This window comes from Lycium ferocissimum, chromosome 1 (genome assembly GCF_029784015.1).
Source record: "Lycium ferocissimum isolate CSIRO_LF1 chromosome 1, AGI_CSIRO_Lferr_CH_V1, whole genome shotgun sequence".
NCBI classification, from domain to species: domain Eukaryota; kingdom Viridiplantae; phylum Streptophyta; class Magnoliopsida; order Solanales; family Solanaceae; genus Lycium; species Lycium ferocissimum.
In genome coordinates, this window is record NC_081342.1 from 13,096,872 (window position 1) to 13,168,960 (window position 72,089).

The 72,089-nt window shown below is 32.9% G+C and overlaps 4 protein-coding genes and 1 pseudogene across 6 annotated transcripts; 1 reads left to right on the plus strand and 4 right to left on the minus strand.

Annotated features, from left to right (window-relative positions):
• Positions 1–1,065: 1,065 nt before the first annotated feature.
• Positions 1,066–2,418, minus strand: LOC132048835 (ethylene-responsive transcription factor ERF071-like; annotated as a pseudogene).
• LOC132048829 (ethylene-responsive transcription factor RAP2-3-like) lies at positions 1,068–14,166 on the minus strand. Of its 2 annotated transcripts, XM_059439519.1 has the most exons (3): positions 13,925–14,166; positions 12,992–13,585; positions 1,068–1,174 (listed from the first exon to the last, which is right to left on the minus strand). In XM_059439519.1, the coding sequence occupies exons 1-2, from the start codon at positions 14,091–14,093 to the stop codon at positions 12,993–12,995; spliced, it is 762 nt and encodes a 253-aa protein (XP_059295502.1). In that variant the 5' UTR covers positions 14,094–14,166; the 3' UTR covers positions 1,068–1,174; position 12,992. The 2 variants fall into 2 exon arrangements, with proteins under 2 accessions (XP_059295502.1, XP_059295499.1); XM_059439516.1 differs by lacking the exon at positions 1,068–1,174 and having other exon boundaries at positions 12,836–13,585.
• A 2,695-nt stretch (positions 14,167–16,861) lies between these two features.
• LOC132068799 (protein SEED AND ROOT HAIR PROTECTIVE PROTEIN-like) lies at positions 16,862–18,852 on the minus strand. Its single transcript, XM_059462524.1, has 2 exons — positions 18,576–18,852; positions 16,862–17,299 (listed from the first exon to the last, which is right to left on the minus strand). The coding sequence occupies exons 1-2, from the start codon at positions 18,799–18,801 to the stop codon at positions 16,950–16,952; spliced, it is 576 nt and encodes a 191-aa protein (XP_059318507.1). The 5' UTR covers positions 18,802–18,852; the 3' UTR covers positions 16,862–16,949.
• A 21,375-nt stretch (positions 18,853–40,227) lies between these two features.
• LOC132048849 (uncharacterized) lies at positions 40,228–43,691 on the plus strand. Of its 2 annotated transcripts, none has more exons than XM_059439537.1 (3): positions 40,228–40,719; positions 41,361–41,433; positions 41,572–43,691. In XM_059439537.1, the coding sequence occupies exons 1-3, from the start codon at positions 40,418–40,420 to the stop codon at positions 43,309–43,311; spliced, it is 2,115 nt and encodes a 704-aa protein (XP_059295520.1). In that variant the 5' UTR covers positions 40,228–40,417; the 3' UTR covers positions 43,312–43,691. The 2 variants fall into 2 exon arrangements, with proteins under 2 accessions (XP_059295520.1, XP_059295523.1); XM_059439540.1 differs by having other exon boundaries at positions 40,559–40,719; positions 41,329–41,433.
• A 452-nt stretch (positions 43,692–44,143) lies between these two features.
• LOC132048841 (putative GTP diphosphokinase RSH1, chloroplastic) lies at positions 44,144–59,258 on the minus strand. Its single transcript, XM_059439529.1, has 24 exons — positions 58,955–59,258; positions 57,887–58,080; positions 56,124–56,288; positions 55,634–55,699; positions 55,356–55,448; positions 55,132–55,263; positions 54,900–54,998; positions 54,748–54,825; positions 54,599–54,670; positions 53,992–54,099; positions 53,701–53,798; positions 51,588–51,648; positions 51,434–51,496; positions 50,906–50,962; positions 50,717–50,818; positions 50,125–50,283; positions 49,903–50,034; positions 49,735–49,821; positions 49,508–49,579; positions 46,823–46,909; positions 46,269–46,725; positions 45,477–45,538; positions 44,624–44,692; positions 44,144–44,547 (listed from the first exon to the last, which is right to left on the minus strand). Exons 1-24 carry the CDS (start codon positions 58,977–58,979, stop codon positions 44,452–44,454), a joined length of 2,634 nt encoding a protein of 877 aa, XP_059295512.1. The 5' UTR covers positions 58,980–59,258; the 3' UTR covers positions 44,144–44,451.
• Between the last annotated feature and the right edge of the window lie 12,831 nt (positions 59,259–72,089).

The following is a 72,089-nucleotide window of genomic DNA, read 5'->3' on the forward strand; positions in this document are numbered from 1 at the left end:
AAGTTAGTTAAGCACTAGGCAAGTACAAGCAATACATATGTAGGAATCAGAATTTCACAAAGGCACTGCAGCTTGCAAGTAGTGCCACTATTCTCTTACCAAACTCCAAAGCGAGGTGCGCCTTTAGTTTTACAACAAACCGGCAGCGCCCAAGTTTTCACTCTGCCTATCTCTCACATGTGTTAAAGGACAATTTGAGTTTTGCATCAACATGACATGCATGCTTCCAAATTTTTCGTTTTGCTTTCCACGTGTCCAATAGTTGCTGACAAATAACACTTTTTCCAACTCTAAACACCTTTTTATTTACTTGGCTCGGTTGAACTGTTGATTTTTATTCACCAAAATTGTGTAATTAAATATTTAAATTAATTATAATTCATTATTCATCCTCGTCATATTTCGGCTAGAATATGCATTTGCAACTGTTAATTGGTCCTTCTATCTAATAAATAAATGACTACTAAAGAAAAATAAAACTTGAGATTAGAGGAAATATCAACAAATGATTAACAATTGCAACGAGGAATTTCCATGATTGCTACAATTATACGATGTTTCAATTGACATTTCGATTAAAAAAGGTTCTAGAAATTTTTTGATTGTCAAAGGGATGCAAGCAGTTGAATAAATCTTTGACTATCCCGCGTTGTCTGGTCCTCGCAAGATTATTATTAACTTTGAGCCAAATTTACCAATAATCTCTTTGACAAAGACAAATGAAGTGATTATAAATCCTTTCAAAATTAAAAGGAAATAATTATTTCCTTATTACAAAATTAAATAAAATAGATAAGATTCTCTCTTAAGTCATTTCTTCCTGTAAAGTAACTTTTTATGACCAACTTAAACAACTTATAAATTTGTTTTTCCAAATACTAAAATAGAAAGCTTGAAATCTTTACCAAAACGTTTTATGAACCTTTTTTTTTTTCTGCAGTTAAGAGATTCCAAGGTACATTCTGCTCAAGTACACCATGAAAAGAACCAGTCTACATAACATGAAAGAAGCAAAAACTTATGGACAAAAATACAAGTAATTAGAAACAAAAATTGATTAGTAATGAACCACAAACATAGTTTTACACAATTGATTAAAATTACACTCCTAAATCGAAAAATGAAAGATGCAACAATTTTAACAAAATTAATCAAACTTCAATATTATAACTAGGTTATGGACACTGTTGAACTGCATCATCGAAACTCCAAAGATCCATCGAGCCACCACCCACCACGGCCTCCCCGCCTGAGCTGTCACCGATTGCCCGTCAACATAAGGTATCTCATAAAACTTCATCAATGACTCATAAGCCATAAGCTCTTCAGACAATTTCAACACTTCGTTATTCTCTGCTTTTTTGCTCCTCACATGAAGTACTTTTGTTAGCTATAATTGGATATTCCATAACAGGTTCATTGTTTTCGACGGAGTAGAAGCCATAACAGTTAGTATTTGACTGATCATATGATTCGTAAACAATGTTATGACGAGGTTGTTGATGACTGGACTGATCTTTCCTCGTTAGGGAAATTAACTTTGGCTTTTTTACCCTGATTTTACGAACTTCTTGTCATAAGCTCTAGCAGCTTCTTCAGCAGTGTTGAAAGTACCTAACCAAACCCGGACACCTTTTCTCGGGTCACGGATTTCGGCTGCCCATTTACCCCATGGTCTTTGTCGGATCCCCGGTAAAGATTCTTCCTTTGCCTCTTCTTTGTTTTCTGGATCTGCTCACTACCTGTTTCGTAGAAATGCATAAGTGAGCTTAAAAAACTGTCACATTTTCGCAAGTTTCACACTCTATATCAACTGTTCTCTCTGAATTATCATCATCTATATATTAAAAATACCTAGTTAACTAAATGGTGGTAATTCAGGTAGAAAAAAGGGAAAGCTGATAGTTAGTCCAGTCAAGCTTTAGTTTTTGTGTTTTGATATCTATTTGGGTTTAGTTTAAATAGAAAAAGGATCGAAATGCAGGAAAAAGTAATAGTTGATGTGTGTTTTTACTAATTAGCTCAAAAAAAAAAACAAATGCATAAGCTCAAGTTTAATTCATTACCTGTAGAGGGTTGAGCTCGTTTGTTCTTGGAAGGAACATTTTCTGTGGAGAGTGGCTTTGAAAATGAAGAATTTAGCCAGAAATCTGCAGAGCTTGGCCATAAATCGGTGGATGATACACGGCGGTCACGGCGAGGAATGATATCAGCAAGAATTGCACCACCACACATTTTAATGTAGTTAAAACCTTCTCTTTTTTTTTCGCTTCTTAAAATGGCAGAAACAAAAGATTGATTTAGAAATGAAAAGGGATTTTGATTATTTTTACGAAGGTCGAGTTGATTTTTGTATAACAATAGAGATGTGTAGAGAAGTTTGGTTTTGGGTGTGTAGATAAAATAGGAGGGCTGACATGTATTTTTATAGTGTTGTGGGAGGAGCTATAACTTGTGGTTGGTGACAGCTCCTAGTGCTGAAGTTTCGTGCCGTGTACCTTTTCTTTGGGTTCTTCGTATCCTTACTGTTAATTTGGATTTACTTGGTGAACAAGTTGGTAAAGATATCCAAGGATATAAAAAATAATAAAAAAAAAAAAATACAAAGTTCACAAGATAATCTAGATAAAAAAATAATCTCGATAGCTGCAAGAGGTGGTCGTGTTGATTGAGCAATTGATATTCCAATTAGGATGGGATCTCAAATTCGACACACACTGCGTGCTTCTCTTTCGGCAATCTTGCCGCATCGGGTTTTGCTTAGCGCAGCCTTTATCTCTCTTATATGATTTGTGAGCTATATTACTATCTAGCTTTATCTTTTAATCCTAAGAAGAGACCAAATTCATATTCTCTTATCAATAAAGAATTAAAAAAATGACAATTTTGATATAAACGTCATTTGGTCATCGAAATTAGTAAACATAATTTCGGTAAATATTTAAAATTATTTTATCTCGCGTTTTGTTATAATTTTTATTTTAAAATAAGCAATAATATGAATATTTTATATGATCATATATATGACCATACGTTTGATATTATTTTTATATTAGCTTCAACATGAGATATTAAAATCTTACTCTTAAGTATCACGAATCTCAAGTTAAAATCTGATAGTTACAATGATTGCGTCCTAGTGGAAAAGTAAAGCAGACGAAAATTTGAACTAAGAAAATTGTTAAACTGTGTTATTATAGAAAAATGGTGACTAAGAGCTTTGTTTCGTCCTTAAATCTTTTATAAGAAGTTTGTTAAATCGTGATGTGTCAAAAACATTTAAGACGTGACTTGATCTACGGTATGACCGGTCAATTTGGATGGTGAATTGTGTTACGTTGGGGGTTTAGCTGGTCTGTTTTTTGACATTGAATTATGTTGAGCCTGATTAAACTAATTTTAAACACTACATTACTATTGTATTCAAACATTATTTACTGTTTCAACCCAGAAAAATCGTCATTTCTTACCCAACAACGAAAAAGACTTCCATTCATAAGTGAGGAGTTGCATTTCTTCTTTTAATTTCTAGTAACTAAGGGCCCGTTTGGATTGGCTCGTAAGTTGCTGAAAACTCGAGTGATTGACTGGCCAGCTTAAAGCCATTTTGTGCTTAAAATAAGCCCAAAAAAATAATTGGGCTCAAAAGTGTTTGTGTTTGGTCGAACAATTTTTTAAAGCTATTTTGCGCTTAAAATAAGCCCAAAAAAATAATTGAACTCATTTGGCTTAGTTTATCTAAAGCAGCTTATAAATTGAAAACAGCTTATAAGCCCCAAAAAAACATTTTTTTGCACGGATTACCCTTCTTTTGGGGTGGTCTTTAAATTTTGCCCCTCATATTTGTGATCTTTAAATTATGCCCCTCATACTGCTAGTCTTTAATTTTTGCCCTTCGCATTGCAACTCTGAGCGTTCACGCAGAAATCATGAGGTTCTGAGTTCGAACCCCCGCTCAAGCATAAATTAAAAAAAAAAAAATTACAAGGCAAGGTTTGGGTCTCGTGTATGCGGACCCGACATACTTTATTAAGGAATTCAAATTATGACCGGCATACTGTATGTATGGGCGGACTTGGCGTAACTTTGGTAATTCCTTAACAAGTTTATGCGGTGGGGAGTATACTTAAGGGCAAACTTTTATCTTGGGACCGGCCTAAACTTGTGAAAGGAATTGCAAGTTATCTGGGACCGGCATACTTATGCCAAGTCTACCCATAAGGCATAAGTATGATTAGTCAGGTCATAACTTTGGTAATTCCTTCTGATGTATGCGGTGGGGGCATAGCGAAATTTAAACTTTGCCTTGCGAATTTTTTTAAAATTTTGGTAATGTGGGATTGAGCACGGGCAATATGGGGTTTTAGTCGAAGGGCAAAATTTAAAGATTTCAAATATGAGGGGCAAAATTTAAAGACCACCCCAAAAGAAGGTCAATTCTGCCCTCAAAAAATAAGTTGGGCTAGTTTATAAGCTATTTTTAGTTTATAAGCTGCTTGTTTTAAGCCCATCCAAAGAGGTTCTAAATACTAGTAGAAAATAACTCTGTAACAATTTTTTTGAAAATGGCTTCCGTGGGACGATCACACGTCAGCTCTCCCATTTTCTTAACATCTTCCACTTTCTTCAATTCGGAGCAGTCAAAGAATGGGAAAGGTACAACTTGATACATAATTAATTAATTAAATACTCAACACTTAAAACATAGTTACTCTAAGCCATTTGGACATGATTTTATCTTAGATGAAATCATGTTTGAATATGTAATTTGAATTTCTTAAATTGCAGCTTTTTTATAAACATAAAAACTCCATAAATTGTAAAAATTATCAAAAAAAATTTAATTTTATACAATCTTATCAAATGCGTAAATCATAGTTCATAATAAAATTAATACGCTACTAGAAGGTCTTTCTAAAAAATACAACATCAATTAATCAAATTTTAGTTCAATAAAAGTTGGTAGAATTTAATATGGTTGGTGGGAGTAATTAATTGTTGAAAATATTTTACCAACTTGCAGATTAATATTTAATACAATGGTTGGTAAATATGATTGATAAATATATCTACCAACTTATGGGTCTTTTTTTACAAAATATAAACGTATGAGTCAAATTTTATATTTATATTTTTTGAAATCATGATTTCAAATCCCAAATCATATCTTTTTAGCTGATTTGAAATTTTATCTAATGAGATAAAATTAGTAATGAAATCGCATGCCCAAATACTAACTTTATCTCATGATTTCATTTCATGTCCAAACGCCTATTAAAGAACAACAATAGTCAGAGTTGCTAAGGTCCAAAGCTAGCTTAATTAGCCCTACAAATTAGACGGGCTCATGACCCCAGTTGATTATTGAAGATGCCCCCTTATCCCTTAATCTCCAACTTAGTTTTATAATAAAAATATAATTGACATGCTTTTTAGTTATAAACCTATGGACTTAGCATATTGTATTATGTAACTTATTCGAGTAATATTTTGATTGGTTGACTTGAAGTCGTCAAACATGCATGCTGGCTTTGAATTAGCCAGCTGGCTTCCCCTAATGACAACTTGATCTATATTTTATTTTTTGTGCGGAGTGCCCTTCAAATGCCCTGGTCTTTAGTTTTTGCCCTCAAATGGCTGGTTATTAATTTTGCCCTTCGCTTAAAATTTTTAGATTCTGGATTCGAACTCTCACTCAGTCAAAATTTTAAAAAAAAATTTGTCACATACAACTTGAATTCGCAAGGCAAAATTTTGCCTTTAAAATTCTACCTTAAAGTAGAGTTTGCCAAGGTAGAATTTGCTTAGGCATAATTTATAGTCAAACTCTATTCTATCAGACATAATTTGCCTGCAAACTCTGCCTTAAGGGAGAGTTTTGCAGGTAAACTATGCATTAGCAAACTCTACCTGCCGGCAGAGTTTTGAGGGCAAAATTCTGCCTTGTAAATTCAAACTCTACCTTGCAATTTTTATTCTATTTTTAACTGAGTGGGGTTCGAACTCGAAACCAAATAATTTTTAACAAAGGGCAAAAGTTAAAGATTTCAAATTTGAGGGGAAAAAATTAAAGACCACCCCCAAATAAGGGCATTCATGCAAATTGCCCCTTGATATATCGTGTATGGACTGAGTGTTAATTGGCCCGTGCTAGCTCCGGGCCCAAACTGACGTCAAAAATTTTATTTGTGGATATTTTTGTAATAAAGTTTGCTCTTGGTTCTTTGTTTTTGTAACATCAATTTGACACTTTTAAAACACTTCTAAAATATTAAAATACAAAAACATATATGAAAATGAAAGGAAAACATTTTTATTAGAGCTTGTTTGGAAAGCCACTTGGTAATTGGAACTGGTGTAATTACTAGGGTAGTAGTTACATAGCCTAGTAATTACACAGTAGTATAGTTATAACGATCTGTTTGTTTGTCATAATGTAATTACATGCGTACTGTTTGGTTGCACAAGTGTAATTATTCAGTTAGTTTAATTTAAAAATAAAATTTAATTATAAAAAATGTAAAATTAATATTTAAAAAATATTTGCCTTTATGAATGATATTAAATTATTTATTTAATAATACATTATTTCTTGAAAATATATTAATTAATAATCATATATTTATAACAAATATTGTAAAAAATAATTGATATATATTTTTCCAATTAATAATATTTAATTTTAATTAATTATAAAACTTAAAAGAAGACTTTTTTGTGAGAACGTCGTGGATTGGATGTTTGACAAAAAAATAAAATTTATAAATATAATGCCATGAAATTATTCAAATGTTTGATACAAAAAATCCATTAAATGTAAGAGAAAAATAAACAACATGCAATTTGAAAGCAAATAGCTTAAAATTGAAAATATAACTTAAATTCAAAATTCAAAAGAAAAAGTTTAACATAATACTCTTATGTCAAATTCCAACATTATATAAGTAAGTTCCAACGTAACTTAAGTAAATTATTCAAAAGAAAGGAAAAGTATAAGTCTATAACCTCATTCACAACGGAATTCTACTTGCATAACGTCACTTGACATGCTAGGTTTGTTAATGACTAATTTTTTCTAATATTAAGAGGTGTAGTTTCAAAAATTAGAATATTAACATGGTAATGCTAAATAAATAAAATAAAAAATACGAGTAATTGTTGACACCCAATTTCGCCCCTCCTTTATTCCTATTTATTTCTTTGGGCTTCTAAATTTGTTGACGAGCTAAATACTTTATTTTCACTATTATTCTTTACCGCTACTACTATTAATATCATTACTCTCATTTTCACTATTCTACTATCAACATTACTAGTATTACTTTATCACAAATTTTAAGTGGTTCGTCATCGTTTTACTTTCGGATTTTGTATTCGTTAAATTAATTATACTTTATCAAGTCTTTTATTTTCTACGTATTAATAATTAATTATCATAATATATATTCTACTAGTTATTAAGTTAAAAGCCCAATTGAATTTATATGGAGGAGGAATTTCAGCCAAATTAACGACCCAAATGATCAAGCCCATAAATCCGCAACCCACATAATTCGGCCAGCCCATTTAGCAAATCATCCTTTAAATAACTTACCCAACCGACCAGCCCAACAATTTAAATAATCCAGCCCACCAGGCGAGACCAGCCCATACCCGCGTTATACCCGACCCGGTCCATCTATTCTAACCAGTTGAAACCTAAGGAAACCTAATGCTTTCTTCAACCACGCCACACCCGCTGTCTCTCTCTCTGTTCTTCATCTCCCTTCACATTTCAAGTTAAACCCCAATTGCCCTTTCACCATTCCAGATTTTGCCTCCCCATTTCCACACAAAAAACGTCTCTATGTCTGTTTCGTCTGAGTTTTCTGTCGATTGACAGAGAAAGACGCTCCTTTCTCGCTTCAAACAAACTGTAATCTTCAAAATCAGAAAAAGGTCTAGCCATTTTTGAGTAAAGTCCGAATCAAACCACGTGAAAGGACCCGAGCGTTCGGATTATCACGGGTTTGACTCGATTTTGAATTTTCGTTTTCGAATTCCCGCTCATGAAGTTGAAAATCTAACCCAAAATCAGCCTATAAATGCTGACCTTCTTGACCCACAAATGGGGGGTTCCTTTCGGGGGGGGGGGGGGAGCGGCTGTATTCTCTGAAATATCACTCTAAGTCTCCAGCAAAGAAAAAGGACGGACATTTCTTTGAAAATTGCTCGAGAAAACAGAGTTTCTTTTCTTTTTACAAGCACATACTATTTCGTTTAATATCGAAAGTTTCGATTCGAAAGACTTTTCTCGAGTTCGGTTTCTTCGTGTTCGAGAGTGTATCGGAGACCCGACGCCTTAGTTCACTGCACCCACAAAAGGTAATTTCTTCATCGTCTCAACTTTACCCTTTTCTAAAAAAGGGTTCTGTGTGTTTTCGATGTTATGGTAGATTAGATTATTATTTTCGAAATCCTGTTAGAACCAGATAAATAAATTTCCTTCATTTTAGTTTTGTTATAATTAATTTAGTCGATAGTCTGTTTCTGGTTCGGTTTCCTGTTTAATATAACTAAATAAGGCTTAAAATTAGTCTTAACTCTATGAATAGGTTGATTCTCCTTTTTTGCATTCTAAGTTGTTTGAAATAGTGTCAATACTAGCATATGGTAATCTGTCTCTTTTTGTACTTTATAGCTTTTGTTTCACCTGGTGGGCTTCCTTATTGTTTGTTATGTTTTTTTTTTAATTGTTGTTTCTTGTTTAGTTAGCTGTATCCTGTTAGTTATAATACTCAAATTCTTGTTTCATGTTTAAGTTAGCATTATGTTGAGCATTAGCGTTTGGTTTCCTTTTCTTGTTTGGTTAGTCATATCCTATTGGCTGTGGCATTTGATGTTTGTTTGGTTTAGTGTCATCATGTTGGTTATGGTATTTAAATTCTTGTTCGTGTCTAAACTTAGCCACTATCATGTTTTGTTTTCCCTTTTCCTGGTTTAGTTCAGTTCTGTTTTATTTTCGAATTCTGTAGATTAACTATGTTAATTTAGTTTCTGCTTTAGTATGTAATCCTTAGTTTCTTTCATTTAGTTTCTATCTTCATCCATGTCTCAGTAGGTGTATGATTAGCATGTTCAGTTCTTATTTACTGTTTTTTGCATTAGTTTGGTACAGCCATTAAGTGTGATTTAGCTCTATGTTTCCGGTCAGTTTGGATTATGTGTAATGTTTTATCCGGATATGGTTCTATTTTTTGCACTCGGTATTGGTTTATTATCATGCTTCGGTGATAGGGAGTTCTATTTTTGTTGTTGCTGCAGTGCATTGAATACTCCTGTCAGTTCTTGTTATTTGTTGTAAGAGAGTCTCAATGTATCAGTCCTGTTGATTTTGAAGAATGAAGTTGTCCATGTATGCTTGTTTAGGCTATTTGGCATTTATCTAGTTTGGTCCTTGAGTCAAAGTAAGATGCCGAGTGACTTCATATAAGAGTGATCATGTATGCCCCGAATATCATGCGTATACTGGCCATCGCATATGTCCAAACCAGTCTGTTTCAGTCAATTCTAGGCTGTAAACGACTGTGATTTCCTGAAATTTCATATGCTTTCACATCATAGACATATATAGTATGTATACATAATCTACTGATTTGTTAAGTTTGCCTTTTAGATGTTTAAGCTTACTTATTGATCAGGTATTAATCCTTATCTTTCTTTTCATGCATGACTATCGTATACGAGTCTGAGCGACTCGTTCTTCTCCCGCGTTCGGAGTTGGGCTGAAAGCCCAACACAGTCTTGCTCAATTCATTTCTGTCCAGCCCACAACAGCAACATATAAATTCATTGGGCCTAAGCCCAATAACGTGAACGATTCCTAGATGGGGCTTTAAAATGGGCTCGATCCATTCATTTCTCTTTCTCCCTCTCTTCCTTATTTTATTGTTGTGTATTTTTATGACTAACATTTTATGTTGTTTTATTTTAGCTTAGATGAACTATAAGGGGATTAGCATAGGAATTAGTTATAACGATGAGTGGTTAATTTAAGGGAAATTAACGATTAATTCCAAAAGTTTTATCCATTTTATTTTATGTATAGTATCTATCTTCATTAGAATAATTGATTTTCAAAAGCACGACCACATATTTCGAGCCAAGAAATCATGATTTGTCATTACTATCTTAAAATTCCAAAACGTCACTAATATGTAAATGGTAATTTAAGTATTTTATAAACTATGTTTCCAAGATTCATCTAATCATATGTATTTAAGCCTAACATAGTTAATTAAAGGAGAAAGAAAACTCACCTTCTTTTTGCATTCCATTTACTAAGTCTTCTCTTAAAAACTATTATTTATATGCAAATTATCATATTTCGCAAGCCTTATTTTTATATAGCATTACTTCTTAGTGCTTTGGCAATATTTATAAACCTTAATAACATTTATAAATATTATTTTAAATAGCGTTATTATATTTTCTTTTAAAACTTTAGCAATATTTTCTAGTTTATTTTAAGGGAAAAGGGTTTTTCTAATTTTAAAATCCAACTTTGCGGGGGTCCTATGGCCGACTCGGACTATTTTTTTGTGTATTATTGAGGGTATTATCGGGTGACGTGGACAAGCAAGTGAGCACATGTTGGTTGAGCGCGCAAGGGTGGACTTGCGAACACCCGTCTCTATTTGCCATGTTGAATTCCAAATAATCCTCCTTTATGTGCTCACTTTTTTATCCATATCACTCGATAATACCCTCAATAATTATTTGGTCAAGTGTGTTATATTTCAAAGTTGGAGTGTGTTTTGTAACCTTTTCCCTTATTTTAAAATAGCATTTAAAATCTTCTTTCATGCGAACTATTCTATATTAGAATGTATTATTTTGTTTATTTCAAAATCTTACCCGCATTTATAAATTTTATTTGTAAAAGCCCTTTAAAATTTGCCTTTATGCTAAATCGCTATAATTTTTAAGTTAGTTTAAAAGGTATATTTATACTTTCCTTTACAATCCCAGCAATAATTATAAGCTATTTTCTTAAAATTTAAGCACTATATTTAATCTTAATTAATTAACCTAAGTTTGGCCGGATAACCGTAGTTACGGATGCTAGAGGATGCCTAATCCCTTCCCTTTAGGATAATTAGAACCCTTACCTAGAATTAAGATTAAGCAGACCATTAACGGAGGTTTAGCTAGGCTTTACCTTAGTTAATAATTAGGTGCCCTAATTCACCTTAAAATCAATTAGGTGGCGACTCCTAAAAATAAAGCAAAATAGGAATCTCCACATGTTGTGCACAATTTAACCCGTTTAAAATGGGTATAACTTGAGAATTACATGGAACCATGAGAACTAAAGGTTGGGACTGAAAAAAAAGGGAACTGAAAAATAAATAATATAAAAAATAAAATACATTTTAAAAAATAAAAATAATTAAAGTAAAAATAAAAACAATAGAAATAAAAAATAAATTAAAAATCAAAAGGAATTAAAATAATAGAAATAAAAATAAATTAAAAATAAAAAGAAATTAAAATAAACAAAAAAAAAAGTAACTTTGTAATTACAAGATGTAATTACACCAATTCTCAACCCTCCCCCCACCCCACCTCCCCCTCTTCCCCTTCCCCTCTTGAGAATTGGAGAGTGTAATTACACCAAATTTTTACCTAATTGTGTACTTACTTGATTAAACAAACAAGCCAAATTGTGTAATGACACCTAATTCCAATCCCAGCCTTTCCAAACATGCCCTTAGTTTATATATTAGAAATTTTTTGATTGTCAAAGGGATGCAAGCAGTTGAATTATCTCTTTGCCTATCCCGCCTTGTCTGGTCCCCGCAAGATTATTACAACCTTGAGCCAAATTTACCAATAATCGCTTTGACAAAGACACAAATGAAGTGATTATAAATCATTTCTTCATTACAAGGAACAAATTATTTTTTGCTACAAACAAAATAAAATAAATAAGATTTTCAACAACTTATAATTTTTTTTTCCCAGTATTAAACTAGAAAGGTTGAAATCTTTTCAAGCCATTTCATGAAGCTTTTTTTCTCTCTCTCTCTCTCTCTCTCTCTCTCTGCATTTAGAGATACCAGGGTATATTCTGCTCAAGTATACCATGAAGAAACACCAATCTACAAAAGACATGACCAAAAAGAACCCAAAGCTTAATACAAAAACACTAGAATTGAAAATAAAATGAAGTAATGAACTACTAGAACATAGTTTTACTGATTAAAATTACAAGAACACATTCCCCTAATTCCAAAAATAAAAGATGCAACAATTTAACCAAATTAATCAAACTTCGAGGAAAGAAGCAAAGTGGAAAAAAAAAAAAAGTAATCACCAGTCGAAGTTCTATTTTGGATGAAAGTGACGATCTTGATGCTCTGAAATCAGAAATTTTCAACACCAAGAACGGAACTTTACAGGCGACACAAGTAGAAGAGGGCTCGATGGAATTAGCGGACAGAGCTGTTGGGCTGCTATTAACATTGACTAGTTTGTCCATTTTCACATATTATACTTTCTGGGTCATCATTTTGTGGCGCTCATCTGCTTGTTGAGCGTGTTTATCTGATACGTTATGCTCAAGTCCAAGAAGAAGAAGGCGTGATGTGTGGCTGTGGCAAGTCCATTTTTTCGCTCTATCAAGTTCATGATAATTGATAGTCTTTTCTATTTTAGCTCTTCTCTTTGTGAATAGCCCGTGTCATAGATCACATAGATTTTTCTCTATTATTGGGTTCACTATTATTTGGAACCTCTAGATATGATTTTTAGTTGTCACAACTTACTACATACAAACTAATGATGACCTGGATTGTGCTTAAATGAAGCAGTGAAGATTCGTATAGTCGAATTCAATTTGTTCATTTGAGTCATCGTTATTGTTGTTGTTACTACTACTCACTACATAGAGACATTAGACAAAAAAGGGATAAAAAAAAAAATCAAACTCCAATATTATAGTAACTAGTTTATGGACACTGTTGAACTGCATCATCGAAACTCCAAAGGTCCATCGGGCCACCGCCCACAACGCCTTCCACCACCGGATTCACCGTTGCCGCTGATTGCCCATCAACATAAGGTATCTCATAAAACTTCATCAATGACTCGTAAGGCATCAACTCCTCAGACAATTTCAACACTTCGTTATTCTCTGCTTTTTGCTCCTCACATGAAGTACTTTTGTTAGCTATAATTGGATATTCCACAACAGGTTCATTGTTTTCGACCGAGTAAAAGCCATAACAGTTAGTATTTGACTGGTCATTAGAAGTCGTATCATAGGATTCGTAACCAATGTCATTACGAGATTGTTGATAACTGTAGAGATTATCATCCTCGTTGGGGAAATTAACTTTGGCTTTTTTACCCCTGATTTCACGAGCTTCTTTGTCATAAGCTCTAGCAGCTTCTTCAGCAGTGTTGAAAGTACCTAACCAAACCCGGACACCTTTTCTCGGGTCACGGATTTCAGCTGCCCATTTACCCCATGGACGCTGTCGGATTCCCCTGTAAAGATTCTTCCTTTGCCTCTTCTTGGTTTTCTGGATCTGCTCACTACCTGTTTCGTAGAAATGCATAAGTGAACTTAAAAATCTGTCACTTTTTCACAAGTTTCACACTCTATATCGGCTGTTTTCTCTGAACTATCACCATCTATAGATTAAAAATACTTAGTTAAGTAGATAGTGATAATTCAGGTAGAAAAAAAGAAAGCTGATAGTTAGTTTAGTCAAACTTAGCTGATAGTTAGTCTATCAAGCTTCGAGGTGTGTTTTGATACCTAGTTAGTGATAGTTTAAATAGAAAAAAGGGCGAAACTCAGAAAAAAAAAATAATTCAGGTGTGTTTTTACTAATTATCTTAAAAAACATGCATAAGCTCAGGTTTAATTCATTACCTCTAGAGGGTTGAGCTCGTTGGTTCTTGAAAGGAACATTTTCGGTGGAGAGTGGCTTTGAAAATGAAGAATTTAGCCAGAAATCTGCAGAACTTGGCCATAAGTCGGTAGATGACAAACGGCGGTCACGGCGAGGAATGATATCAGCAAGAATTGCACCACCACACATTTTAGTGTAGTTAAAAACTCTTTTTTTCTTTCTTAAAATGGCAGAAACAAAAGATTGATTTGGAAAAGGGATTTTGATTATTTTTATGAAGGTCGAGTTGTTTTTTGTATAACAGAGAGAGTGTAGAGAAGTTTGGTTTTGGGTGTGTAGAGAAAATAGGAGGGCCAAGATGTATTTATAGTGTTGGGGGAGGAGCTATAGCTTTGTGGTTGGTCACAGCTCCAAGTGCTGAACTTTCGTGCCGTTTACCTTTTCTTTGGGTTCTTTGTATCCCTTACTGTTAATTTGGATTTACTTGCTGAACAAGTTGGTAAAGATATCCAAGGATTAAAAAAAAAAAAAAAAAAAAAGTTCACAAAATAATCTAGATAAAAAATAATCTCTATACCTGCGAGAGATGGTCGTGTTGATTGAGCAAGTGATCTCCCAATTAGATGGGGGTCTCAAATTCAAAACACACTGCATACTTTCAACAAATCGTCGCATCGACTTGCGTAATGCTCTATCTCTTTATATGATTTGTGAGCTATATAATGGAGTGCGGTTTATCTTTTCCGTACCCGAAGAATAGCAGTTGCATATTCCCTAATCAATAAAAAATAAAAATAACAATTTTGATATAAATTTGGTCATCGAAATTAGTAAACATAATTTCGGTAAATATTTAAAATTATTTTATCTCGCGTTTTGTTAGAATTTTTATTTTTCAAATAAGCAATAATATGATTATTTTATATGATCATACTTTTGATATTATTTTATATTAGCTTCAACATGAGCTATTAACATCAATTAAAATCTTACTCTTAAGTATTGCGAACCTCAAGCTAAAATTTGATAGGTACAACGATTGTGTCCTAGTGGAAAAGTAAAGTAGACGAAAATTTGAACTAAGAAAAATTGTTTAAACTGTGTTAATAGAGAAAAATGGTGACTAAGAGCTTTGTTTTGTCCTTAAATCTTTATAAAAAAATTGTTAAATCGTGATGTGTCACGTTGGCGTTTAGCTGGTTTGTTTTTTGATATTGAATTATTGTTGAGCCTGATTAAACTAATTTTAAACACTACATTAATGTTGTATTAAAACATTATTTACTGCTTCAACCCAGAAAAATCGTCGTGTTTTACCCAACAATGAAAAAGACTTCCATTCACAAGTGAGGATAGCATTTCTTCTTTTAATTTCTAGTAACTAAAAATACTAGAAAATAACTTTCTCACAATTTTTTTAAAAATGGCTTCCGTGGGATCATCACACCTAATCTCTCGCATTTTCTTAACATCGTCCAATTTCTTCAATTCGGAGCAGTCAAAGAATGGGAAAGATTAGCCATCTATGAGCTTGTTTGGATGGGCTTAAAAAAGGCAGCTTATAAGCTCTATTTTTAGATAAGTTAAGCCAAACGGGTCCAATTATTTTTGAGCTTATTTTAAACACAAAATAATTTATAAGCTAATTAGTCAAACACTCAAAAAAGCTGAAAATAGCTTATCAGCTGTTTTTAGCAACTTATAGCCCCATCCAAACGGGCTCTATATATAAACCAGTTTTAAGATAAACCAACTTGATACATAATTAATTAATTAAATACTTAACACTTAAAACATAGCTACTCTAAAGAAACAACAAAAGTCAGATTTGCTGTGGTCCAAAGCTTAGCTTAATTAACCCTTCAAACTAGACCGGCTCAAGACCCCAGACAGTTGATTATTGAAGATGATCCCTTATCCCTTAATCTCCAACTAAAGACCCGTCTGGCCATAAGAATTATTCACTTTTTTTCCGAATTTTCTTTTCACTTTTTCAAAAATTAGTGTTTGGTCATAAAAATTTCAAACACAACTTCACAAGTACATTTCAACCAAAAAAAAAAAAATACTATGGCCAAACACAACTCCAACTTCAAAATTCTAAGGCCCCGTTTGTTCATAGATACAAAAAAAAAAAACACTTTTTTTGGAATTTTGGAGTTGGAGTTGGAGTTGTGTTCGGCTATAGTTTTTTGAAATTGTAGATTTTGGTGAAATGTAGTTGTAAAAAAGTGAAAAAAATTTGAAAACAAATTTTTTGAGTTTTTGGTATTAGAAATACAACTTGAAGTTGTATTCTGGAATTCTGGCCAAATTTGATTCAAAAAAAGTGGAAAAAATTCGGAATAAAATGAATAATTCTTATGACCAAACGGGGGCTAAAAAGGTGAAAAAGTTTTTAATTTCTATGGCCAAACGCCTACTAAGTTTTATAATATAGTTGACATGCTTTTTAGTTAAAAACCTATGGACTTCGCATATTGTATTATGTAACTTATTCAAGTAATATTTTTGATTGGTTGACTTGAACGTCTGCCGTCAAACATGCATGCTGGCTTTGAATTAGCTAGCTGGCTTCCCCTAATTAATGACAACTTGATATATAGTATATATATGGATATGTTTGTGTGAAAAAAATTCTTTGTTTTTGTTGTAAAAAAAAGATTTCTATCTAAAACTAAAACACTCTTGTACGATTGCTCCAAGTTGTACGTTCATCTACAAAAAGAAGTCGCCATTTTTTTGTGTTGAAATTGTTGCATTTTTTTCTTGCTACCAGTACGATATTATAATGTTACCGTCAATACAAATTAGTGGAGAAACTTCTTAGTAATAATAACACATGGTTAAAAAGAAAGAAATATATAGTAAAAAGAAGCTCATTGTCAAAAGACAACTGCAAATTATTGATGCTCTTTTTCTTGCATACAGGTAAATCAGCAAAAATACAAATTTAAAAAATAAAGAAAAAAATGGTCAAGATGTCAAATCTCATGGGTGGAAACAGGAAATTATTAATGGGAAAAAAAAAACAGCAAAATTTATCTAATAACCCTCCTTCTTGTAGTTGGAGTTATCAGAAGTGTAAACAAAAGGGGCAACAGTGTACAACAATGTGCTCTTCTTGCCATTGAGTAATCTGTAAGAAGTAAGAAGAGCTCCAGTTTTGCCCTTATTTTCATCAGTTGGGACATCACATTCTTCGAGAGAAGAGCTTTCTAAGAAGGCTTTGCACTGTGTGATTGTGCAAGATTGATCATATTCCTTGAGCTCTTTTAAAGAAAACACTGCATAGTAGTAACCCTTTGAGTCTGATTGGTAGCTTGAGAAGGAGAATGGAGCAGTTTCATATCCGTTCTTCTCCACTCCCAAACATGTTACCCTTGCTACAGCTCCTGCATGTAACATGGTCAAATATTGTCAATTTTTTAGGTGACTGTAAAACTTTTTTTTATAACGTTAGTGTATAGTATAAGTTAAAATTGAGTCAAAATAACGGAAGAAGACATGCATGAATGACAACTGTGTCAGGTGAAGAGTGAAGACAAGAGGGGACGGTAAACCTGTCAAGTGGGCAGGGCTGGGCCATATAAATGTTGGTCACATGGGGCCGGGCCATATTTTGATATAACTATCTTCCTTTTAATTATCTTTAATTGATTATTTTTACCAGCCTACCACCCTCTTACCGGATTGGGGGCGGGCCGGTTATGGGCCTGGTTAGGTGAGCTGGTCCCGGGCCGACCTGGCCCAATTGACAGGCTTAGCCCACGGTAGGGGAAGATTTGCCTTTAGGCAATCGATGTAGCGTGCGTTCATTCGAACAATCGTTATGAAATTTTAGTTATGTGTATATCAAGTCTGCACTCACATTATCACATACAAAATATAGTGAATATAACGGCATTTCACATTGTTGGAAAGTCTTCTAAGAACTTTCTCCTTGACAGAGGTATACACCGAGGCGGAGCCAGGATTTAAAGTTTATGAATTCTAAATTCTAATCATTTAAGTTATTATTGTTTTAAATTAATCATTTTTATATATCTTATAATTTTAAAAACAAATACAGAGTTTGAACAAAGCTACTGACAGGTCCAGCCTAATCAGAAGCCGACAGTACTCTAGCTAGCTCCTCCCCTAGCTATATGTCATATATGATTTATAAAGCTTGGGTAAACTTAAGTTCAAAGAAAAAACTTAAATTCACAAGAACACGACGAGAGTAATTGAGAGCGAAGAAAACAAGAAAATTGGTAGGTCAATCTGTTTGTGCATACGTTTTGGAGGCAAAAGACAAGTACTTATGATATATTTATATATTCGTTAAAGACATACTAACTATATATCTTAGAGGTATAACCTTTTTTGGGAAGACATTTAAAACTTCAGATTTCAAATTCAAAATTTAAAAGTGTAAATAAATAATAGTAAGGCGAAATTAAAGTGCCTAATTAGTTTCATGCAACTTTTTATTTCAAGTGGTACAAGAAAGTGTTTTAAAAATATATTTTTCCTTGTTGTATTCTTCTGATAGGGGACAACTTTTTTCCTCTTCTGAGTCAATAACTACTAATAACAATCTAACATATACCCCCTAGTTTAATTTTTAGGATCCATCTCTAATTAAGCTATACGGATTGCAAAAGAAAAAAGACCTTAGTGACTTACCCTTAAGTGGGATGAGTTTAGATCCTGATTTGCAATAAATCATTCCTTGAACAGCAATATTGATATTTGCTGAAAGAACCAATCCCTTTGTAGGCACAACCTTCTTGTATGTTTTTGGAGCATTATTGCCATAACCATAACCATTTCCATAATTGCTACTTGCAGAAGCAACGGTAGCTGCTACAAGGGACAGGAGAATGCACAAGGCAAATTTGCTTGATGCCATTGTCAATATTACTGGAGCGTACTTCCAGAGATATGTGTTTGATTTTGACTAACTGATAATTTGGCTTGTTTCTCAACGCTTAATATAGAGAAAAATTTGTCAAACTTCGTGGAGGTCATGCATATATGTAGTAGCATTACAGGGTTGCACGATCAAATGATTTGGTGGACCACTAACTATGATACTTAATCATTTGAATTTACTATTATGGATTTAAGTTTATGTAATGGACAAATATATGAATCTTTAACACCATCAGTGCAACTGGTAAAAACTTACACATTAGGTTTTTTATACCAAAAACAACAACGGTGAAATCCCACAAAGATATGATCTTGAGAGGGTAGAATGTACTCAAACCTTATCTCTACCTTGGGAGGTGGAGAGGCTATTTCCGGTAGACCCTCGGCACAAGGACGTTTTATACCAAACAGTGAAAGACACATATCATACATATAAGTTTTTATCCCTTAACCTGGTTAAATGATTAGTATTCTCAGTTTAATTATATTATATTTGTTACTCTTATGATAAAATTATTTGGTTTAATATAAAAAATAGATGCTATTAAATATTTAATGTGTGTAATTTAACCTATTATAGCAGGTCAGGTTACTTAATTACATTTATTCAAAGTTAAAGTACATGAAGAAAAACATATGTATTTAACAGAATTGTATAACATATGACGTCCCAAATCTAATATGTAAGGATCAAGCGAGCCCAAATAGAGCTACCCATAATTATATTTTAGATGACACATTTTTTATATAGGCAATGCATAAAATTTAAACTCTACTCATTATTATCTGCAACGGTTCATGGAATTACCTCATTTTGCAGTTACCCCCACATTTATTTCCTCCAACTACACACAGTTTATTTCTTATTGACCCAATTGGTTTTCATTCTATTGGAATTTGATTATTTGCCAATTCTTTCTTTTTACCTCCACTTTATCTTACAACTACTATCCGCGCTTCGCGCAGATTAGACATCCGAATATTAATTTTGTAAATTTATTATTTTTTAAATTCAAATATTTCAAATTTTGACCAATTATATTGTTAACTCTTAGTTTATATATTTACTATGATTTTTAATTGCGTGAGAGTTTTTTTTTGTCTTCAATAAATACTTTTACAATCTCCGTGAGTGAAACAATATTTTCATCTTTCTTAATGGGGTGTCGGTGTTTCAATAAATATTTGTATAATCTATGTGACTAAATTAATATTTCATTTTTCTTAAAGGAGTATAAAGACAAAATTTCAAGAGAAATCGATCTCTTTCTGTGCATATGTAACCTTCTCCTTCCCCTTTTAACCCTTTTATCTTTAACTTTTTTCTTTTTCTTTTTCCCTTTTTCCTTTCTTACTTGCTTTCACTTCCTAATAAGAATATAAGGTTCTCAAATCTCAACATAAAATATAGAATAATATATTAAAATAATGCATAACATATTATAGGATATGAGTAAGCATAGATATTATTACACATTAATTATAGTTTAATTAGATAATACGAAAAGTACCAATATAGTAAGGAACAGGAAAAAACAAACAATCTTAATTGGAGAACAATATTATTAGGAGTCAAAAAGAACTAATAAAATATTATAAATATATTATTTTAATTTTTTTATCATTAAATATTTTAATTTAACAATTTGATTAAAATCCTAAAATTGATATGGAGCATGATTCGGTAGCCATTTCCTTCTTTCTCAATTTTTGTTTTACCATATGTTTTTGGTCATTTTAATTATTATGCATATCCCCATGTTGAAGGTGGCAGCTAGTTTTTAATATTTGAAAATCATTAAAAAAAAAAAAAAAAAAACCAACAACAAAAGCATCAATATATGTCACAAGACTATAGAGCACAGGTAGAGATATGCCTAACCAGATTTAAAAATTCATGAATTCAGAGAGTGAATATAGCTATCTTGAAAGAAATATATTCAATGTTGAGATGAATATCACCGAGTGTCTAGTCTTTTCGATGCAAATGGCATAGGACGGATTATCAAAATTCAACAAATACTGAGTAAGAAGTAGTTCTTGAATTCAAAAGGGTAAACTTTTCAATCAAAACATTAGCATATACCACAAAGAAATTGATTCGTTGAGTGTCCAGCTCCATTATGCGGATGGCGTGACACACATTACCAAATTTCGGTAAATAATGGGTAAGAAGTAATTATTGAATTCAAAAAGTACACTTCTATTTGAAAACATTTTCATATATCTTTACCTGTAAAGAAATTGATCCATTTGAATATGCTTGGAAGATGACACATACAAATAAATTCTAGCAAGATATTAAATATTCACTCACACATAAATTTCACAAGATAAGCTGTGACCATGCACAGTAAAATTAAAAGCTAAAAAGCAGTTTACCTCTTTCGGAAGAATCCCCAAATGCAATGCTGAAGACTTCTTCTTTCATGGTGGCAAGACCGTTGCAGCTAAAATAGATGGAAGATATAGCCAACATAAGGCTTAGGTTCATTCTTGTCTTTTAACCTCCCCTCAAATATATTAATACACATTAAATAAAAATTAGTTTAAGAGAAGGGTACAAGAATCATAACGTTTAGAGCACTGATTAATAGAGATTTTTAGGCTTTTCAGTATTAGCTAAACTAATAAAATGGAGGAGAAAAAAGCCAAAATAAAAGAGAGAAAAGATGATTAGCATTCTTGTGTTGCAAGATGAATTCACCGTTAGTTATCAGTTAATACATATATTTATTGTCTTTACAATTTATTCATTTCTTAAGTAACGTTGCTATGCTATGCCTCTTCATTTTTTAAAAAATTTATTACTACAATTCTTTATTCTTTTATTCTTTATTGTCTTTATATATGGGTCTTTAAATGTAATTAAAGGAAAAAATGAAGGAAAAATATCAAAAAAATTAGATAAAAGATAAATACATTTGGTGGCCATAGAGATGCCACATAGAATTAGCTATTCCTAGCTTTATTTTATATATATATATATATATATATATAAGAAAAGGTAAAGGTTTTAGCAAATAAAAAGATTTAGAATATGATAATAACAATAAAAAGTGTTTTAGGCTAATTCAACCAAAAACGTTACCAGGCATTGGTTGAATCATAAAGATCATCATTTACTACTACTACTACATGGGTTTATTGCTACATTTACGTGGAAGCCATTTTTTTAATTCATTAGTTAATAGAAAAAACTCATAAAAATCTAAAAAAAAAGGAAAAAAGATAAATGTATGGAAGATTGTCTTCAGCCTTTATATTATATATAGATTGTAAGTGTTATTATGGTTGAATTCAAGGGACAAAGAATTTGAGTAGGCCGTCCAAAAATTTAATTTAATGGATGAAAGTCAAATTGGAAAATCCTTATATAATAGATATGGATGTTAACTGTTTGAGGCTCTCTTGATCCTTACATATTAGATTTGGGACGTCAAATGTTATAAAATTCTCTTAAATACATGTATATGTTTTTCTCATGTGTTTTAACTTAAGGGTATTTTATAAGTATATCTTGGTTTTAAGCTTACGTGTATATGGAAGATTCGGAATGTTGTATGTTTTGTAAATTTTCTTCAGTTTTACACTATAATTTATGAGGATTTCAATCTATATCTATATATAATATAAATCTAGGCATAAATAAACTGACACCCTCTCTACGCTTCTTAAAACTATTTATCTTTTTTCTCCTTTTTTTGAATTTTTTCCTCATTTTAAATCAATGTGTTTCTACACTAAAAAAACAATAACATTAATCATTAAAGAATAAAGGCCATGAAGTTACCTGATATTAAAGCAGCCCCTAAAGTCTCATACATAACTGCCAATAAGCGTTTCGGTCCTAACGAATAAATTAATTAGTATCATCCGTTTTTGGATTGTGTCCTTTGATATCTCATAGTAATTACTATCATCCTCCTTCCTATATTGACTTTATATATGCTAATGCCAATATTTCTTGTCACTGCGTCCTTTTGGTTTTTCCCTTTGTCTTCTTTAAAGTGTGCATTTTGATGGAAGTAGAAGATTTCAATTCGGTGATAAACATTATGCATGCTTATGGGGAATATTTTTTAAAGTTTTGCTTAAAAGGGCTTTGCATCACACAAAGTTAAGAAAAGTCTCTGGTTTGCTCTGTTAATGGAAATTATCAATTTCAAGTTTCACATGATATATTTTTACCTTAAACTCTTTTGTGGTTGTATTCACATTAACAGCATTTTATTTGTCTATAAGTATGACATTTTTTGAATATTCATTTTGTTAACAATATGATGCTTTGTTTTCGTTAGTAGTAGTGAGATAATGGTATAGCATTTTTAAAGTTTGACGTGTTCAATTTGTTTTGGGCCTTATTATAGCTAGATCTATTAGAAAACTTTTGCAAAGAGACACTCTTTTCCTACTGATGTTTCTGATTTATTAATGGAGATAATTTGTTGTCTATTTTGCAGAGATATTGAAGGATCACTATTGAAGCATGGTGATCATTTGTCTCAAACACATCATTTATGCATCTAAATATTATTTTTAATTGTACTCTTGTAATATAAGTTTCCTTTTTTCCTTTCCCTCAAATGCCTAATCACTTCTATAATATGGATTATTAATGTATTGTCATTAATTGTTTTGATTTGCAACTGAAAGTCCAATATCTCTAAAATTATCAGTGGGAACATATTTCACGCTAAGTGCTGAGAGCAACAGCGATGGTAATTTTTTGGCTAAAAGTTTGTAATTTTGGTCCTCTTTTCCTCCCCTTTCAATGTACTTTTTCAATTTGTTGTTCTCTTTCTTCATCTTTTTGCACCTTTAAGTTACTTAAAAATATTTTATTTAACTCTTCTCTAAAATTTATTCTCATTAATTTCTTTCCTAATTAGTTTGGATACACCAAAAGATTTGAAATATATGAATTTATGATTCTTCTCTTCAAAGTAAATGGAGTAATCAATACTCACATTTAAAGTATTCTTTTACTGAGGCAACATTCCAAGTGTGGAGTTGTGGCTTGATTCCTCTCCTGAAAGTAAATGCAGTAACCAATTTTCAATCGCGGCTTATAAATATTATGTGACACTTTTTCGTCTCTTGTATTTCTTTTTTCAAAGTACTACCTTGAGATGTTGAAATTGCTAACTTTTGCAAGTCCTATACTTTATATTATGCTACAAACATTATAAAAACGCATTTTATTTGTATTTCAGCTTAATATATGGTGATCATAAAAACTCAATGAGATACGAAAATTATGATTTTCTTATTTGAAGGAAAACATCATAAGCCACTTCTTAATTTTTGGTGATGCCGTTTATTTAATTTTCATTGTTATTGTTCTTATGAATAATTCCATCTTCTTTTCATCTTTAATCATGTGATACTTCATATGTTGGAATACGGTTGAATTAATAAAAAAAAGTACTTCATGATGCAAGAGTTGATATATATATATGTCGCTTGGTATTTTGTGTGACTTATCAGAAGGTTTCGATAAATTAAAAAATTCATGATTACATAGAATTGTTAGCCGATGTTGTATCAAGCAGTAGCGAAAGTCACTACGAAATCATTAATATGAATATGTCGAAGTAATTAAGTAGCCTATGATTATTATAAATCCTTTCGGTATGATTATTATAAATCCTTTCGGCAACTCTTATATAAATGATGTTAGATTGTGTAATAGATAGAATCAATCTTTATATATTTTGTTAAGAATAAAAAAGATTATGTATCGAAAGAACCCACACTTACGAGAACTTGTGATAAGAATATTGGCAAAGGAACAACAATCGTGAGTTTATGGGTCTGTTATTATTAGCATACGTGTGGGCCAGGACGGAATCCTAAGCGGGAAAATGACATACAATGGCCGACAGGCCAAAGTAATTCCACATTTTGTCCACATTTGGGTCTAATACCGTGAGCTGGCCGGTCAGCCCAAACTATTCCCAAAGACTCCACGCCCAAAAATTTCAAACGCCCTTTTTTTTTTTTTTTTTTTTTTTTTTTAAAAAAAAGACTTTTTTGTCGCCACTAAAGATCAATTTTTTTTTTTAAGTGGCAAATCAAAAAGTCTCCACTAAAGGCTAAAATTCAGATTGAGCCTTCAACAAATGTTTCAAAACATGTATAATATGTGTATATTTATACGTTGATTGAGCCTTCAAGAAATATATCAAAACACTTGTGACGACTTTTAAAATTCGCCACTAAAGGTTCGCTGCAAACTTCCATTTATTTTTCTATCTTCTACTAGGGATTAAAAAAGAAGAACTAAATAAATAAACTAAAGTAACCATCATCGAAAACTTAACAAACTAAAATATATCAACTACAAACTAATAAAATTAGTAAGTATAAATTAATTATACATTTATTAAACATAAATTATATGTTAATTATACATAAATTATACGTTAATTATTCATTTATTAACACATATTATACAATAATGATTATAGCTTCTATATGTATGATACATATTCTATACAATAATGATGCGGTTTCTATACGTATATGTATGATATATTTTTTATACGTATGATACTTTCTATATAAGAATGATATGGTTTATATACATATGCCAGAATTATATATACACTTTCTATACAAGAATGATACGGTTTATATACACTTTCTATACAAGAATGATACGGTTTATATACATATCGGAATTATATATACACTTTCTATACAAGAATGATACGGTTTATATACACTTTCTATACAAGAATGATATATATACACTTTCTATACAAGAATGATACAGTGTATATATTGTATATGTATGATACATTATCTAGATGTATGATACACTTTCTATATAAGAATGATATAGTTTATACATAAATTATATATTAATGATACATTTTCTATACTTATGTATGGAATATGTATAATATGTGAACCATTAGTATATAATCAATGTATAACTAATGTATAATATATGTATGATTAGTGAGTATACGTTGATGATACATATTATGTATGGAATATGTATAATATGTGATTCATTAGTGTACAATCAATGTATAATGTACATACTAATGCATAATATATGTATGATTAGTGAGTATACATTGATGATACATTTATCATACACAAGTTACACAACAATTATAAACACCTATGATACATTTTCTACACATATACGGTAGGGATACATATTCTATACAACAATGATACATTTTTTTATACGTATGATACATAGTTGATGTTCAGTGGCTTTTACTCAAAAAAAAAAAAAAAAGATCTTTAGTGGCGACTAAAACCGCCACAAAAGGTCGTGCTGGCTACACTTTGGGTTTAGAGAAACATGGGCCATCCGGTGGGAATAGTTTGGGCCAGACGGCCCTTTATGTCCTTTTCCCATCCTAAGCAGCGCAAAATGAAGTAATTTCGCAAGGTAGCCAACTGGCACAACGTCCTTTAAGGCTTAGTCACTTTTTTTTTTTTCACCAATTAATTGTTATTCACCATTTCTCTCTTATTTTTCTTACAAATGGCTGAAGTTCTGTTTTGTATGACCTGATTCATGCAAAAATGGCTAAAGTTGCTTGCTTTCAAATTGTTTGAAATTAGATTTTAACAAGCCAAACTTCAGATGTGTATGTCACCTGAAGTTGATTTAAAAACGGCTAAACCTGCACAAAATTAGGAACTTCGACTATGGCTTAAATGGTTGTCTTATAATCAGCTATATGTGCTCTTCACCCGTGCAAAACTTGGCTAGTTGTGGCCTTAGTGGACAAATTTTAGAAACAGAAAATGGAGAAATACTTGGGGACCAGGTGATTAGTGAAACAATTTTGGCAAACTCAATTTAATATATGAGTTTTACGTCCTTATGATCTAAAAGTAGCTATAAGACAGATCACTTAGAAAAGTGATTACAAATAAATATCCCTATTATGTTTAGAAAAACAGTATCGTAATGTCCAAGGCCGGCTTCAGGGTAAAGCCCCTAAAGCTTGTGCTCTAGTCCCCCAAATGTAGGGGGCCCCATATTTTTATTTTTATTTTTATCAATAATAAACTAAATAGGTTAATTATTTTGTAGAATAATGAGTATACCATAAATAGAAAAGTAAATTTTATACATAAAAGGAAAAAAATAATTTTTAGATGTGTGACTAATTGAAGTGACAATTTGAGCAAAATTTTGATAAATATGAATCACTCTTCTAAACCTTTTACATGTAAAAATTCGGTAAATATGAATCACTCTTTTAAACTTTTTACGTGTGAATAAAAAATCTGATAAATGAAATTATTTTATTCCATTTCTTACCATTTTTACAGAAAATATTTAGAGTAGTAAATTATAATTTTACATTATTCACTTTCTACTTGTTAAGCAAGAGTCTATCTCTCACATAACAATATGCACTTCTATATTCTCTTTCTTGCTTTTTCCGAGTTCAAGTATGATAAGTTATAGTATTATTTTCTGAAAAATCATAACTTAAAAGTATTATCTTGATAAAAATATATATAGTGCACTCTCTTTTCTGTTTTTTCCTCTCGTTTCAAGCACTGCGAAGAGTGAAGCACCATTAGCAATCAACTCATCAATTTGTTGGATCATTCTATTATTCTAATTTTTCAACTTTTATTTTTATCACCAATTTGTTGTTTTTGTTATTTTCACTTTATAATTATATTATCTTTCCAAAATTTATTATAATTTAAATATGTCGACAATATGAATTTGGTTATTCAAAAATTTATAAATTAAAACTATAATACAACCCCTAAAAATGTTATTGGAGAAATCGATTATAAAAGGTTAAAAATAAATTTGCATTTTAAAATGTTAGGAAAATATATACGGCCTCTCATTAATATTATCTTTAGGCCATAAATATGCTTGATCCCTCCCGGTAATGTCAAAGGACATCTTTAAAAGAATTTAGAAGATGTAGGGACCAAATCTGGTAAAATACACCAAACAAAATGTTATGGCTATTGGTAGTGCCGTTACCGCCCTACTTGTTGGGTGGCTGGGCTACAAACCACAAGGTGGCAGAGAAGATTGACTTATTTGCCTTCTTTGTCACTCTTTAAATTCTGTTCCTGTCGAGTGTGGGCGGCTTTAAAAGTTACTGGATGAATATCCTTTTTTTGTGCGGAGTGCCCATCATATGCACTGGTCATTAATTTTTATCCCTCAAATTATTAGTCTTTAATTTTTTTCTTTCGCCTAAAATTTTTAGGTTCCGGGTTTGAATTCTTGCTCAATTAAAAATTTAAAAAACATTCACCAAATAAAATTTGGATTCACAAGGTAGAGTTTTGCCTGCGAAATTATGCCTTAAGGCAAAATTTTGCCTGAAGGATTTTGAAACCCAAAGGTAGAGTTTTGAAACTCGGTCAAGTAGGCTAATCTTTAGTAGGAATGGCTAAGTTCTTATGCAAAGCTCTGTCTTTCAATTTTTTTTTTAACCTAGGCTCGGATGACCCTAAACCCTCACAGTGAAAGCTGACAAAAATTAAAGACCACCAATTTGAGGGACAAAAATTAAAGACCACCCCAAAATAAGGCATTTCTAAGAATTGCCCGATGATATTTCCTTTTGCCGGAAAATCTACCCCAGTGAATTAAAGAGGACATGGTTTAAATAGTGACCTCATGGGAGGTCAATTGTGCAAATAATTGTGAAGTAACTTACATTTTTTTTTTGGTTTAATTTTCATTAGGCTTTCTAACTAATATTCTTATCAATCTATCTATACTATTTTAAAAGTATGAATATAAATGTTGATTAATCAAAATATCCTTTAAATATTGAATGACTTTTTTATCCTTAATGAGTTCTAACCCTTTTTTTTTAATTTATTTTTTAACATACTTCATAATTCATAAACCTAAAAAAACTCTAAACACGTTAGGAATACTTTTTTGAGAAATAATCCTACTATCACTAGGAACCTAACTAATTATAATTACGAAATAGTTTCACGTGCATTGGATAGATGTGCAAGATCCAAAAGCAATTGCTTTGGAATTTTTTTGGCCTATTATAAATGCTAGATACATTTTTTATTAACATTTTAAAAATATTTGACATTGAGGGCAGTAACATACAAGTCTATCGGTGGAAATTAAACGAAATTGTAATATTCAAAAACTAAATTTTTCTTCAAAAAAATAAATTATATATTAGATAGAATTGTAATAATTGAAAGCTCTTTTAATATTTGGACGCTCAACTAAAATATAGAATCCTAAAGCTAAGCATACTTGACTTTGTTTTTAAAAGTTTCAGTTCGTTCAGGACTTCCTTCTCAGTATTGGATAATTTGATCATATATGAGTATCACTTTGAGTTATTATGTAATCTAAATGAGAATTACGTTGAAAGTTAAAATTTTTGTTAGCAAATAACCCGAAATTTTGTTAACAAATGAATCTTCAAGGTAGATTATTGATTGATTGTGTGTGTGTGTGTATATATATATATAATCAACTAAATATCGATGTTCAATTATTAATGTGCAACACACATTCATAGAGACCCTTTATTGTTTTATTAATTTGGTCAAAAACATAAAAGAAAAGGACACTACTGGAATAATACAAATTAAGATGAAAAATCTTATCCTATTAGGAATTGAACTCACGGTACGCATTTGGATAAAAATCTTGAGCCTGTCTTTAAATTTGTAATAGTTTAAATTTAAGTTTTGTTTAGTTTGGCTTTGAAATTCAAGGTAGTCGGCTTAGTCTGGCTTACAATCTTCTATTTGCTATATTACACGAGTATTTTTGATTCTAGGACTCTTATTTTTATTTTCTTTTTCATGTTTAAGTCATACAATTACGTCTGCACATCAATTTTTCTTATAGATGTAAATATTCCTAGGCAACCTTGATTATGAGGGCATCTGATATTCAACTTAAATTTTTTGAAGAATCTACACAATTTATTGCGACTTTGAAAATATTTGGAGCATCTTTGTTGGAAACTGTAATTACTTTTGCTTAATTATTAAGGAGACGTCTATAATAAATTTATATAATTACAAATAATATTATCAGGACTAATACTTTTTACTATGATTGATACTGAGATTAACGTGCAACTGCACGTTAATAGAGACTAGTACTATATTAAAAACACGAATGGCCTTAGAAACGTTGATTAAACTTTTTGCCCTTCATTAAAAGACTCTGCAATAGACAAAATTATCATTTACTATTTTCCTCAAAATATTATTAAATTATTGAAATAGACACTTAATTACTTCCTAGCATTTTGGACTTCGAAACTAATTAATTTAGAAGTCTTTATATTTTTCTTAGTGTCCTTTTTTCAAAACCTTTCCATGCAAAATATGTTTCCATGTTGCAAAACAAAACACTCTAAATTCTACACTAACGTTTGCGTCTATTAAAATACCCATATTCCCTTCACGTTGGAGTCTTTTCAAAATAGAAAATTCTTCTCCAAAAAAGTCAATAAATTTACATCCCTTTTTAGTATAGGAATTATTGTTGACAATTAATGTCATTTAGGTTTTGAATTTATTTTTACCAAAATTACTTCATGATACAAAAGAAAAGGAAGACCTAACTATTTATGTTACCGTAGGAGTTAAGTACCGTGTTTCTACTTCTTCCTGTTTTTTTTTTTTTTTTTTTTCATGGCAAACACATCCATGTTGGGTGTTATTTCATGATACCACGTTGTGGTACCGTGTTTCTACTTCCAATTCTTGGTTCAAGCCTTTTCCTAGCTTATGTTGTGATCTTTCTTTTTTCGTGCTTTTCTTTAATTAATGCATGTGTTGGGTTGGAGTTACGACTAAATATTTTTTTTTGATTAAATTTTTTATTGGTGACATTATATTGAAGTGTTTTCATTAAATTTTTCAATTTTTTACTAGCTGAAACTGATGATTATACCTTGAAGGTTCTTGATTGTAGAGATTTTAAGTTTTCCTTGTGCCATGAATGAGAAATCTGACAAGGCCTGACGCTAATCCGAAAGATTAAAGAATATTACAGATAAATTGTGTATTCAATTTCATTATGATATTTTTAATTAGCTCAATCTTTCGATATGCTCGTGTCTTGTTCAATCACTTAGTATCAAATCATCAATGCTTATGCGTTTGTGGTCAAGTTTGTTTAAAGTTTTTATTTTAATTTATTTTATCTTTTTTTGTTTTGTACCTTTTGTTTTCCTTTGTTATGATTTAAGAGTTGATTTTTTGTGACCTTTGTGACTACAAAGTATTTTGTGGAATTGATTTTCTTATTGATTGTCGATTTATTATGATTAGTTAAATATATAACATTCACTACAACACAGTGTATCTATAGCTACAAAATCTAAGCTATGAATTTAAAAATCGTAGCTATTACCTAGTAATAGCCACAAAAATATGAATCCGTAGCTATCTACAATTTTGTAAAAATTCTTAGCCACGAGAATCACATTGACAAAGCTAATTCCTCATTTTTGCTATAATTGCTAACAATCATGACAATAATTATCTAAATAGCTACGACTTTATTGCTACAAAAAACTTTTATAGCTAATCATAAGTTTTTGTATTTGATAAAGTTACTAAGCAATAGTAACCTTTTAGCCACAATAAATTAGTTGGAACAAAATATTGTAGCTAAATAAGTATTTTTGCTTCAAGTTATAAAACACCGTGGCAATAGTTAAAGGATATAGCTACAAATTTTTGCTATAATAAAATATCGTAGCTAATATTAAATTTTTGTCACTAAAACTACTTTGTGGTGATAGTAATCTTTTAGCCACAATTCAAAATGTTGTAGCTAAATAAATATATTTGCTTCAACTTTTAAAAATATTGTGGCAATAGTTAAATGATATAGCCACAAAATTTTAGCTACAATAAAATTCCATAGCTAATTATTATTTTTTGCCATGAGTTGGAACTTACTGTAGTAATAGTAACCTTTTAGCAACAATAAATTATTTGAAACAAAACATTGTAGCTATATAAAATTTTTTGCGTCAAGTTATAAAAGATTATGGCAATAGTTAAATGATATAGCCACAAACTTTTTGTCATAATAAAACTCCGTAGCTAATTATTAGTTTTTTTACGACTTGAGATTTGTTGTAGCAATAATAACCTTTTAAGCCACAAAAAATTATATAAAATAAACATTATAGCTAAATAAATAATTTTGCTTCAAGTACCAAAAGGTCGGGTAATGCTGCATAATAGCTATAATAATGCCAGACCGATTTGATGTCTTCAATAATATTATCACTAAGGTAACATCAGCTTTGATAATAATTAAAAAGAATAAGTCTTACCTAATTAATATGTGTGAATAACTAAATATATAGCTAAACAACTATAATATTGTATCAATTACGTTGTATAACATATTGTATTTGTCTAATTTAAACAATAAAAAGTGAGATAATGTACAGTCAAATATTCTCTTTATAATTTATTGATTATCATAAATAAATTATATACAAAATCCAAAAACTAAAAATTTAATATGATTCGTATACTGTACGGAGTCTTGTCTCTTTTATGACTACATCTGATATTTTATAATACTTAAACAACTAAGAATTAGATCTTAAAATTTCAATAATATGTATAATTGATATAGAAGTGCATAACAATACTCCCTCCGGATCAAAAAAAGAGTCCACTTAGCCATTTGCACACCCCTTAAGAAAATGCTAACTCGTAGATAAAAATAAGTAATTTGACTAAACTACCCCTAATTAAATTGACATTGGGATTTGATCATATAACACTTAATAGGGGGGAATATGGAAAAACAAGGTTACTTCTTTCTTGATTTGTTAAGTGAACTCTTTTTTTAATCTAAAAAAAAAAAGGCTAACTGGACTCTTTTTTTGATCCGGAGGGAGTACTAACTAGTATATCATAATTCGTATTAAACGAAGAATTACTTGTAATTTTTAAATATAATTTAAATTAATATCTAATAATATTTATTACATTTTGAATATCTAACTATAATAGATTTAAATAGCTGTGTTCTTGGATTTATTTATTGATCACTTTATATCCAATTTAAATAAATAAAAGTTATCAATTTAATGGTTTAATGCTATTCTAATAACTTGATAGTTATCAGGAATATAATTAAGCACTTAAAATTATAAAAAATTAATAAAATTGACATAGGAGCATATACAAACTAACAATATTATTTTTGATGAAAATAGCTTTAAAAAAATACACTTTAGTTATGAAAGCGCTAATATTTAAATGAAATCTCGTTGTCAAGATTATTATTGTAATAATTTTTTATAGGCTATATTTTTCTAATTATGTAACATTTAAGAATAATGTTTTTCTTATATCTAGTTACACTAACAATTAAAAATTTAATATGGTTGATATTTAAGTCCATTAACAAAAGTGATTACTGTATAATCTTTATTAAATAAGTATTATCTATAAGTTTTAATTATAATAAAAATAAAATTTATTTATATCCAATAATACTGTAAGTAATTAATTACATAGAACTTAAACAACTATATTAATAATGGAAAGTCCTTTACTAATTTAATCTAGAGAACTAAAAAAAAAGTGATCTATTACTAATTTAATATTTTATTAATTATCATAGCATTCATTGTCCATCAACTAACAATTGAGAGCTTAACATGGTTTGTATGCAAGATTAGGTCTTATCTCTCTTGTGACTATTGTATTGTATTTGTAACATTTCTGTAATTCTAATACAATTCAACAAAATTAAGTATATGGTTGATATACACACAATATTTTCTTATATTTAATAAAGTATTACTTGTAAGTTTAAATATAACAAATATGTGTGCGCGCGCTACATTGATTATTAATTATATTAAATTTAAATAAGCATGTACATTATTGATTTTATGATCTTATTGCAATATTAATAACTAAATGATTATCATAAATCTAATTGAGCATTAAATATTAATAATTTGATGTAATTAAAATAATAGAATATGAGTTATGACAGAACTAACAATATCATAATTCGATATAAAAAAAGTGTTACATGTGAGAACTACATACTAAATCAATAAACTAAAAGTTTATTATGATTCGAATATAGTACGGGGGTCTTGTCTCTTTCGTGACTATATTTGAACATTTTATAATACCTAAATTATTATATTTTAAAATTTTAATAAAATGTTTGATTCATATAGGAGTGCATATAACACTAACTTAGCTAATAATAACGCGTATTAAACGAAGAATTACTTTTAATCTTCAAATAAAGTTAACTAAACATTTAATACTAATATATGTTAAATTTGATATTTAACTATATTAGATTTAAATAATTATGTTCTTTTATTTGTTTATTTATCGCTAATTATATAAAATTTAAATAAGCATATACATTATTAACTTTATGATCTTCTTGCAATATTAATAATTTAATAATTATCACATATCTAGTTGAACGTTAAAATTAATAATTTGATGTAATTAAAATAGGAGCATATGAATTATGACAGAACTAACAATATCATAATTCAATACCAAAAAGTATTACATGTGAGTTTTAATTATAGCTTAAATAAAATATATTTTCGATATATTTAGCAGATTTAATCTTCATTGTTGAATATCTTAAGTATTTTTTGATACTTTTTTATATATTAGGCGACATGATACTTGAAAAATATATTTCGGTGTATTATTTTTTTCATATAAATATTTAATTTGTGGCATATTTGACATACTTATATAATTATGATTCTCTTTATTTTTTAATAGGTAATAGTACTTAATTGTATTACTTACATTTATTTACATTACAATATTTGCATATAAAGAAGTTAAAAAAAGGTAGAAGTTATATAGTACAAAACTAGAAAAGAACGGAAATTGAGTAGTCAAAAATTCCAAAACCTAGTCCTCCACGTTTCCTGTTTCCTTTGTCAATTCCTAACACAAATCTTTATTACTCCATATCAAAAGATTATAAGTCGGTCTTTGGTGTTATGCAATGGAGTGGCTAATTGATTTTTTTTTTTTTTTAATTACACAATGAAGGGGCAAAAGTGTTGTATATATTTTAAGTGGTGGTTCCTCTTGTATTAGATCTCTACCAACAAGATCTCTGTAGCTGGTCTATTATAAATTTTGAGCACTTTTTTTTCCTATTTGAATCTCATTCTTTTTCTTGCGGATTTCACTCTTTGTCACTATATTTTTTTGTTTACTTTTTTTCATTCCTCTTTATTGTTTTTAATGTACACTTCAACTTTCATTTGTAACTTATGTTGGACTCAATAGAAGCATTTTTATTCTTCTTCTTAGAGAAAAAGTTTGAATCTTTATGTTCATTTGTTAGATTGGTATATTAATAATATTTTATTCATTTTTGGTTTAAGCTTCTGATATGTGTGAGTCAGGAGATGCTTTTGATGGAATTAATCTTACTCTTTTTTCAAGGTAGGTGGTTTTTGATTTTCCTACTTAATATTTGCTGTTTATTAAGTTGAATGAACTCTCTTGCTATTTCTTAGGGATGTTGTTTCTCATGTTAATATTTTTATATTTCACTGTTATCCATCTATAAATCATTCATGAAACAATAATGTAGAAATATGTTTGTTTCTTAATTGAGGTTTTGTTAGAAGAAACTCTTAGTGTAAAAGAACGAAATGTATGAAATAATTGGAGTTTTGATATCCCTTTTAATATTACTTAGAGTTTCTTTATGAAGATGTGTAAAGATTTTTCATGAGGATTTAATCGATATATTTCTCATAATATATGATCAACTGTTAGATATATTTATATAGTCATTCGTTATACTTCTGATGTTTTTACTTTATCAAAATTAACAGGCAAATTTATGGAATTACTAGAGCAGCAATGACAAATTGGGGCGGATATTGATCAAATTAAGAAGATTGTGCGGGTTCTAGTCTCAAGCAAGATACTGCTATTGTAATTGGTGTCATAGATGAATTATTTATTGTGAATGTTTAAAAATTTAGATATGTAACAATGTGTAACTTGAGACCTATTTTGGAATCCAAAATTTTTGATTCGTATAGAATAATTATTCTGATTAACAATGCTTTGCGGCATATTCTTCAATTTGTAGCGATGAAATTTTAGAATTTGTAGCTAATTGTATGTATAATTGCCAAAAACAAGGCTACGCATTTCACTTCTCGTAGCAAATGAAGAAAACTTTTAGCTATAATTTTATATATTTTATGGCTAAAAGAATCAATTATTAGTTATGTACAAAAATATTTGTGGCAAATAATTTAATTCATAGCTATAGATTTTTGAACTCGTAGCTAAATGTAATTTTGTTGCCACGAGACTGGACTATAAAAATAGCCACCAAATTTGTATTTTTGTGGCAAATAAATTAAACTTTTTGCTACCAAAGAACACACTGTAGCTACAATATAAAGATTGCTACAAGTTTTATTTGTCGTGGCAAACGAATAAATTATTAGCTATAAATATAATTTTCGTGGCAAGAACATTTTACCGTCATAGCTACAACACAAAAGAATCCGTAGCAATAAGTATTAGCCCCTAGCCACGGATCATGTAAAGTATGTGGCTAACTTTTAGCTACACTACATATTGCTACAGATGCTACGAAAAGAAATATTGTAGCTAAAGTGTTTAGCCACGAAAATTTTCATATTTAGCTATAGTGTATTTCGTAGCTATATATGTATTTTGTTGTAGTGATTTATAAGTTCTCCCGATTATATGAACTATAAAGTATGCAAGTGTTTAATAATAACAAAAAAGGAACATCTCAATGAACGCCATATTTCAAAACAAAATAACCATTTTCCTTATTAATTAGCATCAAATAATTGATCTTTTTAAGAAAATTGAAATACAGATTTAAAAATGAGAGATAATATGCCCAAAAAATGTATAATGTTTGGTTCAACTTTTTGCTCTTCATTGAAATACTCTATAATAAATAAAATTGTCATTTACTATTTTTCTCAAGTTATTATTTAATTATCTTTATATTAAGCGTTTAATTGTATATCCTAAAATAGCGGACTTTTTTCCATTCCTTTTAGGTTTATAAAAATTCCTTATTTGTTAGGCAACACCCTATGGAAGAGGACTCTACAAGAGTTGTCATCAATCCTTAGTTTAAGCAGCGTGTGTGTGTCTATATGAAGTATATCTCTTTCATATGGGTTTGTATTACTAAAGGATAAATTCTTTAGATGATAGAAGTAGACTAGGTTAACATTACCTATGTATTCTATTCGTGAAGAATCTTGCAACTAAGCTAAACATGTGATGCTTATTCTTTTATGTCGTCCATTTATTAAAGTAGATAGAATAATTTTACTATGTAATCTATTCGTGAAGAATCTTGCAACTAAGCTAAACATCTGATGCTTATTCTTTTATGTCTTCCATTTATTAAAGTAGATAGAATAATTTTATTTTCTTTCGTGGAAACTTTATTTGGCTCATCAATATGATTGTATGTTTTATGAAATTGATAGGTCAAAACTATTGTGGATAGCAGGAGGAATTATAGTGCAGTAGGTTTTTTTAACCAGTCTAATTTCTTTGATGTATCTTTTACTTTCGGTATCTGCCACAATATTGTACTGCGTCATTTTATCTACTTATTAGTGATTATGTTGGCGTAAATATCATTTTTCATATTTACAATATAATTTTTCAAATTATATATGCGACAATCGCTAGGAGACTTTATGTTACTTTGGTGTCGATATCTATATTTATGATTTATCGTTAACTCAGCTAAAGTAACATACACAAAAAAGCAACCACAAATTCTAAGAAATAAGAGGTCGAAATTGATAGCTTCGGCATTTGCGGATATCTTTGAAGCAAATAATTCATTTGGGGTGAAATTTTTGTTTCTTGGTATTTCAAAGATACATATATATGAGGTGAAATAGTAAAAGTGGCAAGGAAGATGAAAATAAAACTATACTAAAGACAATAAAAAAGAGAAATGGGTGAAATACAAGAGGACAAGAAGTTAAAATATAATTTAAAAAATTATTTACTGATGAAAGAATTTCAAGAGAATACTTTTTTGAGCCATGTCAATTTTGCAATGGTCAGATATTTTGTTGTATTTAGGGTACATTGTGGTCGATCAGTTGGTAGCAATCTGTCATGTTTAATTTTGTTGTTACATCTCCACACATCGATTTTTCAGTAGTGAAAATAACTTTTGTGATAGTTTATCTGTTAGGTAATTAGTAATATTTCAGTAGCAATTTAATAATTTCTCTAATATTTTGAAATAGTTATCTAATTATTTTCCTAATATTTAGAAATAGACATATAATTATTTTTTAATATTTGACAAAACTTTTAAGTATATAAATTTGTTAAATAAAAAACTATTAGCGGTGAAAGAAATTAGACATAAAGCAAAATCGATTATAGTACGATCTTAAATGACAAATTGGCAAAATACAAATTTAAAGTAACAAGGATGAAATAGTAAAAGTGTATATTCTAAATGAACTGTCATTTATTTTATTTTATTACACTTATTCTGACAAATAAAAACTCTCAAGATTTCACTACAGAATAAACATGAATTATCGGCGAAAAGTTATACAGTAAAATTCTTCGCTAACCCTATTTAGCAATGGATTAACAACGAATTAATGAAAAAATTTCTTAGCTACAAGCAATTTAGTGATAGGTTAATGAAGAAGTTCATAACTTAGTCCCACTTTTTTTGTAGCGTTTCTTTGTCAAATGAGGTACACGCTTTAGTCACGCACAAAGTGCGTATGCTAAACTAGTAATCAAAATAAAGAATACATCATTCAAAAAATAAAAGTGTCTAATACAAGAGGTCGCTATAATTAAGAAGTAAATGACTAGTGGAAAACTGATTTCTAAGCTAGAATTACTCCTAAAAAACTGTTTAAAAAGTATATTGCTCCTCCTTGCTGTGCTTCTTCTGTGGATGTTTGAGGGATCAAACTGGATTGCTGCTGCTTTGTTTTGATCTATACACCATCAGTGTAATTAACCTTGGTTACATAATTAAAATAAATAAAATTTATTTTGTTAACTTTCGCCTTATTATTTTGATCACAATAATCACCTTATATTTAATAGTGTAAATGCTACACATTTTTTATACCTTCAATAAATACTCCAAATCTTTACTCGTTAACAGAGGTGTACAAAAAAAAATCGACAAACCACATCAATAGAAAAAAGAAAAAAAGCCCGACTAGTGATTTTAGTTTGATACTGAAAAAAAAAAAACTCAATCATAATTGATTTGGTTTAGTATTAGTCAAATCGAAAACCAACCAACCAGAAATTATAAATATTTCTTAACATAAAAATATTTATTATAATCGACTTTGTAAATATATTTTTAATTTTTTCATAGTTTTATTTCTTAATATTTTAACACCATGTTTGAGCTTGCAATTTCCCCACTTGTGAAACTACACTGGGTATGTTGTTGTTGTCTGAGCTTGCAATTTCACAGTTTATACGTATTCACTTAAATGAACCCGGATCAAAATCAAATGTCCCCCTCCCATGTCTGTATTACCGTATTTATTAACTTAAATGAATCATTCCATCCCTAATGTTTTATCTTGTTCCTGACAACAATTCATCCTTTTTTAATCACGTTTTTTCGTGTATATAAAGTTTATAAAGTTAGAAAGAGCTCAACATCTAAAAGTTGAAGCTCACAATGTATAATATGAATCTTTCTCCCTTTTATAGCATTGTGCTTGATAGTTCTATGTTAATTGATTACCAAGAATTAGATTAGGTAGAATTGTATGAAATAGTTTTTCATTTTCTTTCATATTTCACAAAAATTAAACAAAATTTGTTTTAAGATGCTTACATTGAACCACAAGAAAAAACAGAAAAATTTAAAAATCAGAAACAAGTCCAAGAATGACGAACTAAAATTTTATTGGTTTGATTTGATAAAGGCATAACTCAAACCAGCCCAACCTATATACACCTATACTCGTGTAAGGCTAATGTAATAAGTCCGCTTCAACCTCTAAAGCCCAGAGGATCAAAACTCCACTAAATATTTTCTGATTTTCTGATGTTTGGTTTGTTAAGGTATTTTGAAAAATATTTTCTTTAGAAAAATAAATTTCTTAAAAATAAAAAAATTCATGAATTAAGTAGGAAAAAACAAATTTCATAGATTACATTTCAAGCTCATTGTCTCATCCTCATCACCCTGACGCCCGTTAACCACCCTGACCCGGAGCTTCACCTTTATAATATTTTCCTAGATTACAATATAAATATTCTTGAAATTATATATTTTTTTACTTACTTACTAAACATTAAAAAATAAGTAATAATCACTTATTTTCCTTTTAAAAAACGTTTTTCTTCAGTAATAAATACGTCCAAAATCTCATTCCAAAGTCATACAAACATCACTGTCGTAGCATTGATAATCCCAAGAAGAAAAATGCATCCTTTTTGAGAAACTCACCAAACAACCCATTCTTCTTTAATTTCCACGCCAAGAACTCTGGAGCAACAGCAGTAGTTGCAGTTTTGTGAGATAAATTATGATGGAAGAGCACTCCAAGTCCAAGAAAAAATCACACAACGTAGAGAATCATAAGTTGACAATGAAAATAAACTCAAGTAAAAATGGCAGTGGTGTTGGTTGTGTTATTTTGTTAGGTGGAGCATTAATAACAGCTGCTGCTATGGGGTCTGCATTCTTGGTTGCAAGAAAGGGTAGAAAATCCACTAAGAAGACTACAAAGAAAGAGGAGAATGAGAAAATTGAAGATGAATCAAGTGAAGGGCTTCATTTTCTTCTTCCTGATTCTTTTCCATGTATTGCACAGCAGCAACCTTCGAGGTTAGTAATACAAGTTTCTACTCTTTTTTTTTTATAATCATGGTGTTCGGATCAGCTTGAGCGCACGTCAACTAATTTCACGGATACTTACCTCCTACCATTACGATATCAAAGATAACTTTGCCACCTAGGCTTGGACAGATAGGAAGAGATCACCTATTATTTTTGTCTTTTGAATTTAAACCCGAAGCCTCATGGTTCTCAATCCACTTCATTGACCACTGACTCTTGAATAATACAAATTTCTAATTAGACTAAGAAACTCCCCACAAACTATTTTTTAATGACGGTGGTGGTATTTGGGTAAGCTCACTCGTATCTCGATTATTCCATTAGGTTCGTGGTATCTTCTACATAATAAGTATTGGTTAACTTTGCGCATTAATATTTAGGCAGATGAGAAGAAATTACCCGTGTTTTTTGCCTCTACTGAATTTGAAACTTTCGACAAACTTATACCTAATGAAAGTGTAACAACAAAAGCTAAACCGTAATTCCAACTAATTGGTATAGCTTATAAGTCATTTACTTCCAATATATCCTGCTCATAATAAATTGGTTTTGATTCATTGATTGTGAGAGATTGAGGGTGTGTTACTTTATTTCCAGCTAATGGAATGTCAATTGATTTCAAATTTCAGCAATGGGATTGACAAGTTGTGTGTCAATGGCAATGATTCCACCTCCTTGTTCTCCACTCCATGCTTGATCCAGGTATTTGCTGTCTCATTTGTTTCTTTCCCAACAAAAAACAAAAAGGGAGCATTTTAACATGGTTCAAGAACTGAGAAAATGCATGACAACTTGAATTACTAGGTAGTGAAATCTGATAATGCTAGTAATTTGGTCCAGGATGAGAAGCCTAAGCTTGATGTAAAACGGGACACCCTCAATGCTATAGCCTCTGATCATCCAAAAGAAGAAGAAAATTCTCCATCTTTAGATAAATTGCCCGCGCACAAGGAAGAATTGGAGTTATCGGAGACCAAGATTTCATTGCTCGCTGATCCTGATCAAGAACTGGATGAGGTTTCTGAACTAAGAATTGAGGCGATCCAAGGAAATGAGAGAACTGAAGTACTAGCACATAATGAAAGAGAAGTTTTGTTTGAGAAGAAACATAATGATGAAGGAGAATCAAATGAGCTGCAACATACTGGTATGATTGAGACAGATAATCTTGACAAGGGTCTAGTTCAAGGACAAGAAAAACAAGTCCCAGGTGATCAAGAAACTATCAACCACCCTGATGATGGTTATTTAAAAGAAACCAGCACTTGTAATGAGCATGAACCACTGAACTCTGCCTTTGAACAAGGAGATCAAACCATTAAAACTATTGAATTAATGAAGGCAGCTGATGAAGACAAGGATAAAGACCATATGCAGAGTATGTATTTTGAAGAACAATGTGTTGATGCAGAAACTCAGACTCATCAATTTGCCAAGAAATGCGACCTACAAATGCAATTAAGTGATGAAGAAGAGTGTGCGAAGGAGCATGATCAAGCAAATTCTTGCTACAAGGTGGCAGCATCAGAAAACAGCCACTGCACAACTCGCAGTATGGACACGCAAAATTTGGCAGCGTCTGAAATCAGAAATGCCTCAATAGATGATGAGCTTCCTGCTGAAGTGATTCAAGTGATCAAAGAAACAAATGCAATGGAACCTTCGGCTGGTGGAGAGCAGAGCCTAGAAACAGAACAGTTGGTTGAGAAACAAAGCTTTGAACTGCATTTTCAAGGAAATGATTCAAAGGACAATGAAGTCAAAGAGAGTGTTTTTGTTAATGAAGAAGCAGGAGGAGAAGAAGATGACCACGACAATGACATAGAGAAAGATGATGCTGCAGAGGAAGTGATTCGAGTGATGAAAGAAATAAATGCAACGGATCCTGCAGCAAGTGGAGAGCAGAGCCCAGAAGCAGAGCATTCACCTATCCAGTTGGTTGAGAAGCAAAGCTTCGAACAAAATTGTCAACAAAATGTTTTAAAGGAAGACAATGAAGCCTCAAAGAGGCTATCTATGGACATTGAGGTAGTGGAGAAGGATCTGGAAGCGCATAGCAAAGAAGTGAAGGATGAAGTAGAAGAGAATGTTTCTGTTTATGAAGAAAAAGAAGAAGATGATGACCACGACAATGGCCTAGACAAAGATGATGCTGAACAGGAAGTTGAAGATGACATCTTGGAAGGAGCAAGAAACTCCTCTGAGCAATCTAACAGCAATAAACTTTGGGCAGGCGACTCAAACCAGGGACTTCTGTTGGAACTCAAAGATGAGAAGGTCAAAGAAGAGGAAGAAGGAACGAAAATTGAAGATGAACCATGCAGTGTAGAAGACTGCAATTTGAAAAGCACACAGAATGATGTCGCCACAAGAAGTTGCCAACAGAGCTATGATGGCAAAGATGATTCAGCTGCAAATTTTATTGGCAGGTACCAGATGAAGCTCATGTACCTGGATGATGTAGCTGCAATCACCAGGAGGAGGAGAGTGCTTGTGGGAGCACTACTAGTGCTAATCTGGTATGTGCTTAAATGCATCCTTCCTTCCGGCATAAGAGGATTCAAGATTTTAGATCAGTGAGTGCAATATACTACTGCATTCACTAGATAATATGTGTCAGACTAAATATAAATAAATAAATGTATAGTAGTTTGAGCCGAAAAGGGGTGGTGCACGGGCACATGCTGCCTCCGAGTGGAGAAAAATGATGGGCACGTAAAAGAAAGCGAAATGGGGTACACATTATGAAGTTTGGCTATATGGAGTAAAAGATTTCTCCAAGGAGATCACCTGGTCCACACAGGCATAGAAGCTGAGTTGCCAATTGGTGTGCCTATGGTACTGAATGATGCCGTATGGACTTTGTAAGCACTAAAAAGAACTCATTATTGACAGTAGTAGAAATAGTTCATTGTCATCTTCAACCATGACCTAGTTCAAAATAAAGAGCACATTTGTTGCTTCAGCTCTTTAGGTGATAACTTATTCCTCAAGACTTTTGCTGCATAGAGAATCCGTTCGATTCCTGGTAATGATAGCTTCAATATTTTTGCAACTGTGCAAGATATAAAGTCAGAGAAAGTCTGATGTTACAGAGACTCATCGGCTTACGTAAGTACTGTGGGCTTTAAAACTGATTTTGTTGAGCAAGTGTATATTTAAGCGCATATTAGTTGTTATTTGAAGGCACAAATAGATCCAAATTTTATACTGTACTCACAGCTTCGTCGTGACAATTGATGCAAACCTAACATACACACACATAGCCAACGGCAAGGCCTGCACTCTCACATTTTCTGTTGGAGTTTTTTTATTATTGTGGGTGGGGTTGGGGGGGAGGGGTCGGGGCGCGGAGGAGATGAGATCGGTGAGATTGCGTCAAATCTATACCACATTACAAATACATGCGAGAAAAAGAAAAGATCGAGGATCTTTAATACATTTTGTATAGACTGTTAACATTTGTTGGAGTTCGTATAGTTGAAAATTCCTTTACAAGTATAACTGGTCGCTACTCTGCCTTTATATACAGTCGCCTGACACCATACCTAATATTGTTTGCTTCTATAGTTGTCAAGAGGATTGGAGAAAGGGAAAAAACAATTGATGCCAACTAGAAGATAACTCAGAAATGAGAAAAAAAATTCAGGTTTCACTGGACAAAACTTTCTTCCCCAAGCTTTCAACAGCTGGGCAAGTACTCCACCAGGACACACTAAACTAGCATTCTAGAAACTGTTTGTTCTCTGACCAACTGCAGCCCGTGGACCATCCCAAAACACCTAGGATCGTGTCGATCCTTGAACATGCACCAACCTGCGGGAGCTGAGAATTCATAACATAGCACATAAATAGAAAGAAATGTTTATTGAAGAATGTTCAGAAGACATACCAAGCTCTCTAGGTTGGCTTCAATATGAAATACCGTGACACCCATTCCCTTCCCTCTATCCGTTTCTGCCTGCAGTTTTTTGAAGTAACTATCCGATCACCTCACAATTGAAAAGTTTCACATAATTGAAACAGAAGGAGAATATCACAATTTAATTGCTTAGAGCTCTGCACATTTTTTCGGATAAATATTCAAAAGGTAATTTCCCAAAAGAGGAATGGAATTTAATAGATAGGCTGCACAGCATAAAAAGAGATGAGAATTGTTTTAGTCCTCTCCTCGTAACAGTTGAGCACGAGTTTGCTTTTCTCCCCCACCATTTTCACAATGAATGCTCAAAACACTGTTCTTTTAAACTTCGGATATCCGAGTACTATCCTACCCATTTCCTTCCCTCCTAACATGTTTTCAATCACACCAGGTATGACATTCATCTTCTTCTTACTTTCTCTATCAGCATATCAAAAAAAGCTATGATCTCTCACTGCATCGGAATGCAGGTATTAGATCTGATTGACTAACTTAAGCTTGCAATATCCTCATTCAACACAGTTCACTTGTTAGCTTCTGCTGAAGTAGTAAAAAAATCAAAGAGTTAACAGTGTCACCTATTTCAACACAAACTGCCTAATTAAGCTAGCTAATAAAGATGTCTAGTTCCTGCTGAATCAAGATTCAGCTATTAAATTTAAAACAAATAGGGAAAATTTGCATAAACGCAAGCTAGGTTCAGATGTCAACTGCTGACAGCTTCACAGTCCACCCAGACCATATTAAAATATTGATTATCAATATGCATAGCTCAGGAGTTTAAGCTTAAACGAAAAATGATGTCATAAATGTTCCAACTCACCGTACAAGAACATATCTTGACGCCTACAGCTGCCAATGCTGAAGTAATATCCGCCATCATACCTAATGAATTATCATGGTTGAAATTTCAGCCATGACAAGTAATAAACCATGAAAGAAATTGGCCAGATATTAAATTTCTATTACTCAAGGAATACCAGGTCATAGATACTGTTCACGTGTGAATGAATATATGAGGTTAACAAACTGGAATTGAGGGAGTTGGAACGATACAAAATACATCAAAAAGAAAAAGAAAATTCAGCAGCTAAGCTGTAATTCACAACTAAAAGGTAAATTTACCACCTCGAAACCCCGACACACACTCACACACCTCCATTCAAACTTTTAAACACGTCATTCTTTTGAACTTGAAAATACTTGCTCCTTCAAGGTAGTCAAACTAAACACGTAATTCAGACAAACCTCTCTCTCACAAGGGATGTGGTGTAGTAGGTAAGATCTTTCCAGCCTTAACTAAAAGCCTCGGCTTCGAGCCCCGGGAATGTTAGAACCTTTTGGTTGGGAGATGTTCACCCTCCCCCCAAAAACCCCCTTTAGTGTGCCTACCTTGTCCGAGAGATTTGTTGGGCAAGTAGGTTTAGGCTACCAAATGCCTAAAGCAAAAGTAAAAGACAAATACTTGCAGTGCTAGTGGTAATAATTTTTCAAATGACTACGATAGAACCCTCAATACATAGCAAAGTTCGCAAATGTATCAAATATAGATGACCAGTGATGCCTTATCCAGTTTGATGCCCATATGCACTAGTTAGCCTCTCCCAAACATTACCTTTTCGATCTATGCTGACAACACAAAACCACTGAACAGAGTGCCCTTCGAGGTTATGCCAAGTTGCGACTTTGCTAGCCAGCCAGCCGTCCAACCCCGGCAAAATTTCCCTGTACCTTGGTATGTTAGCAAGTATCATTTCTCCAACACCATTTCCTTGTGACAATGTCTCCCCTGTGGCCTTCAAACTCATATGCTGCATGCACTTATTATGTTTCCCGTTTACCTTGGGCATTTGAATACTAGCGCTGCGGAGTTGGAAAATATCTTCACTGTTCATCTTTGCAGATGATATCTCCATAACATTCTTGAGGATTTTCTCCCATGAATGTTTGGTTCCCTTAGAGTAATCTGCTAATTCCTCCACTGTGCTGTCTCCTTCAGACTCAGAAGCAAATTCCTTTACTGAATCCACGGTTATTTCAGATGCTGATAGTGCAGCTTGCTCTCTCAAAAACTAAACAAAAAATGAGCCACATTAGTTAACTTGTCATTGTAGTAGCAGTACATAATAAATTTCCATTCTAACTCTGCAGAGAGCCAGAGACACCTACTTTCATAATCTTGTGCCGGGCACTACGAGTTTTTGCATGTTGAAGCCACTGTTTATGTCTCTCGAAAGCAGACTTGCTGGAGAGACCCTGAACAAAGAAAAATAACCAGATGCTTGTAGATTACCAGCATGAGGAACTAATTACTTGAGTCCATCGAGTAAATTTTAGCATTTTACAGAGCTTACAGGAAGAAACGAATGATGGCAACCTACACCTGTATATTGATCCACACTCCCATCTTTTAATTTTATTTTTTGATAGGTAATCAGTTGTTTAAATTTATAACAGCTCGATGGCACAAAAATCCAACAACTTGAGGTTAGCCACAAAAAATCAGTTTCAGAGTAAGAGATAAGCTATGACTTGTGTTGAAAATAAGTGTTTGATGGTAATATTTAGAGAAAAGACATGTTTTAACCCCTGAACTTGGCACGAAAACTCACTTTAGCAACTAAACTTAACTTCTATTTATTTACCCCCCTTAACAACTTACGTTTCAATTGTTTTCCACCCCAAAAAATAATACCACTCTCACAATGGGAGGTGTATTACACTGACGTCACCTGCCACGTCAATGCCACATCATTGCCACGTCAATGCCACATCATTGCCACGTCGTTGCCACATCATTGCCATGTCAAAATTACCAACACATCATTTTTTGTTTTTCTTTTATTATTTTTTTCTTTCTCTTTCTTCTTCTTTCTCCTCATCCTCACCCAACTTTTATCAACCACCATGCCGCCGCCGACGTCGCCGCAGCAAAAATTGGACGAACTGCCCTTAAAAAAAAAAATCATCACCATCATCTTTAACCCACATCCACACCCACCACCACCATCATCTCCCCACCAAATTTCATCAAATTAAAAGAAAAAAAATCACCACCACCATCTTTAACCCACATCCACAACCACCATTATTTCTAGCAAAACCATTTCTTCCACCACCATTATTAGTAAACCCATTTCTACCATAACTTTATTTTTTGAAAGAAAATCAAAATACCCACATCCACAACCATCACCATTTCTAGCAAACCCATTTCTTCCACCACCATTATTAGCAAACCCATTTCTTCCGTAACTTTATTTTTGAAAGAAAATCAAAATCAAAATCAAAATCAAGAAACCAAAAAAATGGTGAAACATATTCTACTCACAAGCCTAAAAGATAACTAAAACATAATCGGAAGGAGAAGCACAACAGATGGCGGCTAATATTCCTCTTCTGTTGGAATTAGCTAATGATGTGCTTAATTCTAAAGTCAAAGCAGTTCATGAAATTTTTTATAATTTCCATTCAATGAATTATTATCTTTTATGTACTTCTAAGTAAGCTTGGAATAACAACTTCACTAAAGAAATTGCACGGACTGCCCTTCACTAAAGAAAAAAATTTCGTGGTGGTGGTGGAGGTGACAGTGGTGGGTAAGAGGACCCGGGGGGGGGGGTTTAGAAAAAAGAGAAAAAGCAGCTGGGGGGCTGTGGCGGGGGAGGGGCTGTGGAGTGGGAAGAAAAACAGCTGGGGGCGGGGCTGTGGAGTGGGAAGAAGATGTTGGGTGGAGTTGTGGAGTGGGAGGGGGATTGTGAAGAAGATGGTGATGATTTTTATTTTTATTTTTATTTTTAATTTATAATAATATATATATATATCACTTTTTTGTTTTTCACTCTCTTAATTATTTTTTTTTTAAAAATTTGGGGTGGAAAACAATTGAAACGTAAGTTGTTAAAGGGGGTAAATAAATAGAAGTTAAGTTTAGTTGCTAAAGTGAGTTTTCGTGCCAAGTTCAGGGGTTAAAACATGTCTTTTCCCTAATATTTACTATCCATTTGGTGTAATACATGCACTGATTAAATGATAGAAGCGCAATAACCATTTTTTAATTTAAAACAACTCGATGGCACAAAAATCCAACAACTTAAGGCTAGCTACAACAAATCAGTTTCAGACTAAAAGATAAGCTATGCCTTGTTGGAAACAAGTGTTTGATGGTCCTATTTACAATCCATTTGGTATATTACATGCATTAATAAAATGAATATCACAGAATTATTTTAAAATTTGGTAAATCCCACCTCACCTCACCCCCCCCCCCCAAAAAAAAAAAAAAAAAGAGAGAGCTCAAAAAACCCCTGCCCAGGAGCCCACTTCCACCTCACTCCCTTGGTGACTCAGACTCCCTATCTTTTGATTGGAGGTGGAGGCTTGTGCTACTAGACTATCCCTCCCTTGCCAATCATACATTATTAAAGAATGACCAGTTTATATGCCATTAGCATAAAAGGGGAGGTCCAAGAACTGAAAAATTAAGAAGACAGAGGAAACCAAAAAAGATGCATGCCTACATATTAAAAACAGCTGACCTTTATCTGCACAAGGTTGTGATTAGAAGCATCAAAAAACCACAAGAATTTGCTTTTCCTTTCATTCATAATAGCTTAAACTCTTAAGGTTTAGTTGATATCTATGATTTTCAGAATTACAACACATAAAACATTATTTAATATCTCAGCAAGACAAATCTATAATTTTCAGAATTACAACACATAAGACATGATTTAACGTCTCAGCAAGACAAAAACAATGAAAAATGTAACAAGCCCCAGGCTGCCCATAAAAGGAAGAGGAAAAAGATAGAGAACATAGGCAAAAGAAGGTAGGGAATTCAGAGCAACTTACACTGTAGGTGATAATCTCTACAACTTCTGCGTTTGCAAGTACATGCACTGGATTGACAAGATTACCGTTCACCTGCAAACAGAAGATGCTGCAATCACATCCAGATTTATGAAGCATTTAAACCTATAGTAACAAGATTTTTTAATTTTTTTGATAAGGTGAGAATTTATTGAAAACAGTATTATCAAGCTGATACTGTGAAAAAACTATAGTAACAAGATTGAAACCTTTGCAGCCACCATTTTATTGCCAATTTCAGTGTGTATCATATACGCGTAATCAATGACAGTAGCCCCATTTGGGAGATGTTTTATCTGCAAATAGCAAAGTGGTATAGTGATGATGTAACAGGACTCAAAAAAGGGAACAAATTGAGTAGAAAAACCAGAATTTACCTCTCCTCCGGGTGTAAAGACAAAGACACGACTGCCCAACAGATCTCTGGTAATAGTGTCCACAAATTCCCTAGAACTCATGTTTCCAACAAACTCTTCTTGCCACTCCCTGATTGCATTCAGCCAGCCAATCTACACCAGAAAAGAAACTTTTCCCTATAATAGAAGCCCACACAGCTATTAAGGCAATAGACAGTTAAGCAAAAGCAATATACTTTATACCCTGAGAGCAATATTAGCATTGTTAAGGCAGACTATTTTCCCTCGTGAACTTCTACCATTGGTTATAACATGACCAACTAAACCATTTACAAAACCTTTCCCACTGTAATGTGCAGCAATGCCTCTCTCGGCTATGAGGTCCATCTCTTCAGTTCTTATCTGCCAAACATTACGCAAGTATAATCAGGTTGCTAGAAAATAATCAGAAACAAATAAATGCTGACTTGTCAATAAACCAGCGGCAAATTCTTAATATCAGAAAGTGAAATGTCAAAGATGTTGAAAAATGTCAAAGACAGTTCAACATTTTATTTTCATTTTTTTAGAAATACATCACCAGGATATACATATTCCCCACTCATAGTAAAATAAATATTGAAATAATGGCTGAAAAGTTAGTTTGATAGAGAAACATCAAAGGAAAGTTTAAAATTTGAAGAGTTCAATGTGTTTGAATTATTGAAATTGTGTAGAAATAGAATGGTGCCATACATTTTGGTACATTTCAAAATAGGTAGGTCATGCATATTGGTATAGATGGACTAACTGATTTCTTTATTGTTCATTAGTTCTGGGGGTGCCATAAGTGTACCTGAACTTCCAAACGAAACATGCTCTCATACAGAAATGGAATCACTGTCGTGTGAAGACTTTGATAGCCATTAGGCTTTGGGGTGGCAATGTAGTCTTTCATCTGTTGCAAAATGTTACAGATAGAGCGATAGAAGTCCATTAGCATATGACAAACAAAAGGGATGGAGATAAATTATCCAACACTTACAGCACGAGGGATAGGTGTCCAAATTCCATGTACTAGTCCAAGCACATGATAGCATATCTACAGAGGAAAAATACGTTAGAGACATCTTACAGAAAGAGTTGCAAATTTAGCTATTAATTAAGAAAATTATATGAATTTGGTGCATTGCGCAGCAATTGTTTCTGCTCAATGTCCAAAGTAATAACACTTGGGTACCAACGTATATGAATTACAATACATTACTATGCAATCTTATTACAAACCAAATGCATGATAACAAGGTAACATATCCAATGAATGCCCTATTTCCACGAACAAAATAGTATACCAACATTACCCCCCTTTTCTCTTAATTTTGGGAAATACAAGTTGTATGGTCAGTTGTACACAAGTTTTCCAAATTGTAAGCCCCTTGAACTTTGAATAATATATGTCATAGACAACCTTAGAAGTTTTACCAATAAAAAAGAAACAACCTTAGAAGTTTTGTGAAACCAAACAAAGAATTCAACTTCAAAAGAAAGCTGTATCTGCGTCATAATATGTTACCTGCTGTGCACTGCAAAGGGGCCTAACTCCAACACAAGGCTTTGGTTTTATGATAATTCGAAGCTGTAAATCCAAACATATCAAGTCAACACATAACATTAGACATAAAGCAACATTTTCTATCAAATTTATCAAGCTTCTAACAAAAGAAGACCTGTGCAATTTGGTTTACTTCGTTTATTGAGCTCTTAGATTTGAGTATTGCTTTATAGATGCTGCAGATAAAAATCAACAAAACTGATTAGGCAAAATTCAACATCACAACAATGAGGCAGAATACATAAAAGGCTCCCTGAACTTGTCAGCAATTTTCACTTAGGCACCTCAACCGAGGCTTGTCCCTATTGTACACCTGAATTCAAACTAAATTGTGTCCATTCCGACAACTCGATGACATGACAGATGACACAGAGCTTAAATCTCACTACAAATAAAGCGCGTGAACAGCATAATTTCTTTCTCCTTCTCTCCCCACCACCATATCCACCCTAGGCTCTCTCCTGCCACCACTCCGCCACCACATCCAAAAGAGATTCTTCTTAGGTCATGTGAAAGTCTGCTATCTTACACCGAAAGCACAAAACTTTGCTTTTTCTTTCTTTAACTTTTCCTAAACTTTTTCTCGGAATTATCCAGCTTAGTTTAGAAGATTCATGGCAGAGGAACAAGTGGCCACGGTTCTTGAATTTTCCCAAGCTTTCATTTCTCAAATTTGAATCAGACCTCGACTTTTCCATATAAGCTTTCTCAAATTTGAATAAGAGACCATATAAAAATACGGTGGGTCTACAACGGGTGGTGAACGCTGTGTGTTGGGGGCTATGACCGCAGTTGGGAAGCTGGAAAAGGGAAAATGAATTCGGTTTTTTTTTTTTTTTTTTTCTTTTTTTTTTTTTGTGTGTGTGTGTGGGGGGGGGGGGTTTGTTGGGCCATCTGAAAGTAGAAACTGGGGGAATCTGTTCGCCCTTTTCTCTCCATTGTCTTGCCTCTCTCCTCTCCAACTCCAAAAAGTTTGCTTCTGTTACACCTCATGAACTGATGGACTCAGCTGTTTAAGACCTCTCAATTCATTTATTTTTCGAGCTCATCTCAATCACTCAGGAAAGGAGAAATGGTTTTCAACAGGAGCTAAAGAAGTCAGTCTCAGAGAACTGTCACTACGAGCGACCACGGTTGGCAGCAGGGGAGTTCCTGGAAAATGCAATTGAGAAGGGAACATTGGGGTTACTTTTTCTTTTTTGCTTAAAACCCTTTTTCAGACTCAAAAGCCAACTTTTTTTGCTTCATTAGTGTTGCCAAGTCAATTTGCGTGCAGCAGTTCACACGTTGTGCTTTATTTTTTTTAATTTTTTTTAACCCTTCGGGTGCGCACAGGGTAAACCCAGCTCCTGTGCAATAGCTCGCAAACCACACAGGAGAGATAACCCGCACTAGGCAAGCCCCGTGCGACGAGCTCGACCCAGAAGGCAAATCCCCTGCTGTCATAGGCAGGGGGTTTCGAACCTGAGACCTTCATTATAAAAGCCCTATGCTCAACTAACTAAGCCACCCTTGTGGGTCACGTTGTGTTTTTGTTACTAGCTAGTAACGAGGGTTTAATAGGCACAATTTGTCTTGAGAGCGGGTGCCAATTGGTACAAGCCTTACAGTGCCCAGCGAAATTTTTTGTCGAGTTTAGGAGGCCGACTATGTATTCGCGCGACAATAATATGTTTATGTATACGAATGTTACTAACGGGGACACATTTCTAGTATGAATTACAAAAATAAAATTTAGAACCAGAAGAACCGGACACTTCTTCAATAGCTCTGCTTTGGAAAATGCGCACTAGAAACCAAAGCCCATGCCTAAGTTTGAAATGAGCTGGACAGAGCTACGCAATTCTACTATAGAAACTTTAAACACAGAAAAGGATTCAAGAAATTGAAAAAGTTCACTATGATCTGAAAAATATTGCAGAAACATGCCATACTTGGCGTCATTAGATTTGGAAAGAAATTGGAGACAAAGACTTGTGGGTCCACAACCAGTGAACCGGATGATAGAGCAAATATTTTTTATCAGACGGCAGAGCAACTTATTAGGTAGGCATTAAGCATAGGTAGAATTTCACTCTTTCCTTTGAGGATGTGACAACCCACGAGTAAAAAAATACTATCAAATAAAGAGATTATAGAAAGAAAAAGAATACTGTAAGAATGCCAGGGATGGCAATAAACACCAAACTAAATATGAAATTAGTAGCAGGAAATAGGCATATGTGCACCTGTAAGGTTCCTTGCATATTGATTGAATTTCCGTCTTCACCGTCACAAGGTCTAGGAATTGGTCTTCCTCTATTTTTTTCATCAATATTCTTTTGGCCTAAGGAAAGAAACCACACAATTAGAAGGAGATGAACTGATGACTACACAAGAGTTGCCAGAAACACCACAGTGATAACAGATAGTATTCTCAGCTTATAAGTAAAAGTTGCATGTCGTAGCGTGGATGGTAGGACGACAGATTTTCTGAGTAACTATAATAATTAAATTTCAGAAGGGTGACAGATAGGTACCTCGTCGAGTTCCTTTTCATGATCTTTATAAAGTTCTGCAATTCTTCGCTGCACCCTGGCATAGTCTTGAGCATTTGTATACATAAATGCTAAATTTTCAAGCTCTGACTGCATGATGAGAAGTCAAAAGTTCATCAAAGGAAGCGATATAAAATCATAAGTTAGAGGAAAAGAAACCCTACATAATGAAACAAGCGCGAGTCTATACCCAAAATTTCAAAGCCTATTTAACTTCCAAAGAAAGTACCTCACCCAGCCCCAAAACTCTCTCACCAGGCAAAAGAAAAACACATTCTATCTAAGATAAAGCAGGCTATTAGATGACAAAAATAGATAAAGTGAGGCTACTAGCTGCATCATGTCTCTTTGCAGATCATAATCACATGTCACTAATAAAATGTATGACTATTATTATCATTAAGGCATTAAGCAAATCCAGGAAAAGGATTAAGAAAATGAGATCTTCCATAAACACTAACAACTATACTGTTCTGAAGGCCACACAACCAGTCACTGGGGGGAAGGGAAGAAAAAATGAAAAAATCAATTAGGGACATATCTAGGCATGTCAAAGCACTTTAGAGTCTTGAAGAAGCTAAAGAGAAACCTTGATTTGGTATATTCCAAGCAGTTTCGCCAAAGGAGCAAAAACCTGCAGCGTCTCTGTTGCGATTCCAGACTGGGGGGGACATAGAACAGCAAGATTGTTAGAGATTCAATGGAAACAGCCACAAAAATAAATTAAAATTTACGTACCTGCTTATGTGGAGGCATATGTGAGAGAGTGCGCATGTTATGTAATCTATCAGCTAATTTGACAATTATAACACGGACCTGAAACAGAAATACTTTAGATAAGGGATTGTGAAGAAAGTAACAAAATCCGTGCAAGTAAGTAGAGGCATTACCTCCTCCGTCATGGAAAGAAACATCTGCCTAAGGTCATCAGCTTTGACATCCTGTACATGGATTTCATCCTTGCACTTAATCTTTCCCAGCTTGGATACCTAACACATCAATCCCATTCGAATCAAATCAACAAAATTGTTTTAATTTTTTACCTACACAAACAAATCAATCCAAAAAAAAAAAAATGGAAAGAAGAAGATTCTATGATAACTATATCTTCTGAGGAACTACCTTAGTCTCCCCTTCAACAATACGGCGAACTGTTGCACCAAATTCCTTCTCTATTCTCTCAAAAGTAACTACATCTGTGTCTTCTACAGTATCATGTAATAACCCAGCAGCAACTGACTCCCAATCCAATTCCTCAAAAAAAAATAAAAAAAAAATAAATAAATAAATCAAAGTCAGTTGATCCCTCCCTAGCCAGGAAAGTGCAATAGTTCCATACAACTTACAAGCTGTCCAAGGATCTGTGCAACTGCAACTGGGTGAATAATAAAGGGCTCTCCACTACGACGCTTTTGACCATCGTGTGCCTCAAAAGCAAGCTGTAATAATGGTCAGTATATAAGACTCTTTTTTTCCAATATAGTGAACTAGATGGATATTATGGCATGCCAAGTATTTGTTAACAGATGCTTATCTTGCCAAGGATGAAAAGGAGGAGGAAGGAATTCAAAGCCGAAGTGAAGATCAATTATGTTGAATGTTGATGATATGGGAATATACTTACATTCAAAGCCTTGCGAACCAACTCCAATTCCTTGCAAGAGAGATATGAAATAGTAGGTTTAAGATCCTGCGAGACAGATAACTGATATTAGCAAGACACTAACGGAGCATACACTTGATTAGCAAATGACCATAAAGACATGCACATTAAAGACAGCACATGCTTTAGATTCAACATCGAAAGAAATGAAAGTTTTATCTGTGGGAAAAGAACAATCATTATAATGCAATTAGACGTTCTGAGAGTTGCTCGGGCTTTCTACTTCTAGTTAGAACATCTGGCAGTTTAAACTTTCCCATTTTCTTTGCTTTCAGAGAAATTTTGCTTATTTACAACTGGTAAATTCTAGTGCTTAGTGCTTCCCAATTTCCAAAAAAGCAACTGTTAATCACAATTCATGTTCTTTCCATCATGACAGAGAGTAGATTTAGCCAAGCTTTGTCGATGATGCCAGGAATCAGAGATGATCTATAGCTAGAGGAGCACAAACCTCCCACAAACTCTCAGGAGATGTCTCTACATATGACTCTGAAGAAAATGATAAAGAGCAACACAATTTCGTTTTGCTAGAAGCAGATAGTAGAAGCGTTGAGCCAGGGAATCCTCGCAGAGCTTCAACAGGGTAGCGAGCATCCATATCAGAAGTATAACATCTCTGCCACAAGTAAAAGCTAGTAAGGTAACAGATTGTGATGCATATAATAATTGCTTCTCAAGAAAATTAACTATAATCCTTTATGCGTAACTTCTCAGAATATACACATATAATTACACATGCTCACAAAAAATATACATGTCTATTTGGGTCAAGCTTAAACTCATTCTCGTTGAGTCCTTGACTCACCTCTGGAGAACAGGATTTTGGGAAACTTGATAGGGTCCAAAAATCAAAAGGCCTATCTATGTATTTGCCACAGTATACTCCTCTTTATTTTTCTAACACATTACTTTATGAATGTCTATAACATTTAGCACTAGGCTATGTTAGGCGTAAGTATTGAAGAAGAGCAGATGTTGTATGTTCAGTAAACTTTGAAATTCTTATAAATAAATCAATTACACCTCAATTCCAATTTGGTTAGGGTCCAAGCCACTCTATTAACGTCCACTAAATTTTATAACCAACAAAGGAAATTTTCAAGATACTAATTCTTTTTACTTTTTAGTGGGACATCATGACAACTTTTTCTTTTTTCTTATCACGACAAACTTTACCACCTTTTACCTCATTCATCAAGCCTAGCTACGTTTAAACGGAAAAAAAAAAAAGTGGCTGCACTAAAAACAAATGAGTGCATAATCCAAAATCTATCACAAATTTGATTCAACGGGTGTCGGCATAAACTTTTACCGATTCCTATACGTAATCTATATATATTCTAATGAGACTATAAACTATTCTACTGAGTTATAAAAAAATGTCCACACCGGGAATTTGAAGACATCCAAAGGTGTAAAGATTTTGAACTACTCAACTCATTGGCTTAAGGCTTCGAATTAGATGCTCAAAATCTTTCATGCGATCTCGAACTCAACCAAGTTCATCTTACATTAGTAAGTCCAAATTCAAGTCTACATGTGATGCCAGAATTGAGTCACATGTGGAAAAATGTTGAGCTATATAAAAACGTCCCACATTGGGTATCAAAGGCATTCAAGTGAGTTTATATAAATCTTGTGCAACTCCATCCATTGCCTTAAAGCTTTGAATTGGTATCTCCGATTCCTCCACATGTTCACACGTGAACCCAGAATTGAGTCACATGTGCAAAGATGTGGAGCTATATAGAAACGTTCCACAACGGGTATCAAAGGCATTCAAGTGAGTTTATATAAATCTTGTGTAACTGTATTTAATGCCTCAAAAGTTTTGAATTGGAATCTCAGATTCCTCCACATGTTACATAGATCACGTTACGCAATATAAAGAACCAAATTATTGCACAAAGATTATTCACTGATAAATGAATGCAATCTGCTGCAGTGACCACCAAATTTCCTTCACATTCATCTAGTAAAGACTAATAATCTAACCATAAACACAAGCAAAAATTAAAAGAGACCAATCCATAGCAATCACGAACAAGTTACTTCACAGGAAAAACGTGAATGACCGACAAGTTCTAGTAAAGTGCAAGGCAGCAAAGCCTCTGAACCTAAAAGCTTAACTAACACAAAGTTGTGTGGACTCAAATTTATTTTCACTAAATGCGATTAATTTCGTAGTGTAAGTTGAGAGGTGAGTAAACTTACACATCGGCGGAGACGATCTCTTCTTCCATATCGCCCACAAGGAGTAGAAGAACACTGAGAAGGATGAGTTGTGCTGGCAAGGGACCCAGTCAAGGCCCTTGGCGCCTTCGAGGCACAAGATAGCACACTGCAGTCAAGTCTTCCACTCACATCTCCTTTCCAAGAATTACATATATTCACACATTCGATAGAAACTGCACAATTGAAAAAATAAAATAAACGGTTCACTCATCATTCACGTTAGCTCCACTGTCTGCCAAAAGTAATTTTAGTAGATTCAGTGAACCTCCAGTTACAGAAAACCTCCATTTGCTTTATACAACTTATTTAGTAGTGGAATGAAACGAATGGAGTAGACTTACGTATACTCATACCCTCGATAGAAACTGCATAAATGAAAAAATAAAATAAACGATCCACGCATCATTCACATTAGCTCCACTGTTCGCCACGAGTAATTTCAGTATACATAAAATCTCCAATTTGCTTTGCAATACAAATCATTTAACAGTTGAATGAAAACAAATGGATAGACTTGCATAATTTAAATATCCTGAGCGCGACGAATTCGCAATTAAAGTGCATGTATCAATTGATTAACACACCATTTTTGCACATTGAAATAAAATGAAAGGTTCACACATCATTCACGTTAGCTCCACGATTAATTTTAGTAAAAATTTAGTTAACCTCCAGTTACATAAAACCTCTAATTTGCTTTGGAATACAAATCATTTAGCTGAATGAAACGAATGAAGTAGACTTACATAACTTAAACATCCTAAGCGCGACTAATTCGCAATTCGCAATTAAGGTGTATGTATCAATTGATTAACACGCCATTCACGCACAATGAAATAAAATTCAAAAACATAGCTCCACTGTTTTCCACGTGTAATTTTAATAAATAGAAAACCTCTAATTTTTCCTTGCAACACAAATCATTTAGCTGAATAGACTTACATAACTTAAATAGCCTGAGAGCGACTAATTCGAAATTAAGGTGTGTGTATGTATGTATGTATTTATTGATTCACATGCCATTTTGGCAGAATGAAATGAAATTACCTGACATTGAAGTAGCAGAAGCCATGTGTATTCAAAAGCATCGGTAACAGTGTAGAGATATGAATTAAGAAAAATCAAACCAACCACGACAAAAACTCGTTCGTCTAGAAACACAAAGATGCAGCAGATATATAAACATAATCGCAGCGAGTGAAGGAATCAAAGCTGCGATTATTACAGGCAGAATTTAATAGAGAAATTAGGGAGCACTCAAGAAGCGAGGAGGATAAGCCAATGGAAGTGAGGAGATAATCTAGAGATAGAGAGAGAGAGATTTCAGCCAAAGACCACACGATTACAAAAAAAGCCGTTTCATATAGATATTTTTTTCTTTCGATTTTTCCTTTTAAACCCTGTTTCTTTTCTTTTGCTTTCGGAATAATTTCACTTTTGGTGCTTCCATTATCAAAAAAAAAAAAAAAAAAAAATTGATTTTGGTCCTTATAGTATTTGGCTAAACATATCTAAACTTTAATTAACTAAAATGTACATTTTTATCCTTTTATAAAGAGAAAATATGTGATAGTAGACCTTTTCTGAATTATATTATCTTTAAATTGTTGAGGTAAAATAGCTCAAAGATAATCTCAAAATGATGGTTATATTATACGCTTTGGACGAAGTTTTCACGATTTTTTTTCCCGAAAGATTTCACACTATTAAGAGTATCTGATACCTTATAAGTAGCTTATTCAGTTAACAATGTGCGATTTATTCACACACACACACCCAACAATCTCGCTTTTAAATTAAGTTTCACATGACTCATTATCTTTCACTGGCTAATTTGGAGATTAATTATATGTCTCACACATCAATTGAATATTTATAGCCATCAAGCCCACTGTTTTTTTTCTTTTTCTTTTGTGAACACGTCTTTAAAGTCACAAGTGAAGAATGAAATTACACCTGACATTGAAGTATACGAGGTTAGACAAGTAAACAATAGTGTTTGATGATCCTAATTAGATTTCCAAAGGCATTCTAAGCATGAAGAAAAAGAAGTTGTTAAGAGAAGTCATATGTATGTGTATTCAAAAGCATCGGTAACAGTTATAAGAGATGGTATCAATGAATTAAGTTCCACAAATCGGAGATCAAACGAGTCGACGAAGCAACACGGGTAAACAACGCCGCAATCGCCGTATGTTCCATCGGTCAGACGCATGTACTGCAGTATTCAGTCGTAACGACTTAAGTCACCGGACTAAATATACGGTCCAACAAAGAAATTATGACCAGCAGTTAAATATAAAGGACCTATTTCATTTCATTTTCATTTTCATCTTCATTCCCTCCTCCATTCAAGAAACCTCAGAGTGTTCCAAACACTTCATCCATGAGAAAACAAGAGAAATCAAAGATCATCAACTAGAAATAGATTGAAGGAAGTTAAACTTCATCAAAGTCATTCAACCCAAGAAATTTCAAGAGAGTTAATAGAGAAATTGTCATCCAAGGCCTATTCCTTCATCATCTAAGGTAAGTCTCATGAACTTTTTACATTTGAAGTATTATTGAGTTAAGATTTACGATTGTAGAAGAGTACAACAAACGGGTCATTAAATGGACGATTAGGTGTCAAGTGGAAACGGAAATGAATACGTTGATGATATAAATATGTTATAAATGACCTATAGAACATGAAAGAGCATAGAGAGAGAGATGATTACGGGAAATCGAGCCAAAGATTTAACCACACGATTAACGATATGGCGATGATTAAAAAATGCTGGGAATGATATGGAATTGTATGAGAGTAGTAGTATAAACAAAGGAAATGCCCAATTTTTAGAAATAACGATCGTTTGTTTATAGTCGATTAACCAACGTTTTCGAAGGTGCAAGAACCTTTTACCAGCTCAACCCGTATGTAAGGCTAACCCTTTCCTTCTAAGGCATGAATCCTCGTATGCATTTTCTCCCTCCTATGAGATTCCTATTTCCAAGAAAGTCAAGATCCTCACTCTTATGGTGACTTCCGATAATTAGTCTAGAAATGTTAAAAAAAAAAAAAAGCGATGTTATATATATGAAATCAAATGGTATTGATTCCTATTCCCACTCACCTTATACTTGTTCCTTCAAGTGCGAGGTCGAATACATATCCATAATGACATCGCGGGTAATAGGAAAGTACGATAAAATGTACATTTAAGATATGAAGTTATGCATATATGATAAGATATGATAGCACTATGTTAAGAGACGAAATATGCCGTGATAGTGATACCTTCATAATCATAAATCTAAATTATATATGTGCGATGGACGATACGAGATATACGTTAAATCGTGGCCGACGATTACCGCCGAGCTAAAATCGAGCTCGTGGCCGAATACGATACGCTCCGAGCTCGAGGCCGAACACGCGATATGATCAAACGCGTGTGAGTAAATGCGTCACTCAACGTAACGGTGACTAGTTATGTTAAGTTCATGATACCCCATGTGATGTATACGTAAATATGTATGTATCGAGTCCAAGAGGGGCTTCCAGTACGAACGATACCGACCTATCGAATACGATTTATTTTTCATTAGTACGACGAAAGCATCACGTTTCATGAAATAAGTTTATGACATCCATACGAGCACGAAATGTAACACGGAACGTCTTCAGGTGCGAAAAGGAAGGGGCGTTATTTCTACCGTTATGTTTCTCCATCACACGTTTACATACTCGTTAACGTCCTTTCCATCTTACGTTATTCACGGGCTGCGAGGCGCTACAGATACTTGGGTACATATGTTTCCGTATATCTTTATTTTTATTCACACACACACACCCAACAATCTCGCTTTTAAATTAAAAAGCTTTATATGATTCACATGACTCATTATCTTGGGCCGTGACATCGGCTAATTTGGATGCTGTCATACGCCACGCATAGAGGTTCACACATCAATAAGGATGAATATTTATAGGTTATGATTTCAGAATTGCCCAAAGGGAAAAGCTAAACACCAGGGGCGAGACCACGACGATATAAGAAAGGTAAATGTAGCCGCCATGAATACAGATTAGGCGAATCAAGGCACGAGGTTTTTTTTGGCCGAGGCCATTAACTTTTTCTTTTGTGAACACATCTTTAAAGTTATGCGATCCATGCTCGAAACCGAATCGCTGGAATCGCATCGTATGTACCCGGACGGGCGTCGGCGTGTGAGACGATAAAGCGCTGGCTAGACCGTGTACGCCTTCACCCGTCATTATTTGCCACCCGCGAGCGGATAGATTCTTGAATTTGAAGCAAGGAAATATGAGCGCCCGAGAATATAGCCTTCAATTTAATTGCCAGGTATGCTTTGTGTACAGTTTGCGGCGCTAGTACACATTTATATCCGAACCATTGGTTTTGCCTATCAAAATTGTTGGGCTAAAACAATAAAAAAATACGGCGAAGTCATATTAACAGCCGTGGGCCCGATTACTCCATTCATTCCCGACCGAGTCGATCGTTCACGAGATCGTTAAATCAGAGAAACAACCCGGGGACCATGTCACGGGGGGATGCATATTTTTGCCCATATTAAGGGAGAGTGCCCATTTAAAAGGCCACGGCCTCATCTGGGGTCTGGCACTGGTCTTCATCATCCATGCTCCCACACAATTAAGGGGGTCATTTGGTCAAGATCGTATGATGACGTCGAGGGTGATCCGCAGTACTCTCCGATGGCGTATATCTACATTTATGATAAGTGTTAAATAAGAATAATAATCTCAATTGAGAAGTTATATTAAATTTGATGCGTGGTATTATGGTTCTCAAATCAAGTAAGATACGAAGAGAATATTTGTAGTTACGACCATAAAGAATAATTAATCTCACGGATCATCGAAATGTGCATTTAATAAGAAATTATACGAATTAAAGACAAGGCACAAACGGTTAGTGTCATTTAATACGTGTCCCGATGTGCCCAAGTAAGAGATGCTTATGATCTTATATGTATACGTGTCTATATATGACTATTATGGAAACCTCGTGATACGATATCATACGTAATACGAGATACGCACTATTATAGTTAAGTGGGACACGAGCTCCGCCAAGTATGCGAAGTACCGATTCTTCTGTATGCCATATAAAGGTTATATGAACGATATATAAATGCTATGTATACGAAATGTCCGTACGAATATATAATCGTGTAATATATACGATATGCGAACGATACGAACATGAGTCAAATATGTTACGAATAAGAATATGAATACGAGTCCCATGAATGTGATAATAGAGAGATAGCTATGAACACAAATATGTGTACGGGCGTGGATATCCGTATATGTATGTGTGTATTTAGCTACACTTCTTACAAGCAATTATACTTAAGCGAATAGTCGCAAACCATGTAAGATTTAATATCTTGTTGAGCAAGAAAAAGAATCGTCGGGGCGTAGAAATTAAATGAAATGTATGGTGAGAGATGGTAAGAAAGGAGAATTAAATCCTCGACAAACATCATGGGGATAATTGAATGAAGTGTTTCCGAACGCCCCTATTTCCATCACTCGATATTATGTCCCCTAATCGTTATTGGGATCCCGCGATTCCTATTTTGAAAGCATATGGGAAATGATTATGCCGCTTTTCTTTTAATGGGTCGTGTAGCCAAGCTATCAGGATTGATGAGGCATGAACGGGTCACAGACAGGTGATAGTGCCATATTACTCGGCGAAATTTTCCTAGAATTCCTAGCAATTTAATTGGGGACGAATGTTCCAAAGGGGAAGAATGTTACACTGAAAATGTGTGAATAGACTAACGAGGGGTATGATGTATACGAGGTTTGGACAAGTAAACAATAGTGTTTGATGATCCTAATTAGGATTTCCAAAGGCATAAGGAAAGAAATTGTTCGTTACATACTTGAAGTGGAGCTAAAACAAGGAAGAGTTATAATGTCCCTTAGAATGGTATTGAAGTGATGAACAAGTGTTAAGAAGGTTCCACAAGGATCGGAGATCAAACGAGTCGACGAAGGGCTTAAACATGCCGTACATATGGCAAAATAGATTCAGGAATGACTTAAGTCACCGGACCAAATATACGGTCCAACATATATTATACTGACCGTATGCAGTCCGTATATTTCCAATCTGGCCGGGTTAAATTTTTAAGGACCTCATTTCATTTCATTTTCATTTTCATCTTCATTCCTCCTCCATTCAAGAAACCTCTAGAGTGTTCCAAACACTTCATCCATGAGAAAACAAGAGAAATCAAAGATCATCAACTAGAAATAGAGTGAAACTAGTGGAAGAAACTTCATCAAAGTCATTCAACCCAAGAAATTTCAAGAGAGAGAAAGTAGGGTTTTGGTGGAAAAGGCGAATTGTCATCCAAGGCCTCTTCATCATCTAAGGTAAGTCTCATGAACTTTACATGCTATTTGAAGATATTGAGTTAAGATTTATGGATTGTAAGAGTACAACAAATGGGTCATTAAATGGACGATTAGTGTCATTAGTGATTAGTAGTGGATCGAATCATGGAAATGAATACGTTGATGATATAAATATGTTATAAATGACCTATAGAACATTAAATGAGTGGCTACGAAAGAATACACGATGGATTTTTAGTCATGATTATGGGAAATCAAGTGAGATTATGAAATGCAAATGAGATGAATGAATGGCTGTTGTTAACGATATGGCGATGATTAAAATGATATGCCGGGGAATTGATATGGAATACGGCTAGAGAGTAGTATAAACAAAGGAAATGTCGCCCAATTTTCCCTAGAAATAACGATATACGTTTATAGTCGATTAACTAACGTTAATGCGAATTTCGAAGGTAGCAACGTGACATCAAGGAGAACAAGTTGAGCGATAGCTTAGCTCAACGACAAATATAAGGCTAACCCTTTCTTCCTAAAGGCACGAATCCCCGTATGCATTTTCTCCTCCCTATGAGATTCCTATTTCCAAGAAAGTCAAGATCCTCACTCATGAATACTATACGAGATATTTAGACGGATACGATGATGATAATAGTAAGCTAAAGTCTAGAAATGCTATAGCCTATGATATGATACTCACAGAAAGGATGTTTATATATATGAAATCAAATGGTATTGATTCCTATTCCCACTCCACCTTATACTTGTTCCTTCAAAGTGGAGATAAAAATCGGGGGTCCACGACCTTACGTTCATGTAGTACGATATCTAAGAGTCTTACCATTTGCATCAGATAATTATATGAAGTTATGCATATATGATAAGATATGATAGACTATGTTAAGCCACGATACGCCCATGAAATGAATGATATGATGTTAAGTACGATAGGACCATGATATGCTTAAAGACGATTCATAATCATAAATTAAATGAGTATGCTGTACGCACAAATATATGTGTTATGACGATATGAGATATATGTGATATCCGTCGACGAATACGATAAGCCCCCTCGTGGCCGAATACGATATGTCGAGCCCTCGTGGTCGAATACGATATCTTTATCGAATGCGAGGCCGAATACGGATAATGATCAAATGTGTGTGAGTAAATGCGTCATGATGGTATATGCATGTGTTATGATGAATACGAATGGTGACTAGTTATGTTAAGTTTGATACCCCTATGTGACGTATACGTAAATATGTATGTATCGAGTTCGAGTACGAATGATACCGACCTATATGAATACGATTATGATACATGTATGATATTTTCATTAGTAACTATGTTATATGTATGATTATGCCATACGCGCATCACGTCCACGTAAGTACGAATGAAATAAGTTTATGACATCCATACGAGCACGAAATAGAACATGGAACGTCCCTACGGAAAGTAGGTAAGTACTATGAAGAGAATGTTAATGTCTTCCATCTTATGTTATTTCATATATTACCGTTATGTTTCTCCATCAACCTCTGCTCACGTTTACATAATACAATATTCGTCGACGTCCTTTCTTCGACGTCGTGATGAGGTGAATAGCGGCCGAGAGAGCACTCCATTTTCCGAGGAGGGTCATTACTCTTTTTTGGTACATATGTTTGTATATTCCTATTTTGGGCAATGACGGGTCTGTCCTGCCCGGATATGTTTAAGATTTACAATAGAGGCTCGTAGATATGGGATGGTCCCATGACTTTCACGTATATGCTTGTATATATTATTTTGATAGCCGAAGGCTCATGATTATAGAAGCAAATGTATTTCGTAAAATTACGGTTTTATATGATTACGAGCATACAAGATGAGCGATAGCAGTATAAGTAAAATGAGCGGTGTTCGGTGGTTAGCTTCGTGATACCTCGCGGCCGTAGTTCACCGGATTAGATAAGGCACTAAATCGGGCCCCATGCCATCACTTCGCTATCTTCATGCTTGTCTCACTGAACCATTGGTTTTGCTATCAATTGTTGGGCTAAGACAATAAAAAAATACTCTTAACATAGTGTGATATCGTTCACCTTAAATCAAACCCGCACGGTTTGCCCAAATTAAAAGGGCTCACACAATTAAGGGTCATTTGGTTCATGGGATAGGTGGGATGTCTCAACATTAAATTTGAGATTAAATTTGAATTTTGTTTGGTTGAAAGAATAATTAATCTCATAATAAATTTATACCACAAACTTAGTGTCATTTTATCCCACCTGAGAGGTGGGATGAATTAGTCCTAGGATTATCATCTCAGGACTATAATTTCAGTATAACTTTGTCCGTGAATCAAACGGCCCAAGAATATCCCACACTTAATAAATAGCTTACTTTTCTTTTTAGCTACATACTTAAAACATTTGTTCTCACACGTTAATAGAAAAAAATAACAAAATAAAAAATAGCACATTGATAATTGAATGGTTTAGCACTTAATAATTTATTCCATTTGTGAAATTTATAATCAGAGGGATCAAAAGTGTATTATATGAATTAATTAAATGTCAAATGTGCTTAATAGAAAACTATAAAGACCAAAATAAAAATTTATCGATACTTGAAGTACTAAAACTGATAATTTCCCTTTGTTAACTATTTTCATGGGCTTTGCGTAGCAAAATAGATGAGGTAGTCTAGTTGTATATTTACTACCATTTAAGTCCCATTTAATTATCACGCTGAGTTTTCAATAGACTTTAGCGAAGTTTTTTCTCTCTTTTTTATTTTTGTATGGACGAGTTATGGGCTTATGGCACTTGATAAGCTATTGCTTATCATGATATGCACGAGAATTGAAATTTGTTGAGGTCTACGAGACACACAAATGGATCATATTTATTACTTTATCCTTGTATCTTGCTCATATACAGAACCAAAAGGGCCTTTTCAATATAAACCCCACAATCCTGAGAATGACCCAAATAATACATATTTAGAAAAGTCAGTTTTCATGATTATCTAATCAATTAAATGGGCTTTTTAATGTTACTGGTACAAACCAAAGCTAATACGAATTTTAGTGTTTTAATTTTTAAGTAGTACCACGTTTTTGCATTAATGTTTTAAGAGAATCGCTCATTCATTACTGTAATTGATATAATGATTTGAAAAAATATAAAAATCTATGCTTGTGCATATAAATGAAATTAAAATTTAAATAAATAAGCAGATTATGATGAAATAGGTCAAATATTAAGTGGAATATGAAAACAAATTATTCCTGTAGAGTTTTTAGAAGTCACGTCCTTAACACACCCTCCCCCCCCAAACACCTCTTATATTCATGTAATATTCGCTCACACACACTCAGCATCTCCTTCGAATTAAGTTCCACATGACCTATCACTATTTATGGCCTAACTTAGAGACTAATTACGTGTCACTCACATCAATTGAGTATTTCTAGCCACTACTTTCTTTTTTTGCGTACGCGCAAATGGGTAGGTGTGAAGAAGCTTATAAGACGGCAAAAAGCACTAAATTAGGCCCCATGGCATCTCCATACTCATTTCATCGAACCGCTGGGTGTGATACCAGTTGTTGAGTTAAAAAAATTGAAAATACTCTTATAACATGGTGTGATATTATTTGTTTTAGGCCAAGCACATGGATTTCCTAAAGCGTCTCACAGAATGCTTATTTAAGTTTATTTTCTTTTTCAACTACCGATGTGAAACTTTGTTCACACACACCCGACGCAAATATGGAGTAACAGTGAAAAAGGTAACATAACACATCAGTAATCAAATGGTTTAGCACTTAATAGTTTATTTAATCTATGAAAATTTATAAACAGAGGGATCACAAGTGTATATTAATTAATTTAAGGTTAAACGTGGTCAATTGAAAACTATAAGGACCGAAATTAGAATTTACCGATACTTGGAGGACTAAAAGTGATAATTTCCCTGTTCTATTTTTCCATGGCCCTTGAGTGGCAAAACAGATGAGGTAGTTATTATAAAAATGGTCCAAGATTCATTAGACTTGTGTAGTTCTTTCCTTCTTTTCTTTATGGACGAGTTATGGCACTTGACAAGGGCTTATGATGATATGCACGAGAAGTGATAATTTTGAAGTCTACGAGACACACAAATGAAGCATGTGTGCCCCACTCGGGAAGAAATAAGGGGCTTCACATACTTCATTCTCGAATCTTGCTCATATACAGAAACAAATTGGTCTTTTCAATATAAACTTCACAATCCTGAGAATGACCCAAATACTATCATACATATTTAAAAAAGTCAGTTTATGGATGTTCATTGTTCAATATCAAATATTTGATTCGACTTTTATTAATGAAGAAGAAATCTAATCATTAAATGTTTTTTTTTAATGTTTCTAATACAGATTTTTATTGTTTTAATTTTTGTGCAGTTTTTTTGTTTTGGGGGTTTATACAAACATGTTGTCTGACATTATATTTTCTTCTATATTTGCTGCAAAAAGGAAATGCATTAAGATTAAAATAGAGTATGTAATGGTTATTACAGACGAGAACAGATATAAACATGCAGTCTCTAAAGTATATCATTTCTTAAGACGAGGATCATAAATACAGGTGACATTATATATTATTCTTGCAACAAATATAGACGCTGGTTCTCTTTTACACATTAATTAAATTAGTGAATCTCTCCGCATTTCGCGAACTCGTGAATTTTTTGTTTAATTGACTACCATCTAATCAGAAATGAAAACAAACCTCACAGTACCAATCATGAGCATGAACATAATATTTAAAAAAATACCGATCGAAACTTACAATAGTTCGTATGTGGAGACCCTCAAGCTTTTAAAAATATTTTTAATAACAGGTAAATAAAAGAATGCATTTGCTGTGATCCAGTTATTTTTGAAATACTTCACATTTAACATTTTTTCTTATGGAGACCAATAGTTGTAGTGTTTTTTTTTTTTTTTTGGTGTCAATATTTGATGAATCTTTTCTGGTATAACCATAGTAGCAAGTTCCCCTATTTTCAATAATAAATATATTTTAATTACATTAGTAACACATTCTTCATCAAAAAATAGTAACTACATATTATTAATTTAAAGTATAATGAAAATGATATATTTTGAGCATATATCAACGTGTTGTTACTTAAGCGACTTGTAGAAGGTGAGAAGATGCCATTTAGTGGAGGAGAATTTTGATCAACCTTGAACTAAATGATTCGAAAGTAGAAGCAAACCTAACTTCTTAACAAAAAATGAAGATTTGTCTAAAATTTACTGTAAAATTGGAAAGAAGGTGCAGAACATCACAATTCTTTGATGTAAATGAATTTAATCTTTAATTGTAGATACTAAATAAATGGATGAACTTTTGCTGAAAGAGAAGTCTAAGGTTATAACTTTTAAATAGAGCTATAGGAGAGTGGTTTTATGGTATAAAGATGAAAATATCGATTTGAAGAAATTTTTTATTTTGGAGGAATCTTAAAGATAAAAGTATTGATTTGAAGTAATCTCAACGTGTGTTTTGGGTAAAGCTAATTTCAACTTGAGAAACAAAAAAAATATGTCATTTCGCATTAGCTTCACCTAATTTCTCTACTTATTTAGGCTCCCTAATTTTTTTTAGCAAACTAAAACTAAAAGCAATTAATTCTTGATTCTATGGTTTAATTTACATCTTATCTTTTTTTTTTTTTTTTTTTTTAATTTTAGTGTGTTGACATGTAATATTTTCTTTATTTTTATATTATAAATCGAATCCTCACCAATAAGGTGAAAATTCAGATATCAATAATTAGGTGATTAAGATCTTCCACAAAGATTGAAAATCTCACACTAAATTATGCCTCCATTTAAGTATTTTGCTTTTTTATTTTGATTTTTTTGATCTAAATTGCTCTACTTGATAATTGTCTGACGATCAATAAAAAATTGTTGGCTTTATGGAAGGTTATTCATGAGGTCTTTCACAAAATATTGCAATTTTATATTGACCATGTTAAGAGATTTATCTTCATCGTTCACTAACAATATAATCGTCAATTAAACACAATTCACAATATGCACAATTATAAGGACAAAAAGCATATAGTAAAACAAAACTTAAAAAGAAGGAGGTATTGACGTGATAATTTCTTTCGATGAATCTTTTTTACTTTTAGCATACATACTTCTATTACAGTTTAACTGAAATTTTGCTCAAATCTTTTGTTGACTGTATATCCTGTTCGATACAAACTTATGATTTGAGAACAGTGAAAGTTAACAATTATTATAAATTATTTTGGATGCAGAAGAAAGTACAACGTAACAATTATAGTTTTGAGGAGAGTCGTGAATCGATCAAGACCAATGACATCACAAAACCATGTGGTTAACCATGGTGTTCTGGGAATTTAGTGGGACTGTTTCTCAAATCCAAAATACATATGGATTAAATTTTATTTGTTTGAATTTTATCTTTTGAAAGACAAACCAATGCTCACTTACTTTAGGTTTCGAAAATTACATTTTTTTATTATTTTAGGACACGTTTGTCCATGAAAAATCCAAACTTGTATTTGAAATTTGGAAAAATCAAAAATCATGTTTTCACTTTTTTCACCACTTTTTTCACTTTCACTACATTCAAAATGACCATTTTTTTTCTTTCAAAAACTATAAACAAATACAACTCCAACTTCAAAAATTCCAAATAAAGTGAAAAAATATTTGATTTCTATGGCCAAACGCCTACTTAGTATTCAAATAACTGAAACATTACTCAATGTCATACACAAAAGAATGAAAGGCAATCGTGAGTATGGATTATCTGTAATAGGCAGATATCCATTATCCATGGCACCGCAAGGTTTAGTGCTTTATAGGGAGCGAAATATCATTGATGATGAGTCGTTGAGGGAATATTTGAGGGCGCCGAAAGAATATAGGGGGTTAATCACCCTCAATGTTCTTGAAATAAATGTTGAAAAGATACCTCATAGTCGTAGTGAAGTCTTCGCCAGGACTCGTGAGGAAGTCCCTCAGGTCCAACCTACTCATGGTAACACTTACACGGACTTGAGTTCTTATGGATATATTTTGAGTGGTCAAGTGCCGCTGGAAACTCTAAGCCAGCAATTTAATCAAAATTACGGTGAAAATTGGTAAATATCCATTTTTTAATTATTATTTTGTGTAGTAGCACATATTTATTTTATTATATGTATGGTAATAGTAATGTTTTTTTTATGTATCTTTTTGGAGGTTATACACCTGATATGAGTAATATTGAGCAATCCTCTCAATTCGGTGCAGTTCATTATTATCAGTAGGTATACTTTTTATTAATTAAATAATATAAGTGTTTTGATGTTTAGTATTTACAATACTTGAAATCCCTTTGTAGTGAAAATTATTCACAAAACTTGCTAGTGGTACCAAATGTTGATTTCATGAAGCAATTGATCTTTCTCCAAACCCCGACAATATTGATCATTTTCAGTAGGTTCATCACCTTGATATTAAATAATCCATATATATTTTGATGTTGGTATTTAAAATATGTTACCTATTTTTATTTTATTTTTTTTGTAGGAAGAGGCCTTTACTAGATGGTGATGATTATCCAAATCATATAGAAACATCATCGAGTGATAGCGATGATATACCGAATGCAGAGGTATCCGATGACGATTGTTACACCTCGTAGTTTGTACGTTGAGATTCCTCGGATGCTAGGTGTCCTAGTCGTGGACACCGGAGTTATCT

Coding starts and splice junctions, on each gene's coding strand:
- LOC132048841 (XM_059439529.1), bottom strand. CDS start 58,979: ATGGCTTCTGCTACTTCAATGTCAG. Junction 56,289..57,886: donor GAGATCGTCTCCGCCGATGT/GTAAGTTTACTC, acceptor TACTTGTGGCAG/AGATGTTATACTTCTGATAT. Junction 54,999..55,131: donor TTGTTGAAGGGGAGACTAAG/GTAGTTCCTCAG, acceptor TTGATGTGTTAG/GTATCCAAGCTGGGAAAGAT.
- LOC132048829 (XM_059439519.1), bottom strand. CDS start 14,093: ATGTGTGGTGGTGCAATTCTTGCTGATATCATTCCTCGCCGTGACCGC. Junction 13,586..13,924: donor ACGAGCTCAACCCTCTAGAG/GTAATGAATTAA, acceptor TCTACGAAACAG/GTAGTGAGCAGATCCAGAAA.
- LOC132068799 (XM_059462524.1), bottom strand. CDS start 18,801: ATGGCATCAAGCAAATTTGCCTTGTGCATTCTCCTGTCCCTTGTAGCA. Junction 17,300..18,575: donor TAAACTCATCCCACTTAAGG/GTAAGTCACTAA, acceptor TGTTACATGCAG/GAGCTGTAGCAAGGGTAACA.
- LOC132048849 (XM_059439537.1), top strand. CDS start 40,418: ATGATGGAAGAGCACTCCAAGTCCAAGAAAAAATCACACAACGTAGAG. Junction 40,720..41,360: donor GCACAGCAGCAACCTTCGAG/GTTAGTAATACA, acceptor TTCAAATTTCAG/CAATGGGATTGACAAGTTGT. Junction 41,434..41,571: donor CCACTCCATGCTTGATCCAG/GTATTTGCTGTC, acceptor AATTTGGTCCAG/GATGAGAAGCCTAAGCTTGA.